General features: G+C 43.5%; 1 protein-coding gene across 1 annotated transcript; it reads right to left on the reverse strand.

Annotated features, from left to right (window-relative positions):
* Nucleotides 1–8,302: 8,302 nt before the first annotated feature.
* Nucleotides 8,303–47,767, reverse strand: LOC138259985 (transmembrane emp24 domain-containing protein 10-like). The gene is made up of 5 exons (XM_069208019.1): nt 47,474–47,767; nt 20,407–20,527; nt 16,387–16,460; nt 12,234–12,360; nt 8,303–9,905 (listed from the first exon to the last, which is right to left on the reverse strand). Exons 1-5 carry the CDS (start codon nt 47,645–47,647, stop codon nt 9,784–9,786), a joined length of 618 nt encoding a protein of 205 aa, XP_069064120.1. The 5' UTR covers nt 47,648–47,767; the 3' UTR covers nt 8,303–9,783.
* Between the last annotated feature and the right edge of the window lie 24,322 nt (nt 47,768–72,089).

The raw sequence follows: 72,089 nt of genomic DNA on the forward strand, positions 1-72,089 counted from the left end.
TTGCTATGTTGCACTTCAGAACCTTGAATTCAGTGTCAGTTGTGTGGATCTACTAAGCCGTTTTGTACCCATGAAGTTGGCTCTGCTATATTACAATAAATCCATCAAATTTACATCTGTGTTTAGGATTTACATTGATGCAACTTAATCTTACAGAAACTGGGCATTCAAGACCTTTATCAATAGTATCAATGCTCTTATACGGTTCTCATTAAGCAGTTCCAGTTCCCAGGAAGTGAAGAACAAAAAGAAACCTAAAAAGCTATGAAAGTGGTTGAAAACACAGGATGAACCCATTACACTTTTTTTTCCTACAAAAAACAGAAAAATAGATTTCACCACGCGGAACATGTCGGACTCACCTGAATACATCTGAGGTTTTTTTTTGGTTTTTTTTTAGGTGAGAAGTCCTAGATCTGTTTTTTATCCACCTTTAAAGTAAACACATCATAATTCTTTTCAAAAGTAACAACTCATAGCGGGCGGCGAGTGGACAGTGAGTTTCAGACTGTATCCGCGTTCCAGTCCTACTACCGTCCCTCCTAGTAAATCTTGAAAGCTAGTCCGAATTACCGCTTGGAGCATCACAAATTCAATAGAAGTTGTGGGATGGTACTTCGGTGATAAGATACTCTATTCCCCTCCATACCACTGACAGATGCGGTTCAATAACTCCGAGAAATGCCATAAAGGTTCCTCCTGCAAAGGAGTCAATTACATTACTTTCTAGTTTGCCTTTGTTACTGGAGATATCAAGTAACCAGTTTTGGTCCAACCTCAAAGACGGTAGTCTGCTCGAAGAGACTGGCCAATCCTAGGTCACTCTTAATCCTTGCTTGAGCGACTGAAGCTGAACTGCCATGAAGAAGAAGGAAGCTACCTGAACCCGAAAAACAAGAACAAAGGCCAGATGCCATGGTCTGTCTGAACGGCGACAAAGGGGACTGACCCAAAGGGCTAATGCAAAAAGATGGGGCCACCCTCAAGAATGTGAAGAGGGGCCCTTGAATCTTCCATTTCCCACAGATATTCATTGGCCTTGGGCTAAATGGAGCCCCCTGAGGATTTTGAAGACTTGAGCCCCCCCCCCCCCCCCCCCGGAAGGTTTGGGCCCTCGCCATGCACCACAGGGGCCTGTATTACAACCCTGAACCGACCCTACCCAGGACTCGGTACTTAGCTGGCCATAACCAACCTTAATACATCTACGTCACCAGAGGTCTGAGAAAGTGCTACTACCAGCAAATGACTCTGCAGCGTGGCTAGTATGCTCTGACCCTTGACTATATGACTTTGACAGAGCCCCTACCTTATTTCCAAGCCTAGGGCCTGAATATTTTTACCGTTCATCCTCAGCCCTTGCAATGGGTCCCATGGGCTGGTTGCCAAGAATCTAGAACTCCCCGAATCAACTATCTACAGGGCACTGACTATTTTTAAATGACACCGTTTAAGTGTATGGTAGGGTCTGAACTCTACATGCCAGAAAATGGTTGGAACAAGAGGGTCCTGAAAGTGCCCCAGCCACCATAAAACAAGAGTAATGAAGAGAGAAGCAGGGACGTGGTGGAAGGAGGATACTACTTTCAAGTCAGCAGGCCTACCAATCTTTGAAGCATAGCACATGCCTCACTTTAAAAACACAGACTAAACTATTGCTTTCAGAAAAAAACTGGGTGAACATTTTCTGGGTGGTGGGGGAAGTCGATCTCAAGACTTATACTCAGAAAATCCTAGCTTTTACCAGGGTGCCATTCGCTCTAATTTGAAAATTAGAGCGAATGGCACCCTGGTAAAAATGCAGAACTGCAGCACAAGATGAAGGCAGATTCCTAGGATGGAGTCTTGATGTAGCAGAAATCCTAATCGACTCACTCCCTGTCTTTCCATTTCCTTTTGCTGAGATACGATAGTAGGTCCAACAAGCATCACTCAAGCACTGCGAAGTAGCTGCAAGGTGAAAATCCTGCTTTTCTAAAAAGAAATAACTGAATGGCGCCGAGACAAAGGCTCAAGTCTCCGACATCAGAGACGAGGACAAAAATGGAGCCAAAGTCATGCCTGTATACAAATATTCATAGAAGGTGGAATAGGCAGGCACTAGACAAAATGTTGGCACACATTTACAGGCCTAAGGAATCCATGACAAAGAAAGGGTAAACAGTTGTATTATAGTTGTATTTTTAGCGAGCGTCATATGCTCGATGAGACAATGGTGAGACCTGGCAGATGGCTACTATGCCACTCTGTAGGCCGTACTGGCTTTGAAGGGTGAACTATGTGGGGAGTGTTTCTGTTACAGGTTGATGATCAGTTGTACTCTTGTTGTATTACAGGCCGATGCACCTTCCTGTTCAGTAGAGCAGAAAAGAATGTAGATAGAATGCTTAATCTTACAAGGTGTTGGTTGATAAGGAGAAGGGATAGAGAAAGCAAGTTGGGCCTTGGTGGGGAATACTGGGGTGAAAAGTGTGGAGCGTGTCGTTGCAAATGCTCAATTGGACGTATGGATAGAATGGTGCAACAAAGACTGAAGGATGGGCCTACCCTCCTTGCGTGAGAGTTGGTTTATGTTGCAATGTATGATTTCAAGTCATGTGGCATCCATAACCTTATTGTGGTGCTCAATGGTTCTGTCGCTTGAGTGGTGCGATCTTTCATCATCTGCTGTGTATAAGTGCGTCTTTGCCACCTTTCTGAACTCCCAGTGGTCTTGAATTCTTCTGGTCTTCCCCGGGATAGCGTTACATAATTTAGCTGTTCATTAAGAGGAGTTTCCCATCAATGCCTGCCTTCTTGGAAGAAGGTGAGGTCAGTTGACGTAGAGGAACGGTTTTATTCTATCGTTCTACAAAAACTCTAAATAATAAGGAAGCGCTTCGGCGCCTCTTCAGGGGGGGTAGTAAGGCTATACAAATCTACAATACAATATAATTTGCCAACATTTTAGAAGAGGAAAGTGTGAGATTAAAAAATATACCTAAAATAGTCGGGAAGAATGTGTTCCCCCATTGATTTCTACCAAAACAGCGGTAATTTCAGGAAGGGGAATGCCAAAATTAAGTCATTTTCTGCTGATAAATCAGAATCTTCCGCCTGAATCGGGTTACTGCTGGCAAGTATGCTTTGCAGAATGTAGGGTGGGCCTGTGGACTTCACTCTTGTTGAAAAGTTGTGCTAACACTCAAGTCAACAGGTGGCGCTGCAGGGCAAAATAAAACCTGTAAGCAAGGGAACTTTACATTAGGCTTCTTCAAAGAATTGTACTGGAAACAGAACCAAGAAAATACGAAACCTGGGCTGGACTATTTAGTTTTCAAACTGTGGTGTGTTTTTTTGCATTGCACTTATATTCACCTCAGTGGGAAGGTAGTTCGTAAAATGAGGACCCCACAACAAGTCATGCAATGAAAAAGTATAAGGTCCCGTGACCCTTGATCACATGTGGAATTTCTGTCAAAAGGCGCCTCCAGAGGTTGTCTTAAATAGGAGCGAAAAGTAACCAATAATCATATCTTACATGTCACGAAGAGTTTGAACAAGAATGTTCTTGGCAAAGTCAAGTGAAGCACAAAAAGGTAACATGCATTAGAAAAGTCGACAGGTTTCCCTTTAATATGCTAATGCAGGCACACTTCTTTTATGCATGCCTGTGTACTTCTTTTATGCATGCCTGTGTTTCCATGCGTTACAATGTATGTTTTGTTTCAAACAGACTGGTTAGGCATGAAATTTGTGTTACTCACATGATTATGGCTAAACGTTTTAAAAAAAGCAGCCTGCTCCATCGACCAAAGAAAACAAAGGATTGTTTCTCTATCAAAAGCGAGAGTAAGATGAGGAATAGAATGTGAGATATAAAATAGCGCTTGTGCTTTCCTAAGGTAGCATTCCAACGGAGGCGGAAAAGCCATTAGCACGAGACAAGATTAAAATACTCTTCTGGACAGAGGCAAAGTCCGCTATATACATGTAAACAATTCGTAACAGTAAGTCTTACAGACCTAAAAATGCTTCAGAATTTTTTTTTTTGAGACACAAAGTACCTGGGTGCACTATGTGGCACCCTTGTTCTAGACAGTGAAAACTGAACTGACTTTTCATATACTTCACTATGGTCTACCGTAGTACACAACCATTTCAAATTCCGTTTTTAAATGAGCCTATCTGTTAAAATGTATTCTTTATTGGAGGAAGAGTATTATAAAGTGTTAATGAATCATCAGTCTTTTTAACTCAAGCAGCAGTTACAGGACAAGACGCCTACATCTAGTTTTCCCGTAGCTGGGTTTCCTTTAAAGGATACAAGCAAGCACAAACCTTGTACTCTCCAGTCTAGACTACGTGAGTGACTGTGAGAAAGTGACCCCGTTTTGCATGAATACTCTCATTTTCTGAGGAGTTTAACTGCTGTTACAAGACACAAAGGGTAACCCAATAGTAACCCGAAGGACCTGGGTAAATCATAATACAAAACTACAATGGTCCATGCGGAGAAGAAATTTCATTTTGAATAAACTATAAATCAATAATCAGTACAAATGATATCATCCCCATACAGCACAAAACGGAATCCTATCCCACAAACATAAGCCATAATCGGTTTCAAATATAAAAATACAATTTTAATTGTTCCATCCTTATATAAAGCTACAATTTAAAATATAATTACCCAGTACCACATAAAGACAAAAAGGACAGAATAAGTGCAAGAAAAAGTGATCGAGACTAAAGACACAGAATGCAGGAAATCAATCCAAGTTTGTTATACAGAAAAAAAAATTCATAAAGAAGCCTGTTGGTTGACCATTAAACAATAAACCAAATATATCACATTCCGTTCCGGTAATATGCCGCTAGTCACAGATGCCCTCTGGTGGACTTCATGAACCAATCCAGGATAAACCATAATCGTCGACGTTTCGACCCGATGTCAACAACCGGGCCAATTCAGAGCTCCACTGAGGGTCTTCATCAGGACTCGAAGGTAAGATGGAAACAACCCCTAGTATTACATATATGATAAGGTAAAGGCTCAAACCCCAGATGTATATTTTTGATACTTCCAACGAAAATATTGCATAATTTCTTACATCTCTATAGAGGGAATAACACATGAATTCATCCCTCTCCTCAAATTGATTGCAACGTAGAAGTATTCATCATTCATTACATGCCTCGTTTTATTCAACAGAATTCCTGGGCATTCAGGGGCCTCCGACTCCACTATTCTCCTATCGTGGAATGAAACTCACGCTGAAACTAGCTCCAGAATTATATTGCTGGCTTTTAGACTCCACACACTGGGGCGCATCCCTGTCCAGTATCCCAGCGTATATGCTCGGATTCCCAAAACATGTAAAACTAAGCAACTCTTGACTGGCTTATTTAACACTCCTGTAAGGCCAATACACGTGGTGTAGAAACTACACCCACAGCATGGAAAGCTATACATCACCTGTGGACTGCAGCACTTATTGAACCATCCAGTGACGATACAGGCAAAAACATGGCTCCACCCAGGTAGAAAAACCTGATTTTGAATATTAAGTTCCCAATCAGCACATCTTGCAGCCCCACAAGGTCAATGAAGTGCATACTATTTTTAGAATTTTTATTTTACAAATGGCATTTTCCCCCACTGACTGGGTCCAAAACGAAACTGTCGCTGGTCAGGCTATCAAAGTATAGATTAAATGCTTTACTCTATAACTTTTGACCTGAAACATCTACAGATTTTAAATATAAAATCGAATGATGAAGTGAGATTTTATTAAACATATGAGAAATGTAACTTTTAGATGTTTACCTATATCATGCCTGAAGATGCTGGAGGGTAATTTACATTTGCTCTCGAACCACTGATCAGTCTGTACCTGGCTGGAATCAGGTTTGAAAACTACTTCCAGAGAAGGGTCAATGGCCTGGGAGTGGGAAGGTGCTCTCTTCTCATGGCAGGAAGACCTGTCAGGGTGGGCCCAGGAATTTACCTAACTTCAAAGAAGCCTACCGATCACAAAACAATTAAGTGAGACCTACAAAGGCCCTTCTATTGTCCCCATAGTCAGGCTGACACCAAACTCAGTTTGATGGAAGATTACCCCAGAGCAGGTTTTGAGTGACCACGGAGGCTTATTACCCTGGCCACACCTCTTGGTGGGCACAGAGGCTCTGCACAAAGGGAGAATGGTTCCCCTCCCCCCTCCCATCTCGGATTTTGGTAAAAAGGCGCACTGTGGGATTGTTTGCAGAAGAGCAAACAGGACCTGCTGCAAAAAGGGGGTAGGGTTCCCCGGAGAACTTTATCCTATTGGTTAAAGAAGAGCCAGGAGTCACCCCACCCACTAACTGGTACCAGGCATAAATATGGCATTGCCTGAAGTCCTTGAGGCCTTAGAAGTATATTCCTGTGTTTTTTAGAGCACCATAAAAAGTCTGGAAACATTTGAAAACTTTTCCTCCAGACCTCCGGCAGGACCCACCTGAAAAACTACTCAACTAGCAGTTCCAAAACGTCAGACTGAGTTTCACCTTTGTCCCCTCAAGGCTCCATGCACCTCTGAAAAAACAATTTACTCCCACTCTGAGTCAAGTCTCTTTCTAAAGTGTGACTTAGAAACTTGTTTGACTTATTGGGTCCCAGACTTTCACTGGAACCAATCCACTTTGTGTATGTGAGGCAGATTTTGTCATGGTGGGCCTGAAACTGCACCTTGGTCCCAGTCTTCTGTGACCACTAACTTACATTAGGGGATTTATTTTTCTTGGCGCGTTTTTATCCTGAAGTCTTTAGAAATTGATATGTATCTATGTCTATACATACGTACTTATACACAAACACAGACCGGCAGAGCTAAATATGTATTGGAGTGAGACACTTATTATGTTGTGCCTTTCATCTTTTAACCGTGCTAGTACTTTTTTTTTGTTTTTTGTTTGACTGTTTTACACATTTTCTTATTTTCTTCAAGTTAAGCCTGCCTGCTGTGTGCCATAGCTGTGAGGGGTGGAGCACAGGTTTAAATAATTGAAACCTTTGACTGGACCTACCAGCTTAGTGACTTTATTACTTTATCCATCCAATCTAATAATTCACTTTCTTACAACTGCAAATATTTTGGTGCATCCCTTCACCCAGTTTAGAAACCACAGGGATTCCGGAAGGCGACTGCACAACAGCCACTTAACCTAATATCTGGAGTCACGTTTCCCCTACCCTTGTACGTTCACAATTGCTTCCTTTGCCTGGACGTACCACCCCAAAACCAATGTGCATTGCGCATCGAACCAATTATGGCTCTGGTCCACGACTCCTTCAGAAAAAAACGTGAGACCTACAACCAAACCATAGCTCTTCAATCATGCACTGATTGAAACTCCTCAGTCCATAGATACGGAACTCAATTCATGAAAAAAAAAAAAAAAAAATAAGAACATCTGAATTTTTAGAGAACATTATAAAAATGTTTACTGACAGGGTAACTATCAGAATACAGAATTAGGTCTCCTCTCACATTTTTCAACCACACATCATGCTTTCATGAAGCAATGATGCTACACCATGTTCAGCTCATCTATCCAACCCTCGCCAAACAATTTGTCTAACTTCAATCAACACCGTGCCCAGATATGCACTCCTAGGGTGCCAAGGAAAGTGGAGTGCTTCAGGACCTCGTCACTGGTTTGAAACATTGTATAAAAAAAATACCATGCAATTAAAAAATTACCGGAAATTATGTCTTGAGTTAAGCAATGTAAAATTATTTTCTTAAGGTAACTATTTCATTGAAATAAGTGTCTGGGATCTCACAAAAATGTGGAAATGTTCAGTATTTCAAATAATAATTATGACAATAGGTGGTAACCAGTGCTTAATTTGTGCTTGTTGTTTCCAGTGCTGAGCACCGGCACTAATTTTTGGAGGGCCGGTGCTTATTATTCTGCCCTGAGCATTTGCTGCGAGCAAAAGATATATATGGGAAAGACGGAGGAAGAGAAAAACGAAAAAGCGTCACAAAGGAAGAAAGAAAAAGCTGCAAGAGTGAGCTGAAGGGGCGGGGATTGGCTATAAATGGACTGAAGAGGCCAGAGATGCCTTCAGGTTTACACCCCCCCCCAGCATTCCGTGTTTGCACATTTAATTGCAGGAGCCGCGTGTTTAAGAGGAGGGCTTTGAGCATCGGCACGTTTTTATTTACAAATTAAGCACTGGTGGTAACGTTCTTCGGGTAATCTTAACTATACTAGTTACCACAGACACCACCTCAATTAGTGGTAACGCCTTCTGACAGCCCACAAACTGTTTAATAAAAGGACAACTTTAATAACTTTGTCACAGCAAAAATCAAACATGCGACTACTGCCAAAGTGAAGGTATTTTCTAGTTTTTGATGTAGTTGATGTCATAGAAGTTCCAAGCCCAACATTTCCCCCACACTTTATATCACATCCCACGCACTCGTGTTTTACAAACCTCTACCTCTTAGTTGCCCTACAGACCCCAGTGGGTCTGTCTAAATACTTACTCGGGGTTCCTATTCTCGGCCACGTATCCCCACTCCCACACCAGAACCTTTCTGTCAATCATCACAAACAGAAAGCAATTGCTCTCTTTTGCTCCAGAACGATAAACATAAATTGAGGTGAGAATCTTAGTTTGAAAATGAAAACCAGTGCCCTTTTCTGTTTGATCGGATATCTCTGTGTACTTTCTTGGGGTGCCTTTTTAAAACATTGAAGGCTAAAACTGCAGAATAAAAGTTTTACCAGCAAACAAAAAAAAACTGCTGCAGCCTGCAAAGAGTTGGGACAAGCAACAGTTTCATCAGCAGTAAGACGAATGATCCAGAAACACAAACTCTCTAGTAATGGAGGTTCGGTGACTTTTCAACCAGAGAATGAACCGAAAAGCAGATGGTCTTTAAAAATCAGTTTTGGATGTACAGAGGTTACCTCTGCCCCGGACAAGGTTTAAATAATAATAAAAAAATAACAATGCGTGACTTCTATTCCAGTTTCCTTAAACGTTTCATGGTTGAGGCATTTAAAAGGTTTCAGAGTACTTTTCCAGCTTGATAAGCAGGCTACTGTATAGCAGTCATGGCAACCTGGTGAACTGTTTATTGTTTGGTTTGCTAATTTGTGAGCCACGTTCGACAACGCCCACTATTCATGAGAAAACCTTGGAAGCATTTCAAAACTGAATCATGTCTGCTAGTAGTGATCATAATTTACTTATCCCTCTGGGAAAGTGTTAAAAATGAATGCCATACAGAGTTGTATGACTACTATGAATCAGAGAATATGAACCTCAGAAATTCAGGCTGGCAAAAGATAATAGGTCCAAGCATATACTATGCTCTTTCTTTGGGTGACACCAACTTTCGGAATAGTTGAAGAGAATTTGTTGTATTCCATTCAACAAGATGAGCTGTACCTGCTGCCCCACATTCTGCAACGGGCTGGTGATAACAGAGGCTGCTTTTATGCGAGTAAGATTCATTCCCATTGGTTACGCCGGAACAGACCATGCCTTGTCTTTATTCTACCTCCACCATTGAACCCAAGTCCCCCACATTCATACCCTAATGCCCACAGTAGGATTATTAAAATATAAATAAGCCCCAAAAGGAGCAGAAGCAACCAGTGAGAAGTAGTAGTTGTGGACGCACAGGTTCAACAAGTCGCCAAGTACAGCCTTCTTGCTGCTGAAGTTGCTCTGATTTCGGAGCGTGAAAGCAGGCAGGAGCCTCCAGTGTCGAGGGCTCCGAAATCCTTTGCCCTTTACTCAATGAGTTTCTTGGCCTTGAAGAAGAGGCGGAGGTAGAAGACTTGCCATGTGGCCAGGCCCACAAGACAAAGCATGGAGAACACACTGAAGTAGAGGACACGGAGACTTGTGGACTCTGCAATGAGAAAACAGGAGCAAAAACTGAGTTTCAAGAAGAAATGTGAGAAAAACATGAGAAAACAATGCTTAAGTGCATTACATTTTGAGGTACTGAGCTCAGAAATCAACTAAGGTATTACAGCAGTGCAACTACTCATAGCAGTGTTCAGTCACAGTTTCGAACGCAACCGATGTTCATTGACAATGCTCGACCACCACCAACAGGGCAAAAGTCTGCCATCTGACGCCTCTGGCAATGGCACAGAACATCAAGAGTGTAAGCCATTTGGGGCTGTGCTCAGTCAGCTCCACAGGTCAAACCCATTCAATCAGTAATGATGGGTCACTGCTACAGGACAACAGGAGTGGATGATTAATCTAGTAGTGACCAGTCAGGAACATTATTGCAGCAGTGTAAGCCATGTCCTTTCGAGTTATAGGTATCCTGTTGGGTGAGTTTCTTTCACAATGACCTTGAAGGCTCCGAGTGTTCCCTTAGTCCGTTCAATGGAGGATGAACCAGCAGCACCTTGCCTGTGAGTCGAAGGGCTAAGAAGTGCTGAATAAGGTTTGTGCTACTGGACCCAGGAGCGTCTTCTTCCTGCCAACTGTGCCATCAGAGCTCTAGGAGCCCCTCCTAGGTGGCTGCTGTTCAGCTACAGAAAAAAATAAACACTTGTAGGAGCTTTTGAGAGCAGTATAGGGCACTGGCAGTGGATAGTTTATCCCAGCAATACTATCCAAGCGCTTTAAACCCGAGCAGTGTAGGCTTCCTTCAGCAGTGTCCAGAGATACAGAACACCAGTAGTTTCCGCTACCCCAGCAGCACCTTGCCCTAGCACTGTGTGCTTCCTCCTGGTACTATAGGACATGAAGCATTAGCTTCCCCTCACCTGCGGCACCTGGGTTACAGAACTGAGTGCGAGTTTTCTACCAGGACTGCCATTAGAGATATAGAGTGCAAAAGCATTGCTAGCTTTGTCAACAGTGTCTTGTCAGCATGATGAGCTACTGATGTGAGAGCTTCCTTGTCACTCTGCCATTCCAGAACTGTGTGACTGCGTGTGTCAGCAAAGCAAGCTTCCTCTAGCAATGCACATGTAGTTTCACGTGCCCCAGCAGTAGCCCATTAGTGCTAATCGCCGATCAGTGCTGTAGAATCCCAGTGTGAGCTTTCTCCAGGCAGTGGCATTCCTGTGCTACAGGAGTCAGACATGCAAACTTCGTCTGGCAATGCCTAACCAAACAAGGCACTTAAAGGGTTACAAAGCTCAAGCAGGAAACGCATTAGTGGCATATCAGGAATCTTGGACTGGGGCAGGGTGGACATTCAATCTACAGCGCCATGTCAGGATTACAGGATCCTAATTATATGAGCTTCTTCCAAGCACGACTCAGACCGTACTGGAAGGTTCAAGATGTATGAACTTCTCCCAACTAGTGCCCTAGCCGGAATACAGGAACTTGGCAAAACAGGTATCATCATATTAGAGCTAGGTCTGGGCACAATTCTAATTACACTGAAACAATTGGAGTATTTTCGGTAATTTTGCATAATAGAATTTATGTTAAATTATTGAGATTATGCCATATTACATATTTTCTGGAGAAATATTAATGCATGATGTACCATGCGCAAGCAGCATTTCAGGTAGATATTTTACCTGAGTGGACTGTTCAGGTCAATTTTGAGTGCAAAACTACAAATCCAAACGCAAGTGGCAGAGTTTTGAAAGTGAGCAACCAGAAATAAACTCGAAATTATACTTTCGAGTTAAATTTTTGCCTAATGTTACCGTGTAATTTTCTCAGTGCGACATGCTGCTGAGTAGCATCAGGATTGGCTGGGAGCGCCCAACAAGGCTGGGAGCCTGTGCAGGCTCTCTCCAGCCTGGCAACTGTGTTGCTGGGCTGGACAGACTCTTCTGCGCCTGTGTGTTTGGCTGGCCCGAGATGGCCGGCCAAACATACATGCGCAATGAGGGGGTGGGGGGGGGGTGGAAAGAGTGCTGAGCACCCCCGTGGCCCCACCCCCTTTCCCTAAAAATGACAATAAACACAGTTTATCATTTTTGGGGAAAAGGTTTGTAGCTGCCGCTGCTGGCAGGGGGGCGAAGTTCCTCCGCCCTTATGGAGCAGCCGCCCCTGGATGTAGACACAAAGAACTGAGGTAGTTAGATGCAACTAAGTCAAAGCCTGGGAAAGGCATTCCACATGCATACAAAAAGCTGCAAATAACTCCCCTCAACCGATTATCATACTCCCCAGCTTCATGAAAGCAGAGTCAGTCACATAAAATCCCCTTGGCATCTTGCAATGAAGCAGCACAGTGATTGGAACTTACCATTAGTGTCTCTCATTTCCTCTTCACGCTGCTTCATGTAAACAAAATCCTTCACAATGGATTCCGACAGGTCCTCCAGGCGCCTCAGCTCCACCTCCAGGGGCTTCAGTTTTTCTGCCTTTGCCAACTGTAAAGGAGGAAAACAGCGGTAGTCAAGTCCAAAAAATGTTAAGGGGCTGTAGTAGTTTGTATTAATAGACAAGCTTAGCTATGACCCTGCGGTCTGCCTACGTTTGTACATCATTGCTCTGCCAGACTCATTATTATCCACGCCCACCCATCATTACCATTCTCATGGTGGTGCCAAAGACGAAGCCTGTGCTCAGTAGCCACAGGAAGTGCAGTGTCTTCTGACAGAAAACTGCTTAAAGGGTTGACTATTGGGTATTTATATTTCTGATATAATCATTAAAAAAATACCAGCCAATAACAACACGAAGTGAGAGAAGTTACAAAATGTTGGATTTCAACAACTGAATAAAGATATGCCTTCTCTCGTATACAATTATAGTACATGATAACAGAGCCTCCGCTTTTTAGTAGACTGCTCTTTTCTGTAATGCATGCAAAATTGTAGAACTATCAAAGCACAGCATTTTGTTTATGAAAAATCTATATCTACGTTCCAAAACATTGTGCCTCATAGTTCCAGCTTCATCTTAGCATAGCCTTTGCAACTTGTTTAACTTCCTCTCAAGACTAGACCACTTGCACATGGAGATCTATAATTATTCTCTTTGACCCTCCAAATTAATTTTAGTACAGTTGACATCAGTTGAATAGCGCACTGGTACACAGTAAATTCTTCTGTTTCTATAAACGATCAAAGTTAAGCTTGGCTTTTTGTCTCTTACTGGGTGGCAAACCTGTCTGAAGTCTCTGGGGGTTATGGTGCACCATCCATGCCTTTCAATGTGTGCTGATCTTTCAAAAACCGTGCAGAGTCTGTACGAACGTGTCCCATTTTGACATGGTCACACCCACTTTTTGCCTGGTAATTGATGCGATTTTGACTTAAAATGCACCTTGTTCCTGCTGTCCAGGTCCCCGGGGCCAGATCTTTGCCCAAAACTGTACAATTGTTCCCCAATTGGCGATACCTTTGACACCCATGTAAGTCCACAGTAAATGGTAAACCTAGGGCATAGGTACCAAAGAGAGTCCCAAGGGCTGCATCATGTATTTTGCCACCCTCAGAGGCCCCTCACCTAGCACATGCAGACTGCCATTGGAGGCTACATATCTTGGTGCTACTAAAACTGAAAACATGGCATGGCACACAGCCTGTGTGCCATATCCCGAACCACTGCATGCAATATATGTAAGTCACACCTACAGCAGGCCCTACAGCCCTAAGGCAAGGTGCATTATATTAAATGTGTGGACATATCTGCAAGAGCAGAGATGCCCCTGCCATGTATTTGTAGATTCCTAGACATAGTAAGTGAACATGGAAGCCACTTTAAATGCATGTGCTGGACACTAGTCAAGAGTTCCCCAGCAACATGATGGCTTCACTGAAAATAGGGATGTTTGGTATCAAACATCTTGTTTTAATAAACCAACACTGATTCCTGTGATGGATTTATTAATATATGCACCCAGAGGGCACCTTAGAGGTGTTTCCTGAAAATCTACCAGCTGCGGGAGTACTGGCTGACTAGTTTTAGCCAGCCTGCCACCAACACACATGTTTTTGACCCCCAGGGGTGAGAGCCTCTCCTCTCGGGCAATCAAGCTCAAAGCCTGCTCTGGCAGGGGTGTTAACACATTCGTCCCAACAGGATGACCTGCAAACCTGCATTCCAAGGCAGGGGGGCTTCAAAAGAGCTGACCCCCCTTGGTATGCATATCTTGCTTCCCTCAGAAAGAAGATGCCAATGTCCTTGCCCCAGGGCCCATTTGGCACCTGGACAGGTGAAAAAAGTAGTTGTCGGATAGGCGTGCCCACTCCTCAGGTTAGTCCCACCTCTAAGGTGAGCTGCCCGATGTGGACACAACATTTAGAAATCTGCCATCTTGGTGATGAAAGAATTAGGAACTCTTAGACAGGGTTATGCCCAATTCCCACAGAAAGCGGTTATATAGGGGGCATAGTGACCCCCGAGGGTAAGTAGCACTCCCCTAAATGCCCCTACATTCAGTATTTAGGGGAGTCCCTGGCACCAGGAAAACAGATCCTGCTGACCCCGAGAAAGAAGGACACTCCAGAGACGCAAAAGGCAAGAACTGAAGACTAGTGACTGACTCAAACCCAACCCTTCCAGCCTGCCTGCTGACTTTGACGTTTGCAAGAAAGACTCCTCATCCTTCAGCTGCTGAAACTTCCAAAATCCCAGGAAGACTGCCAGCCTTCACCCCGGCACCAGGTACTCTTGTGGAGTAGTGGAGCTGCTCCCTGCAGCCACCCAAGAAACACTGAAGAGGACACCGGACCGCCAAAACACGTGCCCAGACAGCACATCTATATCTGTGCCACCTCACCAGAGCTTAAGTGGGCCAACGGTGCCAGCATGGTCCACAGCCTTTCCAGAGACAAAGTCCATCGTGAGTTTTCCCACTGCGACCTTCACCCCAATGCCTGCAGCCCCTTTGTGGAGGTTCCCCTAAACCCCAACCACCTCTCGTGATGGTAACCTGATAGTCCAATGCACCCGGACGCCCTGGACAGAGGAGAAGTGCACTACTGGTGTCCCTACGTCCCTGTGACCCGTGAGACCTGAGCCCACTTGTTGGTTCAGCCGGACTGGACCCCCAGTCCACGCCTGCAACCTTTTTCTATGGGCCCTCTCCACCCCGACCGCCACCGGAAGCCAGGCGGTGTAAGAACTCTCTGCACCCGGATGCCCCCAACCGAGCAGAAGAGAGCTACTGGTGTTCACATCTCTCTGAGCATCTCAAGAACTGAGCCCACTTGGTGGTCACCCGGACTACTCCCCGGTTTTCACCTGCAGCATTTTTTAGCCCGGACCGATCCCCATTGATTTAAACATTGCACCTGACGTTCAACTAAACTACTGCACATGACCGCACCAGTGACGCCTGAGGTGATCTGTTGGTATGGCCGGAGACCCTGCCCCATACTCACATTAAGTCCAGCAATTCGGTCCTGTAACTTGCTGTAGAGTACCTTTTTACCGTATTTGTTTTCCCTCCATAGGATAATATTGCAGCTTCAGAAAATGGCACAGTCGACTTTTCAAAACTGTATTAATTTCTATTCCAAAACGTACTTATTTGATGGCATTGATTCTGGTGCCTAAACATATAAAAAGATACTTACTATTTTTGTAAATTGATGTGGATCTCCTTCTTGAGTAATGTGTCTCATTTATTGACTGTGTGCCTATGATACATGTCTAACACTCTTCTTTGATAAGCCTAAGGCTGCTCGACCGCACTACCCACTGAGAGAGCACATTGGGACTTCTATAGCAAGCCCCGGTCCACCTTTAAGGAACCCCCTAGACTCTTTGCACACAATATCTCATTTTTATATACTATATAAAGAGCCAACTTCCTACAGACTCAAACTAACCAGCTAGTCGAAAATTTATCAGAATTTTGAATAACGTGGCAGTGATAAACCAACGCCTTTCTGGCTTGGCAGGCTGGACATTTAGAACCTGGCTCCAACAGGACCAAGAGGGAGGAACACCTGGTTTAGGTGAAAAATGCATATCATGCCACTGTTCTGAGGCCACTGTCTTGAAAGTTCTAGTGTGAAGGTCAGATTTTTGAGTTGGTCCAAGGATTGGTCTTGTCTGGGTTTTTTTTAACTCCTTGTATGGCATCTACCAATGCTTGCCAACTAGGGAACTGGAAATATATATGTCATACTAGTTATCCCTTTCATTAGAACTGTTAAGTCTTGTATCTTAGAGAATTGAGACTTGTCAAGTTCACTACACTGCCAAGCTCAAAATCAATCATGCCCTCATGCAATGAGGATGGAGTTCCATTAAAAGACTCAATATATGTGACAAAGCTAGCAATAGAGAATATCAGAGCTTCTTGAAGTCTCATCTACCCAACTTAATGGCAGTCTACGGCTCAAGGATGTGAATTCCAACTTAAGTACGATCATGACAAACACTCCCACAGTGAGCGGAAAGCATGCATCCTCCTATACCAGTAAGACACCTATATATACCTCATCATAGTTCTTTGCCTCCACCCCATGCTTGATGTCCAGCATTATGAACTGGTCAGTGAGATGCAGCTGTCCTGGAATTCAGAAGAAAAGGATGAAACATTAACGTAAGGAAGCATGGGATAACAGCAGCTAAACATGGTCCAACATTATTGAGTGAATATAAGCTACATTAAGAAAATGAAGTGCTAGTATAGATTGCAGGAAACAGAACTTCCACATAATGAGCAAGAACATCCTTTTCAGCAGATATACAAAATATTTATGGTAGGAGCAAAGAAAACAAATTGAAGTGGCCCAAGCTCTCATCGTGCAAATGAAGTGTCAAATACTGGTCTTCAAAAAAGATCGAAATAAAATTTCACATAAATGATAATGGATAATCTGGAATGTCCAACTCTGTTCCTGGAGGCACAGGGGCTACTAGGTCCCAACTATAGTGGTTAAGGTTGTTTGCTGCCTGTGCCCTGGAGCTGGTCCAACTTAGGATAAGCAAACAAGGCCAAGCATGAAACTTTCTATCCTTGACCCTCAGGGTAGCAAGGGCGAACAGTCACAAGATTCTCAGTGAGGTAGTGTGGGTGGAACAAGCTCAGATCTTAATCAATCAACAGAGATAATAATTTCAATGCCCAGTCCAGTAGTTATCTTTTCAGTAAATAAGATACTTTTTAATCTCACAGTAGTACTCAGTACTACATAATTCAATCGTGTATACAGTATAGTGATCCTGATTACACTGATCTCTCTCTGTGCCATCTCCTACCTGGGTGACCCTAGATGAATTTGTCCCTCAGCAATTTTGGCGAAGCATGAATAAGGCTCATATAGAGATTTTTTGAGCTCCACAATTCAAAGGTGCAATCAGTTCACTTGTTTGCTCAAGTGCTTACCACATGTGGACTAGCTGGTAGTAAGTCAGTCATAGTGCCTTACACTCGAGAAGTGCAAATTCAGCAGCTTGCTTCAACTGCAGACAGTGACAAGGTGTAGTCACTTTGTGACTTTCCAGAAGCAGCTGCCCGGATTGGTCTGGTTTAGCCAGCAGCACGGTCACCAGCCTACAAGTGCTGGTTCAAAGGCTGCAGCCCATCCAGGACGGGGAGTACAACAAGGGAGAGCAGCCCGGACCCAAAGTGATGAGTTAGTTTATGCAAATGTAGTGCCCAAGCAGCCGGAGTGAACACCGAAACCGGTGCAGGCTTTAACCGGCCTGATAAAATCACCAAGGCAGGTGCAATGTTGACCAGTCCAATGCGACCAACAACACAGCTGCAGCCCGACTAGGCCAAGATGCAGAAGCATGTAGACTTTTCACTGCTGGGAACCTCAGAAAGACTAGGAGACTCTTTGGCATGGGTTGCTCTTGGCTTTGCTTTCAGGGAATCTGATTTCTCTGGGTATTCCTCTGACCAGAAACAAACTAGGCTTCTCTTCCTACATAGTCCCTTCTCCTGCAGGACCAGGTGACTCCCTCCATCTTTCAGCAGGCATGCTTCTAAGCAGTCCGGTTCTCCAGAAGAAAGTGCAGACCCCTGATGGGGATGTCCCCTGCCCCTGGGAGACTGGATGTCTGACCAAGCCCAGTACAGGCCCAGAAAAACCCTTTGAGTACTTTGAAGATTGCTCCCTTGCTTTGCCATGAAGAACCTGGAACTGGAACAGCGTGGGGTTGTTTGACTTCCACTTTTATGCAGTTTCTAGATTGGGAATGTGGACACACCCTCTCAGTCGTCAGCACCAGTGAGGAGTGGTTTCCTTTCAAGTGTCCTTCACAGCCTGCTGTCCAGACAGAATCTTTTTGTAAATGTAGCACCAAAGTTGTCTCCAAATTGGAGCACCTACAACATGGACACAATGAATTGTGAGGTTTCTGAATCTGGCTATCATCTGCCTCATCGCGCCATAATCTGGAATAGACAAAAGGGTATGCCAGACCGAAAAAACTTCTCATGTTGAACAATAAAACTACAGACCCGCCCTTTACTCCAACAATTAACCAAATAGTAGTGATCAGGAAGGACTAATAAGCTGTCATTACTAATAAACCCTTCAAGAATTTTTTTTTTTTTTTAACGTGTCCCTGTTCCCACTCCTCTCACTTCAGTGTCTGGAATTCTTCCTCCTACCACTGGAATACAGGCAACAGACTTTCACAGTTTGGAGAAGCTGCCCGTATCCTCCATCTTATGCCATGCTAAACCAGGAACATCCAAAATGGATCCCCACTGGCTCATTACTCTGACTCACACACTCAGAGAGCCTTACTTCTGCACGTGCTCATCGCAAACTACACACACATGTGATTTATACACAAAGGATGTCAGTGGAAGTATCTGGTAGGAGGGAGAATTCCAGACACTGAAGTGAGAAGAGTGGGAACAGGGGCACTTTAAAAAAAAAAATCCTTGAAGGGTTTATTGGTATCTGGGTATTCAAAAAACAGCAGAACTTCACAAAACGCATGCCACTCTCTAAATGACACAGCTAAAAAGGTCAGGTCACACTGTCAATCGAAAAACAGAGTTTGCCCCCACCGCTTAAAGTACTATACACAGTACAGGGAGAGTAGTCCTCTGACCACCAAGAGGGCACTTTAGGTATACCTCTCCAGGTCACAGGACAGGCCTTGGGCCGCTCATTGTCAAAAACAAAACAAAGGTCAGAATCCAGATAAACGCACATTTGAGAACTCAGGGAAGAGGAACACAGCCATATATTATATAAGGAACATTCTCGTCCCAGCAGGAGAAAAGGACTCAAGGTGAAATACAGTAAAGTACAAAACATAACAATGCAAAAATATAGTCCTCTTTATTCAAAAACATCAAAAACAACCCAAACTAAACTAACACTAAATAAAGGAAAATAGAATAAACAGGATTTGCCCTCAAGGTTAGCTTTATAAAAATAGCAATATTCTAGTACTAAAAATTCAAGTACCACAAAGAGAGGATAATCAAGACTACCAAACCCTCTGGAATGCGGAGTAGGAAAGTCAACCTGATAGTAATTACTAACTAACAAGACAAGTCATCGAATGAGCCTCTCGCAACATACAACTGTTTTTTTTAATATAAGGGCAGAGGCAGCTCTGGCAAAGACAGCAGAGCAATTCATGTGCTTGCAGCATTAATGTACTTTAAGCCAGTGAATACGCTGCATTACTGTCTTTTAACCTATGTATGCGTTTTCACCTGATGCTCAGACCCAAATGTCAGGTAAGTGTGAACCTCTAGCATCACTTACTGCAGCATGGCCATTAATGCATAAATTAGTGTTCAGAACCGGAGAGCTATTAAGAATCATCAGAATACAGTCCATATTAATGCGCCCCATAGGACTGCTTACGAATTGCCCTTTCTCTCTGTGGATGTATACTTTGCTTAATTAAAAAAGATGTTCATGATATTAAAATTCTGTGATCTATAGACTAACTCACATTATATCTCCCATCTAATGTATTGTGAGGTGCCTTGCACAACTTTACAGCAATCAAAGAGGATAAAGTTGCATTAAAGTCAATACAATTATCTTAAACTTACTGACTGTTAAAAATATCTGCAGGGAGTGAGAAGGACAAGATGGATGTGATAGCACTGAGTCTTGAGCTAACAGTATCATTATTACCTGTGAGAAGACTAATAACTCTAGTTATTGTCCCTTATACTCCATAACCACACTAGCTAGGGGGTTTGCCTTTAATTCAGGGGAGGACAATGACCAGTTCTCTGTGTCAATAGTCCTAGAAGAATATCCTCCATCAGAGCCTGCTTTGACGTTCGCACATGACACGTTATGTACTCAATGGCAAAAGGAAAAATCAAAGTTATTAACATCCATTGCCTCTGTCTATTAGCACATGTAAAAAAAGGGAACTATTACCACTTAAGAGATCTTGCTGTGTGAAAGAGGGCTCACTTTGGAAAAACTAACCCAAATAGACCTGCACAGTGTTTGATATCTTTATTGCAAAAAGAAGATGGTAACATGAATGCTTTGGCATGCTATAGTACCTACCAGTAAGTTCATGACGTTCAAAGCACACTTGGTAAGTATCATAGTCGTCGGTGGTGAAAGCAAACTTTCCTTTCTTGGCATCTTCCTTCGAGTAGAGAATATGGCCTGCTGAATCAGTCACCTTGGAGAAATGTGAAAACATTCACAGTTAATGAGAAGAGATGCCTACGATCAGGATAAAAAAGAAAGAGGCAATATAACTCAATGATGCTAGCCATCAACATGCTAAAAAGAATGGTCCAAGCACTTTAGGAGGAGATGAGGGTTTCACCGACACCACCACTGCCAAGTCTTCCTACAGCCATTTTCACGCATGTTCAATTCTCCACCACAGTCTATATTTACCAGAAAAATCAGATGCTTATTTAGAACATAATATAAAAGGATGCAAAAGAAGGAGAAACAACCGCAATGCTAGTTCAGGTGTTCATTTTAGAGAATGTGCATAGATTAGTCATTTATCGGACACGCAGTTCCTCACAGCATCGCCAAAATAAAGAAATTAACTGGGGTCTTCGGCTCTCAGTAAAACCCCAAGGGAGCACATTTTTCCCTGCTACTGTACCCGTATGATTTATACTTAACATGCTTCACATTCCCTCGTAACAAGGGTACGCAGTCCCACACAGAACAAGCTAACAATACAAAATGGAGTGCAAACCAAACAACTCAGAAACAAGCACTGGCATAGCCAATAGGTCTTGCCTTTGGGACCCTATAAATGTATAGTCATGCAGTATGTTATTCAGGCAAGGGCGGAAGGCGTACACCTGAGCAACAAGAAACATGCATGGTGGGAGGGGTGAGGGAAAAGGACAGGAGCACAAGGGGAAGTGGGAGGGGCTGAAATGCCTCATGCGTGCCGCAGAACAACACTGTAATGAAAATTTAAAGGAGACAGGCATCCAAAACGGACACAGTCATTTTAAAAAGTTAGCGGTCTCAAAGGATGTTCAAATCTTGGTGTCAGCTCTCCCCGTAACTACAAAAAACATGCCTAGCCTAAAAAACAGAACTAAACAATGACAAATCCAAACAATATACGGAACTGAAGCAAAATTGGAAATGCTGATCAGACCTACGGCAATGGTTGAACTGTGTGTGTGAACGCGTACAGGATCGAGTGAACAAACAGTGCTGGACCAATTCAAATAAAAAAATTAAAAAAAAAAAAAAAAAAAAAAAGAGTGTGCCGACCGAACCATAAATAAACAAAAGAGTAGGGGGGACATGTAATAGGGGCAGTAGCCATGAAAGTGAAAAACACACCCAAAGGCAGGACAAATAGCAACATTTCACTAATGAAGAGAAAGGAATTTAGAAAGGCACACGAAGGAATGAATGAAAAGCGATAAGTGTGATGAAAGCCCACAGAGTAGATACAGCATGTCTCGAAGACACAGCGCATCCGCTGCCTAGGAAAGACCTAATGAGGAGTGATCAAGGAAGCAGCAAATACAGAACTGAGCACAGAGATGGTCAGAAAAAAATGTAGACAAAAAAAAAACCTAAGGACAAAACATTCAACTCTTCCCGAATACAACAGAATACATCACCCCCAAATATAACAGCGATCTCTGGTTCTTGATGTGGCGCTTTAAATTCCATCCGGCAGCTAACATATTACCTGGCCTTTACTTTGGTGTGCAACTGGTACCTTCATTTCAATGAAACATAAGGCAAACCCAGATAAGGAGAGCTACTATCCGATCCAACAACAGCAACAAAAGAACACCTAAAGTTTTTTTTCCTGCAGGTGGAGTTGCATAGTACTCTGATCTATTCCAACACAGCTGCCATAGTTTTAGTAAAATAACTAACTGCTTCAACAATGAGCCTCTCTCCAGGTGGTGAAGTCACATGCTTCATAACATAGTTCAGCTCATTAAACTTTGTGCCTGTCTCAACAAGTAAGGTATACATTTCCACAGCACACAATAACTATGATTAATACACAAACTCTCCACTAAAATAAACGCAGCAACCCAATAAAGCGAAAGAATGGCCCCCAAAGCGTCAAATTAAATACCAAACTGCACAATGACACACAAGTTAAACCCGACTTGGGCACAGTACACTACAGGCAAAGATATAGAAACTGTAGGATGCAGTCAAAATGAGTTTTTTATCCAATGCTATTATAAGCTCCACTTATCTTCTCATTTGCCAGTAAACCTTACATTAATGAACAGTCCATTTTAATGTAGAATTGTTACACTATAGATGTTTTTCGATATTTATTGAACAAAAACAAGGGAATGGATTACTATCAGAGATGCTATACAGTTACAAAGAAGGTTAATGGTACCCATTTCAGTTTGGATGGCAACATTTTGCGAGAGGAGGGGATACTAAAGACAGAAAATAAGTTAATTTCCTATACAAATGATTATATGTTTCATAATGGTAAACATCTGGAAGACCTTTTGAGAAGTAAATAACTTCTTCCCTAAAAGGTTACTGCAATATTAATTTATTAACAATTTGCAAGTTACTATATGCTGATGAACAGTCGCTTCTAAAGGGAAAAATAATTTCGGGTGTGGTCAAGGAAAGGGCTAGAAAGAAGTTCATGTTTTTGTGAAGAAGGTGCATCCTGTAGGAATTCAGGGTTTCAGTGTGTAATGTTCTAGAGCTGACATGAACCTAACAGTGCCTTAAGGTTACTGCTTCTGTGCTAAAAACATTTTTGGGACACAGCATCCTTTTTCCCATTTGTGCTTGTCTGGTTACCCTAGTGCCGCCGCACTATCTATGGCTACATCTTTTCTCTGAACAGCCCAGTCTGAACAACAACAGAATCTGCTGGAGGGAGAGTAGTGAAAAAACATGCACTGAGAAAGTAGATATGTTTTGTCTTAGGAAGACATTAGCCAAAAGGGGGGAAAAAAAAAAAAAAAAAAGAGAAAAAGCAAAAATGGCTCATTCCAGCACTAAGAATTATAACTGTGCATGTGTCATCGTGCATGCATACTTATGCACCATGTTGCAGAGGGCATTTTTTCCTTTGTTTTACCATATGCTCGTTCCCAGTGTGCTGATGTATACACATACATGTTCAACTATGCATCTTGACGTTGCAGCCACCATATATTTAACTTTTCATTTAAAGATGGCAGACTCAGCCTTGCCCTGGAAAAATGAACTTAATTTTGTTTTGTTTTTATAAAAATGTGTCACATAAGAAGAAGCCCGGTAGCACCTTACAGCTGCTGGCCCTTATGAAAAAATAGAAATAACACTTTAAAACTGGATGGTAAGTGGGGGGAATTAGAGGAGGAGTGAACAGACAAAATATGTTGGAAACACATCATAGGGACTTAAAGATATCATAATGGAGTCACCGAGTGCACAAAGTCCAAAGGATGAACCTGCTTAGCTGGAAGAAGATTCCTTTCAGGGGAGAAAGGAGGTCACCAATATTAAGAACCTACAGTTTTTTAAGCCTTCATTTAAGATTTTGTAAACAAATTACAAAATAACAGTATATACAGTGGTTGTAGAATAGGTGTGACATCTTTTACAACTAAACACACAAATTACCTTCTACGCACTCATTGTACATCACAAACCTCGATCACTCATATGAGGGTACCACAATCAATCAATCAGTGATTTTTAAAGTGCAGCTAATCACCCATAGGGTTTCAAGGTGCTGTTTGTGAACATGCTGCTCAATCGAAGAGCCAGGTCATGAGGTCCATCCTGAACTGCTTAGGTGATGCGGTCTGCCTGAGCTTGAGAGGTAGCGTGTTCCATGTCTAGGCTGCAAGGTAGGAGAAGAATCTTCCTCCTGCTGTGCTTTTCCGGATCTTAGGAACGGCAGCAGGGCGAGCTGGAAAGAACGGAGATGCCTGTTGGGTACGTATACGGTGAGGCAGTGGTTGAGGCATGCTGGTGCTATGTTGTGTAGTGCCTTGTATGTGTGGATCAGGAGTTTGTATGTGATGCGCTTGTTGACTGGGAGCCAGTGTCGGTCTCTGAGGTTGGAGGTGATGTGGCTGTGTCAGGGGATGTCCAGAATGAGACAGTTAGTGTTGCTTTGCAGAGTGTAGATGATCCAGGGGTGTGGAATTTATTAAAATATCTACTTGTCCACAGGACAGGTTGCTTCTCAAATCTACTTGTCCTGTAAAAAGATCTACTTGTCCCTTTGGTGCCATGTAGTGTGGCGCCAAATTATGGCAGCAATCTCATTATGTAAGAGCTCTGATAATAGCCTCTCTGATTATGCCAGGGCTACTACCATAGTAGGCCTTGAATACTTGCAGTTTCAATCCCTACTGTAGCAATTTCCTTATTTTTCCACCTTTCTGCAGATCTGCATACTGGGGCTGGAGGAAGCAGTAAGCAATAGTTCCAGGGCTGGAATGCCTTGGAGTCTGCAAACCTACTAACCTGCATGTTTTAAAGATTTTCACCAGCTTCTCTCTAATATTTTCCCATAATAAGAAAGGTTGGACATTTACTCCTGACAATGGCAGAATTAGAACTTCTTCCAGGGTTGGGAAGAAAGTGGCTGGAGGGAAAATTAACTTGCAAATGCTCAATAGATTTTCACATGAGCAAATCTACACATGCGTATTTACCCATGCTAAAATACAGTTCACAAATATTTTATAGGGGTACGACATATACCATGGGTGCACTTTTGTGACTTTCTTTAAGAATCTGGGGCCACATGTAGGTAGGTTCAGATTTGCGACCCGCAAATTGCGAGTCGCAAATCCGAATGTAGGATGGTGTCCCTGACACCATCTGTGATTCGCAAAGGGCTTCACAATTGCACACCTCATGAATAATCATGAGGTGGGTCGCAATTTGCGACCCCCTTGCGAATGACGGCCTCACAGGGATGGTGGCCTGCTGGAGACAGCAGACCACCATGTCTGTGACTGCTTTTCAATAAAGCATTTTTTTTTTTTTTTTTTTGTAATGCAGCCCGTTTTCCTTAAAGGAAAACGAGATGCATTACAAAAACGAAAAATGAAACGTTTTCGTTTCATTTTTTCAGAGCAGGCAGTGGTCCGCAGGACCACTGCCTGCTCTGAAAAAATGTTTACAGTGACATTCACAATGGGGACCCCTTCCCTTTTGTGAAAGTGTTTGCACCCATTTGAAATGGGTGCAAACTGCGATTATTTTGCGCCCGCGTTCGCAAAACAATCCTACATTGCACTGTGAGTCGCAATTAGGAAGGGAACACCCCTTCCTAATTGCGAGTCGCAAACCCGTTTTGCGATTCGGTAACCAGGTTACCAAATCGCAAAACTGGGTTTGTGCATCGCAATGTGCTTTTTGCACGTCGCACACAGCGAAAGTCGCCGTTTGCGACATGCAAAAAGCTACCTACATGTGGGTCTTGGTCCCTAATTAGGTCTGGTGTTAACAAAGACATTTTGTTTTTATTAAACTTCTATTTCTCTCTCTTTCGGCTGGCTTTACTGTGAGTGATCGCATTCTTCTCTTCCACAAGGAGCATATTGGCACACAAAGTAGTTTTGTTTAGTGTCAGGAACTACAGTGGCAATCAGTGACGTAACGAAACTGGAGGGTGCCCCTTTGCAAAGAACATGGAGGAGCCCCCTCTCCAGACTCACTCAGGGCAGGTGCTGTGCTGAAGGGGCTCCCTGGAGTGCGGCTGTGGGGCCTTTGTTATGCCACTGGTGGCAATGTGTGCTTTTAGAGTTCAAAAACGTTTTGGGGGGTTTTTGCCAGTGTTTGTTACAATGTTGAGGGCCTGGTAGCTCCCACAACAATAAAGTGTTACAAAAGCCATGTCAAAACTAGACACGCATTGATGAAACTAAAAGACTTATAAAAATATGTCAGATCAGTTGGCTTTGTCAGTGTTTGTTTATTTTCATGCTTCCCATAATGGTGTTGAAAATGGTTACACTGATTTTCCATTAAAATATTTTTGGGAAATACTAGCATGCATCAAAACATTTTACTAAATGACACTTCATTTGCATCTAATCAGAGAGCATTCTGGGAGCATTATACTTAGCCTCATAGCCTAAACTTTTCAAACATGTGTATACACGTTTTTGTTTTTTTTGTACTGGAACTAACGTCAGTAGTGAAGTGTGACCTTAAAACATGTATTTACAGCACTCACCCTAATAATGAAGGTTTTCAAATAATGAACCATAAATACAAGTTCGAACAGCATTATCTTTTGGAAGCACATTACCTCAACTGCAGAGAGTTCCACTCTCTGTAAACAGGCAGCCAAAGGGTTTGTGCTGCAGAGGGTTGGGCCTACTTGTCCCAAGGACAAAGTAAACATAAAAACTTGTTGCCCTTGACCCCAAACAAGATGTCCCGGGCGTCGGGCGATAGGAATTCCACATCCCTGTGATCACATACCTACTGGAAACTAGTACTTCTAAAATAGATTCCACGCAAGAAGCTGGCTCAATTATGCAGAAGCTGGCTCAATTATGCAAAGACAACAGAGAGAACGCCAACACACACTTTCATGAAATGTTTGAGAGAGAACTTCCCCATAGAGACAATGGAAGGTGCACCAGGAACTAAAATGAGACAATATTTTCTATAGGTTCACACTGTCTTTCTCAGCCATATGAGAACAAAGGCTGATATTCTCAGTAAAACATGTACTTCCAACAGGAGCAGACGGTCAATTCACTCCCCGAGTGTTCCAACGAACAACCAGAGCACTAAAAGTCTTACTTATGACAAAAGTGTGGCACACCTGAAGCCATCTTGATTGAATCAAACTGGTAAAACGTTAAACATTTAATTTAAAAAGGAACAAAATGAGAGGGTTCATTTTGTCATAGAAATTATGGTTAGTGCTGTAGAAATTAAAATTAGGACACGTTTTAAGTGAGTTCTCAAATATCTTCCTCTTCTATTTCATTAAAACATTCTGATATGTAGACTGAAAAATGCACTTTTAACACCAGCAGCAGGCTGCAAGTTAACTCCCTGGTGATCAGCAGTTTTCTTCAGTGTTTTAATGAGCAACTGAGTGCTAGTGTTCTGAATCTATGCCGAAAGTGTGGCACATCAGACTTTCATCTTGATGGAATCAAAGTGGATAACTGAAAGCATTTTCTACTGAGGACACTGCAGTAAATGAGGAGATTAGGGAGCTTCATAACAATCAATGGCCTGACTTGGATATTGGCGTATGGGTTACTCCGTCACAACGGTGGCAGATATCCCATCCACCGAAATTTAAATCTGATTATTTCCTATAGGATTTAGATTTCGGCGGACGGGATATCCATCAATGTGGTAACGGAGTAACCCATCTGCCAATATTTAAATCAGGCTCTAAGTCTCCCAAGATGGCCACCAGAGGAAAAAAAAAAAAAAAAAGAGCCAAATGTAGCACCAATATCAAACAAATGTAGCCCAAATATAGCCCAATGACAGAATTATGAAAAACACTTTTTTTTTGTAGTTTTATATGGTGCAGGCTTGACCTGAAGGTACCGGAGTGCTTTACATGAGTATCAGTTACATTACAAAAGGACATATTCCTTTTGGACTTTAGGTATGGGGAGATTAAGTGATTTGTCCAGAATTACAGGATGTCTAGCTGACGCTGACACTCGAACCTAGTTCCCCAGGTGCAAACTCTGCAGCTCTGGACGTAACGCCACATTCTCTCCCCTAAGTGAAACATGTAATCAAGTGAACAACTGGATAAAAAAAACAAGATAGCAAATAATGTAAAAGTGCTTTATTTTAGAACTCAGAAAATATGTCCTCATTTTAGTTATTTAGAGCACTAACCATAATTTCTATGGGGATAAGACCCTCTCATTTTTATCATTTCTAAAGGAAATGCGTTAGGTATTACAGTTTTGATTACATCAATAGGTCATCAGGCATGCCACACTTTTGTAATAAATATAGAATGTTAGCAACTAGATGTTCATTAGAAAACTGTGGGAAGGCAGATGTCAGGGGCACAGACTCAGATACTTGAGGGCAGGGGTGAGGGTGCAGAGGCAACAACATGATCATGCTGGGCAGGTGGGAGGGGCAATGGCGGCACAACGGACCATGGAGGGCATGGGAATGGGGGCAGGAGCCCCAAACCAACCATGCAGAACAGGCAAGAGAGGCTGTGGCAATATAACAGATCATTGAGGGAAAAAAGAAAAATCATTGGCAGTACAACCATACATGCCAAAAAACCTGATTCGGGCAGGAATCTCTTGATGTTTTTAAACCCAAAAGTGCTTTATCTGACTCATGCCTAAAATCTCCTCTTTTTTTTAATGTAAGTCAATGAGGAAAATCAATTCCCCAGGTTCTTTTTTTTTTCAAAATCTTCCTCTAACTAAGTTCAAAATATGGGCAAGTACGTTACATTGGATCACGGAGGGCAGGAGGAATGGGGTAGAGACATGAACTCAGTTAACAGAGGGCAGGAGGGAGCTAGGGAGGGACACCAAACTGACCTTACAAGGCAGGCGCCTTGTTTGCATTGTTCAGCACTTAGCCCATCATCCTTTTGTGTTGCTTACAAGGAAGGTGTCAGGGGTTGCGGCAGCACAATACTTCACAAGGCAAGCGCAACCGCAGTGCAGCACAACAGACCATGGAAAGTAATTGAGAGGGGACAGGGCCATGCACATGGACAACAGAGATCAGAAGGAAAGAGGCAAGGGCAGCAAGCTGAATATACCAGACAGACAGGAGGGACAGTTGAGGCGTAACGGACCATGAAGGGCAGGAGGGAGGGGGCAGAGGCATGACAACGGATCAGACAAGGCAGGAGGGAGGGGATATGGGCCTCCACATGAAAAACAGAGGGCATGGGGCAAGGGGGCAGGACTAGAGCAGCAAGCTGACCATGTAGGATATTCGGATGGGCAATGGAAGCACAACAAACCATTGAGGGCAACAGTGAGACTATAATGTCATTCACATCGACAACAGTGGGAAGGTGGGAGGGGTTCAGGGGCAGCAAGCTGACCACACAGGGCAGGTGGGGGGATGTGGCAGCACAGAAGGCTATGCATGCCAAGTGGGAGGGTTAGTAGCAGCACAACCCCATGGTGGGCAAGAGGGAGATGGTAGGGGCATGCACAAAGGACCATGGAGGTCAGAAGTGATGGATAGGAGCTAGGTACTGACAAGAGATGGCAGGGAAAGGGCTGTCACAACAGACCATGCGGGGTAGGCAGGAGGAGCAGCTGCAGCACAACAGAGCATGGAGGGCAAAAGGGAGTGGCAGCAAAATGGACAACGCAGGGCAGGAGGGAGAGGGCTGGTGCATGGACTTGGACAAGAGGGTAGAAAGGAGGTGGATGGGGCAGCAAGTTAACTGTTCACAGCAGGCAGGAAGGGCAGTGGAAAAACAACAGCCACAAAGGGCTGTATTGAGAAAGCAGGGGCGTGGACTTGGACAACGAATGGCAGGGGTGAGGGGGGAGAAGGAGCAACAAGCCTGGGTGGGGACAGCACAATGCCAGGCCAGGCTGCGTCCAACTCACCTCCAACCTCCCCCAACCCCATAAGAAACCCCCCTCCCTACACCGCAAATAGTGAGGAGTATTTTACTTAAAGGTTAAAAAAAAAAAAAAAAAACTAGAAATTCACTTAAAACCCAAAAGGTTACAGGGACATTATAGTTAGGTTCAGAATGTACACACAGAAAACCATTTAAATTCAGCTGTTATAGTTAGTTACTTCAAGTAACTATAACTTGTGCTCTAAGGTAACAATAACTAGGGCCCTCCACTCCCTTTCACAATGGAACTCTACTCAAACTTCTCACATTGAAATGTAGAGCAACTTCTAAAGAGGCTACCATGGAGCCAAGAACAATGTAGATGTTTGGGTTTGAATGAACCAAAGGTACCAGTATATTTTTGGATTAAGAGCAGAAAGAAACTAAATTAACTGTGCAGTCTGATAGCTCTGCTGTGAAGTAATGCCTATGGTGAGAAAATAAAAATCCTTGGAAAGAAATATTGATCAAATTGAAATTGAGGGGCACAGAGCAGAGGGGCGTGGAGCAGAGGGGTGAGGGGCAGAGGGATGCCATTCTATAACGTGATCAGGGTACAGACTTATGGTTTGACACTCTGACATATTGTCTTCTGACAAGATTATTGGCTACCTCAATAAGGTAACTCAAACAGACCTACTGTTTTTCACTATTGTTATACTTAGGGAGTCTTCTTGACAATTTTCTTCGCTCATAGTAACAGGTTACGACCTTTGTGGCTACTTAAAACTTACAGATTACGAGGATAGCCTCTTTTGACATATGATATCTTATGGCTTCATTCAAGACCCTGAATATTGGAGTCCATATTGTGGCCTTTGTGACATTGCTATTAACCTTGAAAAAGTCACATTGGTGACAAAACACATATCGGCTGTTGAGGATCAGTATGAAAAGTCAATAAAAGGATCTTTCTCACACACAGCTTTCTACGCATCCTCATTATAATAGGATTGTCTACTATACAACTTGCAAATTACTGACCTAATTGTGTGCAGAGGGTTTTTGTTGTCTAATCGTTCATATTAGTCTCTTGTAGATTATTAGAATTCAAGCTCTGGTAGTAGGGCTGTCATTACCTGACCGGCACCAAGAAAAGGAATTATTTTGATGACAATTTCCCACTACACTATTTGAATTTATCTTATGTGGAGGCTTAGATGTTCATTCCAGCACTACCCATTTTCGTTTCACATGAATACTTGTTGTCTGCTTCACATTCATGTGGGGGATCTATCCCACAATGTTACCCCATAGCCCCTCAGTCGCTTTTGCGTTTTCAAAAAGATCACCATAACTATAATTTCTACAACTTCTCAGTATTAAAAAAAAAATAACTCCCCCACAGTAGGCGATGGTCCACTAACTACCTGAAGTAATTTTGTAATGAGTAACGCTTTTCTCATTCCGTAAATTGAAAGGAAGCTGTAAGCTCAAAGGTGCTTACTATTTCGACATTGGTGGTTTTAAAATCTTAGCAGGATCCCTTTGGCATACTCTGTACCTCAAAAGGGAGGCATTCTGGCAAACAGCACCCTGGAATAAAGAGCCCTGAATTTGACGACCCCCTCTTCTTTGGTATTCATGAAAACTACCAAAAAGCAAAGAGTAGAAAGTGGAACGCCTCAGTGTCAAGAAGCTCCTGGAAATTCGATATTTATGACACACATACGGCTGATAATTCTCACTCAGGTATGTTTTTCACACACATAAGACATGTCTACAAATTGATATTAAGCGACCATAGGTTATTACATCAGCCTTAAAGTATTAGTTCAAACAATTGACAACTTTAACTTGTACACAATAACCTGGGTATACACTTCGGCATGGGATAAATCGGACATCACAGTCGTTAGAAGCACATGGAAGTGATAACATATCTTACAGATTTTGCCGTGGTGTAACGAAATTTGAGGGAACCCCCTGCAAAGCACATAAAGAGAGCCCTCCCCCCCCCCCCCTTCCCAGCCCACCACATACCACTTTTGCTGAGGGGGGCCCCTGTAGCTCGGCTCCCGCACAGCGGTGGCTGCGGGGGCTTATGTTACACCACTAAGATTGTGACAGCATGACAACATTACAAGTGTTAACATTTTCAGAAGCTTGACATGTCTTCCTTTTTAACATCATTGACAAAAGATTAACATCAAGCGCATTATATTACTTCTTTAAATTGTGGCAAATCAGGAACTTAAAAAAGGTGCCAAATAACCAGGATAAACCACCGGTGCTAAAGTGATGGCAGGCCTCCAAAAAACTGAATACACTATGATGTGAGCAACGCAGCTGTAGAACTAGAAAAAGGTTGCCAGCAGGCCCCCTTTATCTAACGCCAGGACAAAACCCACGTCAAAGTCATTTTACACCAATTTTAATTCAACAGCAAGGGCCATTACATAAGCTTATCTATGATCTTAGTTTTTAAACGCATTTTCGGTCAAATAAAAATAAAAAAATTCTACCGGGCCCTTCCCAAAGTCCATCCCCCTCTGTCATTTGATCTCGGAGGGTGTACATCCAGCGAGATAAGGGAGCCCCGGGAGGGAGGGGGTGGGGAAGAGTGGACACTGGGTGGGCAACCTCGCATTACCACTACGTTCCTCATCTCACTTATTAGTAAGTGAAGAAAGCCACCACTTACAGGAAAGAAATCAGGAAATGTTAACCCTAATCCCACCCACCTTCAGCTGGCTGCTATAAACAGATTAGTTTCCCATAGCACTTCCTTTTAGTTTGCTGGTAAAAGGGACAAGGGACAAGGATGTAGGGGCTTTAACCTCCATCTGCTGTGCTAATGTTGCTCTCCCTGTCGGGATCGGAGAGATTGTTAGTGCCTACGAGGCAGCAACTTGTAGAAAGGAACCCCAAGCCTCTGTCAAGTAAGGCTTTTTCAGCGTGATGGCAAGTATATTTTACCTGCGTGGAAGGGGTGGGCGGGACACATCGGGTGGATTTAATGGAGCTCAGCTATATAGTTGCAGTGCCAGTATTTCGGAGTTCTGTGAATACAGTCATGGACAGGATCAAGTGCATTTTTCATTTTGAAGCCAGATCGGGCATGGGCTTTGATTTCGCGCTAGCACAAACCAAGTTGGTTTGCACAAGTGCGTACGTTCCTATCTGGGTGTTGAAAAACAGTTTAGGAGAATTCCTTAAACATGGCGGCATGCATCGGAGTGATTGTGGTTATGCTTTGGAGCACGAGAGATTATTCTTTTCTGATGGTATGGGAGTGGGGTGACCAATTGATGATGTAGAAAATGAACACATTGCTCTACATCACTTACTTCTTTGAATGATTACTCTCACACATATCCTCCTGCCAGGGGAATGGGTGGCAACAAAGTAGAGGTGTTGATTAAGAGAATAATCCTAAACACTTTTCCTTCCTTGAAGAAGAATGTGGCCAGAGGCATTTCAGAACAAGAGTCAATGTACTCTGACCTGTCTGAGTCACAGTTATTTTAAGATGTCTTTTCTTCTCCACCTGAACAATACAGAAAATCAATTGCAAAAGAGTTAATAGCATAGTTGCTGAACCATATACAGGAGAATATGGATTACATTGTCTAAGAGTTGGCTGGTTCCTCCAGGGATACCATGTTACATCCATTTAAACACACATCCTCTTACCATCAACCCCCTACACCACCACTCCTCCACCAGAGAGTTGGTTTGCCTATTCATCAATACATGATGGATGCTGTACAGAATGACTGGAAACATCTGGACCATGATAACTTTCAAAGGTGGGCAAATCTTCAATGGTCAAAGGAAGCACCTCAAAGATCCACTGAACAAGAAGATAGATGCCTCCCTCAGGAAGTTCTATTCTGGATCACCTTTGGTTCAGCGTAGAAGGGTGTATGTAGCCTACACAACACAGTATTTGTTATAGGACTTTAAAGCACTTCTTAAAGCAGTTCCGGAAGGGCAAGAATGTACCAGCTTTTTGGAGAACATGGAAAAACAAGTTGAATTCTTACTGGATATTGCCTTTTATTCTGCAAGATTAGCAGCTCTGTCATGTGGAACATCTATAGCAATAAGACATAATGTCCATAAGAACTGGAACACAGGTGCGGCTCCAAGACCTTCAGATTTAAGAATTCCTTTTGAAGGTGCTAGACTGTTTGGAGCACAGCTAGAATAGAAGCTGCATTCTTCTTCCTTTAAGAAGCAACAAAGTCACCTTGAATTTTGAAATATAAGTTATCATCAAGGAGACAGCAGTATTACAACAATTCATTAAACTATTAATCAAGTCAAAAATAAAAAAAACAATACTCCAGACCATGCCAGATGGTAGATGGTCAGGGCTAAAGGTTGGTGGCAGAATCCACCACTTCCTGGATATCTGGTAAAAATATATTTCTGACCAATGGGTTCCAAATGTGGTCCAGCAAGGATATCAAATAGAATTATTCTCACCAACATTAGACCCATGGATCATTCCTACTCCTGTTCCAAGCTCAGCGGTGATGTGAGTTGCCAAGGTAGAAGAGATTTAAGTTTTGCAGTTGAAGAATTCTATCCCGGCAGTCCTTGAGAAGGAGATGGCTAAAGATGTATAATCCATAGTATTGCTGGTAAATGGAGGTTTTCGCATGGTGACAGACTTAAAGAAACATAACAAAATGGTGAAAACATAATAATCAATATGTAAACTGCACGTTTCCATTACTTAGGAATCATTTTCTAGCAACTCTGGACCCAATGGATGCATATCTACATGTATCAATGGAGAGATCCCTTCAGAAATATGCAAGATACGTGAAGAACCAGTATTGGCAGTTAAAAGTGTTTTCCTTTGGGTTGAGATCGTTCCTAAAGGACATCACAAACGGGGTCACCCTAGTGATTGTGTTTCTTCATCCTGATACGCGGAGCGGGGTAGGTGCGGCCTACAACCACGATTAACTACCGAATTCGCTGATGACTGTATTGGTGTGATCAATTGAGCTCTCCGCTATTTCCGTTGGTGCCAATCCTTGAATTTGAGGACGGTTCCTGTTTCACAAACTTATACTGATTACAGCTGCAAGGATTAGGTATGATTAAATTTAGGTCCTGAAGAATCGAACCTAGATCTCTTTAGACTTTTTCTAGCGAGGAACATGTTGACCTTTTTTCTATTTTAGGCAGTGTAGGGATATCCAACTCTGCCTCACACATAATTGATCCCTAGAGTTTAGGGCCTCCTAATATTTGACTCTATATTTGGATAGGATAGGACTTGCAGTATTCTCTCTTCCCATACCATTTGTGTTAAATCTTGACAGAGGGCCCGATCTCCATTAAATATTTAATTACATGGTCCTTCTAGTCAATTTTAACAGCTTGTACACACCAGTCCCACATGTCTGCATTCATTCACGACATTCCTTTATAAAAGAACTCCGACAAAGAGCCCCCATGAGGGGCCTGTCAGACAATGCAGTGCCAGTCTGACGAGGAGCAAAGCCAGATGATGAAGCATGTCACCTATTGGTGAGTGAGGGCACTTGTTCCCGATTCAGGATATTCACAGGAACTCTAGTTTGATCTCCACTGGACTAGGGTGTTAACATTATGCGTTTGGTCTTTTTGGAACTGTGCGTTCATCGTTTTTTTACGTATATGGGAGTTTGTGCACAAGACCAACTTTTTTAAATCTCCCACCATTTCGAGCCCTTCTGTTTGTTTTTTATATATATTCTCTTTATCTACAGTGAATATCGATATTCCCATATCTGGAGAAATGGTTGTTGTAGGCACCATCATATCAGTAACTATTGCTGCAATGGAAAAGACCTTAACTATTCTAGAACATGGATTTCTGTTAAACAGATCCCAGTGACATCTGCAACCATTGAGGGATCTCAATTTATATCCGACCAAGACTCAAGATTAGTTTAGGGAGAGGATCCTTTCCCCAAAGAAAAAGTAAACCAATTACAGACCCTGTTGAGGCTGCTCCTGCAGAAGGAAGAATCAACAGCCTGCAACCGTATACAAGTACAGGGCCATATGGTGCCTGTGTGTTTAGGGTTCAGTAGGCGAGATTAAATCTCAGGCCATTACAATGGCACCTTCGCGAACATCGGTCACCATCTCCATACAATCTGGAACTACTGATTCCAGCACTAAGGATAAAAGGAAAAGCTTAATTGGTGGCTAGTGTCAGACAATCTTTCCAGGGGAATTCCATTTCAGATTCCCCCACCACTGGCACCAATGACAGATGCCAGTGCCATAAGATGGGGTGCTACTCTAAGGTAGTTAACATATCAAGGGAGATGTACTTGAACACAGCCACTAAGGAAACTGAACTGGATGGAGTTAACTGCATTATTCAGAGGTCTATTTCAATCATCATCTGCTCCTTTCCAATGTGTTTGTAAGGACAGACAATTCAGTTAATGTAGCCCAAATCAATCATCAAGGCAGCACACACCCTGAATCACCGAATGAGCTTGCATTTTCCTTAGGCTGATGAGCATCTTCTCTCATTTGTGGCAATGCACATTAAGGGATCGGACAATGTGGAAGCAGACCATCTGAGCAGGGTGTTTGCCCAATCTCAGAATTTGACTTTGTCCAATTCAGTCTCCCTAAAAATATGCTTGAAATCGAGGACCCCTTTCACAGGCCTTTTTGCATCCAAGGCAAACCGTAATTTGAAGAAGAAACTTGGAAGATTCCTGGAACAGTGAGCTTGAGGTATAGATACTCTTCTTCTGAAATGCTAAAAAAAAAAAAAAAAAAAAAAAAAAAAAAACTGCTCTGATTCCGAGATTACTGCCGAAGTCAGACAAGGAGGCACAAGAGGTGATAGTGGTGACATATTGGCCCCGAAGCATATGGTTCCTTCTGCTGAAGCAGATGGCATTACTTCTTCCTTGGATCATTCCTCGCTCTCCTACTGAATTCAAAATCTGCAGCTCTCTTCTTTCTGTACAAATGAGCTTTTTTTTACTTTTAGTGTTCAATCTATCTATCCTCATAATTCTTACATTGTCTCTGCTATTTTCCAAGTCTTAGTAGATAACTTCAACAAAAATGTAGCTTTATCTACTTTAAAGCTGCAAAGGTTTGCTAATGGGGCCTTTCATGATGCATATTCTTCTTTTCTTGAACCCGAGCCATTGCAATCAAGAATGGCTACGAGTTTTGCCATTTGATGCATTGTGTGTTGTTCTTCTGTAACTCCCTTGGATCTTACACTGGAAATGTGTTCTTTACATTCTTTTTCCTTTTGAACCTTTGGAGACTGCTGATCTTAGAATTCTTTCCTACCTCGTTTCTTGTTGGCAATCACTTCAGCACAAATATTGGGTTAACTTTGTGTTCTTGGTTGGCCTACTTTTTTAAGGTTTCTCAATGATGTTGTTATCCTAAGGTATTAATTTTCTTTAATCCCAGAAGTTCTGTCTAAGTTTTATTTTTCTCAGTAAATGTAGATTACTTTCATCCTGTTTCCCCTCTCTTGAAAAAGAGAAGTTGCTTACCACCCAATAAACGCAACAATTTCTCTTCTTCAGGAGAAACTGTTGAGCTTATTGGATGTTAAGCAAGTTCTATCTTTTAACCTGCACTGATCCAGTAGCTTCAGGAAGACAGACTCTTTTTGTAATGTTTGGCCTTTCTGGATCAGGTTAAAAAAAAAAAGTATTTAAATGAGCACTTGACCGATCATTAAATGGGACAATCAGATGCGAGCTTATTCAAATCATGGAGAGACAATGTTTGGAAATGCCCAAGGCTGCTCCACTCGATCTGTGCATGCATCTTGGGCAGCGGTTCACAGAAATGTATTGGAATAAATTTGTCGACCTGGGCCTCAGACTATACATTTATTAAACATTATAAAGGTATAAGGGTACAAAATAACTTTCATGCAGGAGTCTTGCCATTAAATACACTGGGTGCTGCATAATAATAACGTTGTATATCTCAGTTTTTTGTCATAGGAGAGGTGCCACTTCTATGGTATATCTCACTTAGTAATGACTTCAACAAGGACAAGGGACATCGAGGTAATGGCCCAAATGCTTAATGGTAATCTTCATTAGAAACAACAGGGACGAGCTAGACTACGAGTAATGAAGATTACTGGTAAGTAATCAGGATATAATTTTCTCATGTATACAATGAAAAATGAGGGCTAGTGTGTTCAAAAACCTTTGGTGTGACTACGGGCCTTTACCATGCTAATCGCAGGCAGGGACTACACAAGCAGAAGAACACTTTGGATGGCTTTGAAGACACTTTAGAGTACTAGGGAAGCGAGGAATCCTGAAATACAAGTGTTTCTGGTAGGCTAAGGATGCCCGCTGCTTCCAGCAGATGAGAGGTGTTCTGTCTCAAAAGCAGAACAGAAAAGAAAATCCTAAGTGAACAATTCTTGGGCATCGGTTGGGAATGACACTTAAAAATTTGACAGTTACACAGACATCAGGGTGGCAATGTCTTATCCCCATGTCCCAGCCCCCAGAAATCGCACAGAGGCAGGTAAGAATGTGCATGCGGTTCTATATTCTTCTTCTGATACCCCCGCACAAGTACAGGCACTTTCTTCCTCCCTCATGTTCAAGTGCAAGCATCTTGCCCCTTTTCCCTGGCCGGAAGTGTTGTCTGGTCACCAGCCTTCTGCCCCCTTGTGTGTGCGTGGTCCTAATGCCCTCTAGCACACGTCGTTCTGACATCTACCCCACCCTATGTTGATAAAATATGCACATTTCCACATTTCCCTTTGTTGGTACCAATGGACATGTTCCATGCTCTCCTCAGGCTACCACTCTAGAGATGTAGAGAGAGAGAGAGCAACAGATGTAGAGAGAGAGAGCAACAGATGTAGAGAGAGAGAGCAACAAATGCAGAGAGAGATGTATAGAGAGACAGCAAGATGTAGAGCGACCTTGTAAGATGGAGACATTGCGGCTGACACTCTCAGCCGCTGTTCTTTGAGTCGGTCCTCATAGTTCTTCAATAATTCTTTGGGGCCTCCTACTTGCTCTCATTGTTCAGGAGTTCTCCTTTCCATGGCCATTTTCTTTGCTTGCGTCCTCAGCCTGAAGGGAACCGTCCCAGTTAGGCAGAGATGCTTGCGTTGGCTCTCCATTATCTTTGCTCAGAGGATGCTGTTCGGCCCTTGGCAGTGTGTCTCCTTCCTAATCGTCTGACACTCTGAACTCTCTGACCTGACAGCTGTTCCTAGCGATGGAGTAGGACCATGGAGCGATCATCAACCCTTTGATGTCGGTTATCTTCAGAGACAGGCTCGAGAAGGGACTGTCTGATTTTCTTGTTTGCCATTGATGCACAAGGACTAGAGCGCCAAACTTTAATCCGGACACTGGCCTGACGCCATGTGTCAGCCTGTTGCTTCATTTTCCTTCTGGCCTCTTGGTCACGTGCGACAATGTCACTGTGTTCTGACTGGACCTTGGCTTCCAGTTGGGGGAAACAGGTCCTACTTACTCTCCCCAATACCAGTTCTGCTGGGCACCACTCTGTGGAGCTGCTGGGGTGTCAGGTAATCCTAAAGTATATGGCACAGTGCTTGTCCCACAGAAATCTTCGCCAGTTAAGCTCGTTGGACAGCCTTCTTGATGTCACCCATGAATCTTTGCACCATGTCATTTGCTTGCGGCCACAACTCTGTTATTTTCCTATGATGCACTCCCAGATATACCATAAATTTGTAAAATTCTTCTCCTGAGAATGAGGGTCCATTGAGAGTGGCACAACAGGCTGCAAAGAGGTCATCAAGAATTGGTAGAGGTGCTGTAGTTGATGTTGAGGGCACCTGGCGAACTGTGGGGAAGCAAGAGTATTCATCGATGCTGACCAGCAAGTAGCCACCGGTGTCTAAAGGTCCATAGAAGTCTGCAGCCAGTGTTGTCCATACAGTCTCAGTGAGGTCCTACATGCGCAGTTGCTCTGTTTTAGGTGGTCTTCTTGTTATCTGACAGAGATGGCAGTTCATAATCATGTCCTCTACCAGACGGTCAAGTCCCGGGAATCATACTTTCTCTCTCAGAATTTTTTTGTCTCCACTATGCCTCTCTGAGACTCATGTGCAAGGCTGACTGTCTGTTGAAGTGTCTTCGGTATGATTATCCTGATGCTTCGGAGCAGTCTCCCTTGCTCTGTCTCCGACAGTTTCTCCTGCACTTGTTTGAACATGAGTATTTCCTCTTTCCTGACCCCTTTACATTCTGGGATACTGTTTGTCACATGTCTCCACCTCTGTGGGTGCATCAGTGCTTTGTACGCTTGTAGCATAGTATCCGTCGTCTCCAGTGCCAGTTCTTCCATCGTGAGTGTGGCAGGTGTGTTTTGTCGCAGCACAAAACTGAGATATTCCTCGGCCACAGGTGGTGTCTCGTTGCCTGGGGCAGGGGATGTTGTGACACGTAGTTGGCAGGCTTATGCTCCTTCCCATTTTTGTCCCATTTTTGTGCACTATTTTGAAGTCATAGTCCATCAGGTGTATCCCCCACCTTTCGATACGTGTGAAATGTTTACATTGGGATTGCTGTATATCATGACTAGTTCCTGGTGGTCTATCACTACAGTGAGTGACTTTCCGTAGATGAACAAGTGGTAGTGCTCACATGCCCACACTAACGGTAGGCTTTCTTTCTCTGGTTGAGAGTATACTCTTTCTATTTCCGACAAGCTCCTGTTTGCATGCACAATGATGTGCCTTGATGAGTCTCTTCCGGGCCTATGTTGTGCGAGAATGGCTTCTGACCCAACCTGGCTAGGGTCTACAGTGAGCTCTGTGCACAGGGATGCGTCAAAGTAGGCATCTACAGCTGTGACGGCGTGTCTGTTGTCTTCGATCGCCTTGTCACATTCAGAGGTCCAGAGGAGTGGTTGTTCTTGTTTAGTTAGTTCACGAAGTGGGCTTGCTCACAGTAACTTGCCAACCCCAGGAATTACTTTACTTCCGTTACATCTACTGGAGGTTATGTTTTGCAGAGTGTTTCTACCTTGTTTGGGTCTGTCTGCATCCCTTTTCGTGAAGCGATGCGCCCAAAGAAGACAAGCTCTCCTTTTCCCAGCTCGCATTTGTCCTCATTCCGTTTCTGGCCAGACGCTTCTAACTGCTTGCATACCTCCAGCAGTGTTGTGCTCCTCATTTATGCAACCAAATACAAGGATGTCATCGCCGTAGTTTAGACAGTTTTTCATGGGTCTGATCACTCATCTCACCATTTCCTGATTTATTTCAGCTGCTGATGACACCCTGAAGCTTAACCGCTTCTAGCGAAATAGCCCTAGGAGGGTGGCGAATGTGGTGATGTAACGATACTGCTGGTCAAGTTCTAGTTGGTGGTAGCCTTTGAACAGGTCCAGCTCAAGAACATACACACCCCGGTGATGCAGCTGATCATGTGAGTTAAGTGAGGGTCTGGGGGACATTCTCTTTCGATAGCTGTGTTTGGTAGATGCATGCCGACACAGATCAGTATTATTTGCATGTTTTACTTTGGCACAGCCACAATGGGGGACACCCAGGGAGATGGTACGTCCAGGGACTCTATGTCCTGCAACAGAAAACTCTTTAGTTTCTCCTCTACCTGAGGTTTGAGGTATACAGGAACTCTACAGTGATTCTGAGCACCTGGTTTGACGGATAGTTGATGTGAAGAGTGACTTGCGGGTCCTTCCACTTTCCAAGCCCTTTAAGGATCGCAGATTATTCTGACGCTCAGCTATGTGGTATGTCATGGCCAGGTGGCCCATTACCCGTGCAGTGATGTTGCTGATCAGACACAGGGCTGGAAGATCTCCCCGCAGGACATGCACCTCTGCTTGCACCGACATAGCACTGTGAGTGTCTCCATGAATTTTCCATTGTTTACTATTGGTCAATTTGCACCCCATGTAAAGACGTCAACAATGGAAGGCAACAGCGGAGTTTCATTGTTTCATATTCGAACATGCGCATGATGTTGCATGTGGCTCCGCTGTCAAGTATGAATCTAATTGTATGTTTTACAACCCCAAGCTCTACCGTCACCGTCTTCTTGATCTGTTATTTATTGACTAGCTGGACATGAGTTCTTGTGTGATGCGTCCGTCATGAGGTACAAATGTTTGTTGGCTTCCTGTGTATTAGCAGCATCCGTGTCAGTAGATGACCTACGAGTGCGTGTTTCCACATGGTTTCATGGTTGGGCAGGTCAACCTCTTGTTGCTTTAATGTGTCCACCGATGCAGATGCTTGCAAAGTGATTGTTGCTGTTGCATGTCTAAAATTTGTGTCCCGTGGGCAGGCAGGCAGGCACCGGCACTTGGGTATTACAATTCCAGGCAGCAGCAATAGCATGTCCATTTGTGTTTCTCTTTCAGTGGCAGCAATGGCTTGTCATGCGGCGAACCTGTTCAATGGTCCGCATTCTCTCATTTTCCATTTCTGTGTCATGCGATGTGGCCTTGGCCTCTGACCATGCTATGGTCAGTATTTTTTCCAGTGTGTACGTTTCCTTCAGTATTTTCATGCGGAACCCAGTTGAGTGGCATCCTTTGATGATACACAGCCTTATTGCTGCCTCACTGTCGAATCTGTCAAATTTGCAGTAGGTGAGTAGTTTGTGCACCCGGGCCGTAAAGTCATTGAGAGATTCATCCTCTCCTTGGCATGCCGTGTTGAACATGTAACATTCAAAATCAATGTTTTGCTGGGGGTCGAAGCAGTCAGTGAGGTACTTTATAAGGACTTTGTACGTAGGTATTGAGCGAAGCAGGAAAATCACAAGCAGGTCTTCAACATCATCACTGACTAGGTTTAGGAATAGGTCTCTGGCCTGTTCATCTGCGTGATTCTTGCAGGTAGCACACAAGTAGCGTTCAAAATGCCTGATCCATTTCTCCCAGCCAGCACCTTTCCTTTGAGAGTCAGAGGTCAAATGACAGTGGGCGTCTGAAAATCACGCTTGGAAATGCGCCCTCATTGCACTCTTCGGTCATGGTTGCGTCAGCTGGCCACACACGCGGCGTGTTGCTGCAGCTGTAATTGGCGTTCCGGTGATTGCAGTTAACTGCAGTTAGACTGCAAGAGTTCTTCTGAGTAGTCCTCGTGTGTTGCCACAGTTGTAATTTTGATTTTTTTATTCCAGTAATTGTAGTTTATGTGGTTATTTTGCTGGATTTCTTTTGTGCTGTATTAGGCAAGGGTCGCTCCCCTAGAGGGGCAACTTTGTTGTAGGCTGTTTCTGCCCCCCTTGGGGGCAGATCGGCCCATTGTAATTTCCAGAGATCTTTTTTTTTTTTTTTGGGAGTGACCCTTTAGGCAAGGTTCGCTCCCCTGGGGGGGCAAATTGTCTTTAGGCCATATCTGCCCCCCTTGGGGGGCAGAAACAACTAGACACCAGGGATTTTTATTTTTTTCCATCAATTTCACGCAAGGGGAGCGACCCCATAGGCATGGTCATTCCCCTGGGAGGCAAATTTATTTTAGGCCATTTCTGCCCCCCTTGGGGACAGATCGGCCTATTTCTATTAGGCCAATCTGCCCCCCGGTTGGGGGGGGGGGGGGGCAGAAACCACTTAGGCACCACAGATTGGTGTGTGTATTTTGTTTGGGGGGGTGGGTCGCCCCCCATGGGGCACATGACTGTTTGCCATATCAGATCGGCCCATTTTTCGAAGGCCCATCTTCCCCCCAAGGGGGGCAGAAAGCCCACCAGAGACGATTTTGTTTTTCAACATAGGAGGGTGAGGGTAGGGCCATAACCCCACCCCAACTAAATGTGTCCAAAGTTGTTCTGCCCACCAGTGGGCAGATGAAGCAATTACCCCCGATCCACACCCCAGGGGGGCAGAAAGTCTACTAGATGCCAGGGAATTAAAAAAAACAAATAGTGGGGTGATGGCTACCAACCAGTATGGGCCTGTTTTTGCCCCCACCCCAACTGAAGAGGGTAACAGTCTTTCAGCTCTCCCCCTGCACACTAAAACATCTTATCCCACGGCAAGCAAGAGGACATTTGATTATTTTGAGTTTTGGTTTTACATTTGGGCCATGAGAGCTTGGCTAACTCTCAAATTTGTTCCACTTGGAATGGTGAGGGGTGCACTTTTTGGACTTTGGGGCGCTGCCATGAAGAAAATTCCACAAGACCTAGACACATCTGAAAACAAAACATCTGTGTGATTCCAGGGTGGTGTCCTTCAAATGCACCCGCACCATTTTCTTACCCACAATGCCCTGCAAACCTCCAACTTTGCTGGAAATCACACATTTTTCCCATGGAACCTTCCGGTATCTGCAGGAACCCACAAAATTCCTACCACCCAGCATTGTCTCATCTATACCGATGAAAATTCTGTCCCACTTGTCTAAATTTTTTTTTCTCCCCAAACTGCCCTTTTGGACCCGCTTTGGTTCCCCCTCAATTTCGACATGTTTTTGGGTCTTCCCTTTCACAGGCACTTGGCCCACCTACACAAGTGAGGTATCATTTTTACCGGGAGACTGAGAGGAACATTGGGTGGTAAAAAATGTGTGCCGGTGCGTTGATTCCACACAGAAATGTGGTGAAAATTTGATTTTCTTAGCTAAATTTGAGGTTTGCTGAGAATTCTGGGTAAGAAAAAATTGTGGGATCCACGAAAGTCACACCTCCCTGGACTCCCTCGGGTGTCTAGTTTTCAGAAATGTTTGGGTTTGGTAGGTTTCCCTATATGGCTGCTGAGCCCAGGACCAAAAACACAGGTCCAATTTTGATGTGTCCACATAGTGTTTTGGGGCATTTCCTTTCGCGGGCACTAGGCTTACCCACACAAGTGAGGTACCATTTTTATCGGGAGACTTGGGTTCCCAGGGTGGAAGGAAATGTGTGCTCCTCTCAGATCCGAGAACTTTCTTTCACTGAAATGTGAGGAAAAAAAGTGTTTTTTTGGCCACATCTTGAGGTTTGCAAAGGATTATGGGTAACAGAACCTTGTGAGAGCCCCACAAGTCACCCCATCTTAGATTCCCCTAGGTGTCTAGTTTTCACAAATGCACAAGTTTGATAGGTTTCCCTAGGCGCCGGCTGAGCTAGAGGCCAAAATGCACAGCTGGGTACTTCCCAAAAAACACGTCAGATTTCTTTGGGAAAACGTGATGTGTCCATGTTGCGTTTCCTATCACGGACATTAGGCCTACCCACGCAAGTGAGGTACCATTTTTATCGGGAGACATGGGGAACACAGAATAGCAAAACAAGTGTTATAGCCCCTTGTGTTTCTCTACATTTGTTCCTTCCAAATGTAAGACAGTGTGTAAAAAAAAGACATCTAGTTGAGAAATGCCCTATAATTCATCTGCTTGTAGGGGGACCCCAGAATTCAGAGATGTGCAAATAACCACTGCTTCTCAACACCTTATCTTGTGCCCATTTTGGAAATACAAAGGTTTTCTTGATACCTATTTTTCACCAAATGAATTGCTGTATACCCTGTAGAGAATGAAAACCCATGGCAAGGTGCAGCTCATTTATTGGCTCTGGGTACCTAGGGTTCTTGATAAACCTTCAAGCCCTACATATCCCCACAACCAGAAGAGTGCAGCTGACATAACAGTATATTATTTTCAAAAATTGAACATCGCAGTAAAATGTTACAGAGTAAAACGTGGAGAAAAATGGCTGTTTTTTTCACCTCAATTTCAATCTTTTTTTATTTCAGCTGTTTTTTCTGTAGGAAAACCTTGTAAGATCTACACAAATGTCCCCTTGCTGAATTCAGAATGTTGTCTAAATTTCAGAAATGTTTAGCTTTCTGGTATCCAGCATTGGTTTCACACCTATTTCTGTCACTAACTGGAAGGAGGCTAAAAGCACAAAAAAATAGTAAAAATGGTGTATGTCCCAGTAAAATGCCAAAATTGTTTTGAAAAATGTGGTTTTCTGATTCAAGTCTGCCTGTTCCTGAAAGCTGGTGATTTTAACACTGCAAAATCTTTGTTGATGCCATTTTCAGGGGGGGAAAAAACACAAGCCTTCTTCTGCAGCCCTTTTTACCCGTTTTTTTTTTAGGAAAAAAAAGATTGTTTTTCTGTATTTTGGTTAATTCCTTGGACTCCTTCAGAGGAACCTACAAACTCTGGGTACCTCTAGAATCCATAGGATGTTGGGGAAAAAAGGACGCAAATTTGGCGTGGGTGGCATATGGGGCCAAAAAGTTATGAGGACCTAAGCGCGAGCTGCCCCAAATAGCCAAAAAAAAGGCCTGGCACCTGAGGGGGGAAAAGGCCTGGCAGCTAATGGGGTTAAGGTAGCCGCTGGGGCTTCCACACAGCCCATTGGTTACTCTACCTGGCTTTAAGATGGACGCGGGTAGAAATCACTCTCTCAAAAGATGTTGTCTCGGCTAGAAATCAACGCAGGAGAGCTAAGCGTCAATGCAGGGCAGGTGGTGCTTACCAATTCTTTGTGAGGCCATTGTTAGAAGTGAATGCGCAACCGGGTTGGGGGTCTCGTCGTGTAGCGGGGTGCTTCTCACGCACCGCATCTGTGCCGACTCTGATGTACCAGTACCTTGTGGTATACGGCTCCCTGCTATTGTCGCCAGATGTCGTATTCCCGTGCCCCAGCCACACAGAAATCGCACGGAGGCCGGTAAGCGTGTGCATTTGGTTCTTTATTCCGATAACCCCCATACAAATGCAAGCACGTCCTTTCTCCCTTGTGTTCCCGCGCAAGTGTGTCGCCTCTTTTTCCTGACCGAAAGTGGTGTTCGGTCACCAGCCTTCTCCTTCCCTTGTGTGTGCGTGGCAGCTTCACACCCTCATTGCACCTCTTTTAGCTTCATCATTGGGTAAATATTTGTTAACTAATGCCAATACCAAAGAGTTGAGGTGTTATGTTTGTGTAATGATTATTGTATCGAGTCAGGGTTACCTATAAATAAATGTCATGGGGGCTGGTATTTTATTGTAACTGTATATGTTTATTTTTGTATGGTTCCTTTCGTTCCTCCAGCACACTCCCTTAGAGTTCTAGATTCTTTACCTGTGAACGGTAGGCAGCTGCAGGAGTGAAAGGACCAAGATAGGACGTGAACCTGTGTGATTCTTATTGGTGTCTCAAACTATAATAAAAGTACACTTGAATTATTCTGGACTCCAGACACCGTCTTTACATGAGACCACAGACATTTTATTGTTTTCACTAAGTCTGCTAATGTAAGGTTTGGATTGCTGCTCCCACTGTGAATATAAATCTCAGCGACGGAATATCTCTCTACATCAAAAGCAATGGGTCTTAAAGTCAGCCTTCTTACTAATTTTACTAAACAGAGCTCTTACTGTTTCTGGTTTACTTCGGAACTACATGTCCCAGAATGCCAAGCAAAAACCTGGACTGCATTAGTTACTTATGTAGGAAAACCGGAGCACTCGCAGTATTGCTCCCATGAACTACTACTGATCTCCCGGACAATCCAATGACCTCACTGGCAGACTGCTGAACTAAATTCACAATCAGGGAAGTACAAGACTATGGCGGGAGGCTATTAGCGTCACTGGTAACTTAGTGGCATAAAAAAACACTATTTTTTTCCCTCTCCCGTGAGTCTCACCTTGAGGTCGGTCCGTACTCCCTCCTTCTCTTGTGCTTGGTATTGTCCGGTCACTAGCAATCCCCGGTGAATCTGATCCTTTAAGCACCGGCGGCCCTGTGGTGCCAGGTTGAAGGAAATGCCGGTGCAAAACGGAAGAAACACAGGCAACAACAAAATCGCCACTTGAGCCATGGCGGGGTGATCCCAAGCTTGCAGGGAGTAGTCTTTTACCTGGACACTCTACACCTCCACCTGCTACTCAGCCACGAACGTGGCATTGTTTCTATGGCTTCGGTAGCGTCACCGATCTTGCGTTTCAAGCCTCATTTTGCGACACATGCTCCACTCATCCCAGCGAAAGTCACAGAAAAAACCCGAGCGAGGCGTGAAACGCAACTCTCGTTTTAACATCAAGGGTACATCCACGGTATCTATGACAATTGGTTACCTTGGGAACCAAACCTACCGGGCACTACGAAGCGATTACATGGTACTGTACTCGAGCTAGTACTACAGCTCGAGTAGTAAGTCATAGTCTCTAGAAGGTGCGCAGGCTGAAACGCGTAACTAAGGAACGTCTCAGAAGCGTGACGTTTGTAGCTAAATGAATGACGTAACATGACTCACGGACCAGATAGAGTACGTGTTTACTATATTTATAAATAGAACTCTTCCTTGCAGGGATAGTAACTGAAATCTGCAAGCAACGATCTATTTATTCAATAAGTTACATAGAGGATTTAGCATGTGCTGTTAGAAATAAGAAATTTGGCACGTGTAAAATCTAAGGAGCACAATACGTTACTTATAATGTAAACCTTCGTATGTTTAAAATGTTTTGGGAGTGAGAACTAACATAACAGGAAATTATGCCACACGAATTTTGACATCAGTTCAACAAATCATATTTTATGACAAGACCGGAGGCTCTATTATGCGTTCTTTTCTTACTTTAATATCAATAGCAGCAGTCAAGAAACTACAACTCCCAAAAGGATTAGATGTAGACTAACCAATGGGAGTAAAACAGAAAGTAGTAGTGAACCAATCAGAACAGGACATGAACCATAGAGAGTACCCTTGACTGCAAGCAGTCCTCTTTTCTTGCTGCTCGCAGTCAAGATAAGTACTCTTCTTTGCCTGGCTTCGTATTTACTGTTTTTCTTCATGTTAATTACTATGTTTTGCTATGTTAACTGGTTTTCAGTGTTATTTTAATGTTCTAATGCTTTTGACTGTCGCCGCTCCGCGGTTGTGATATTTCGGGCCCCCACCCCTCTTCGCCGGTAAACGTCTTTATGCCCTCGCGCTCCTCCGAGCGTTCTATTTCGCACTCCGTCCTCCCGCCTGACAGCGCGCGCTGTTTCCGTTGCGCGCCGGTGGCAGAACGCTTACCGGTCCTTGCGGACGGCTCCCTTCTTCGGCTTACAGCTTCCATTACGCGCCGGTGGCAGAACGCTTACCGGTCCTCGCGGACGGCTCCCTTCTTCGTTTACAGCCCTTAGCCTTCCGTGTACACGGAAGACAGCGCGTGTGGTGGACTCCACCTTCGCCTCTATCGGCTTTCAGGAAACTCGAACCCCGCCTCGGGGAGGAGCCTCGACCACCAGTTTGGGAGCGTTTTGCTCCAATTTAACCCTTCATATTCCACAGTGGTTTTTGCTTAGTTTTAGTGAGTAAATTACTGACTTTCGTTTCCTTTACATATTTGTCATTATGGATATGGGAAGTTCTCCCTCAGGATCCGCCTCTGAGGAGGAGGATGTTGTTTTTCGTCAAGACTTAAATAAATTTATCCAGTCCTCAGTGAAACATGCTATGAAAGCATCAATGGACAAGATGTCAACAAATATTGAAAATTCAGTTATGTCCATGGTGTCCAAGTCTATGGCCCATTCTGCGGGGGAAGGCAGAAAACTGAAGTTATTTTCCTCTAAAACACGTCAAGGCGCACAGACAGAAGGTGAGCTTGCCTCACGCCAGACCGAGGACTTAGTTCCTCCCAGGCCTCCTTCTAAGGAGGGGAATTGCAACAAGAATACGACATCCCAGTCAAAATGCAAATCTAAATTAAAACATTTAGATGCGCCAAAAAAGATTGTACTTTCGAAAATATTGGACACAGATGAGGAGGACTTGGATGATTTATCACAATCTGACAACCCTGACAATATTTTTTCCCCTTCTTCGCCTAAACGTTGCAAAGTGGCGTCAGGCGGACCCTCTACCACTGTGGTTGACGCTGAAGGGGTTCCAATGTTCGACCCATCTTTAATCCATCACCCTAACTCCACAGAGTGGCTTCCTCTGGAGCACGTAGGTGATTATATTGCTTCCCATCTTCGGCTTCCTCTAGATAAGCAGACGAGAGCCAAATTGAAGTCTGAATGCCCCAGGCCGTCGTTGGAATCCAATATTACAGTTACTCCTACAATTGATGACTCTCTCATCACTTTCTTTACTAAATTTGGTAAGGATCCCCGTAAAGGGGTTGACAAAGCCTGGACCACGTGCCAGGACAAACTTCTGGACGTGGTGGGTCCCCTGGCTAGAATTTTTGATATAGCTGAATCAGCCAGATTGGATGAATCACCTATTGATCCCCTGGATCTTTCCCTTTGGACCCAGAGAGCCTTTTGCCTATTGGGCAACGCAAATTCGGCCATTATCCATGAAAGACGCAAGGGCCTCCTACTTAGAATGGACCCTAACCTGGCTAATTTGGCCACTCGGGACCCCAGCATCCAGGCCGACGGCAAGCTTTTTGGCGATAATTTCATCAAGGATGTTAGTCGATTCGTCTCAACCTTTTCCTCTTTAGATAAGGCACAACTGAACTTGAAAAAAGTATTCAACCAACGTGTTTTTTCCAGGGCCGGTAGAGGTAGGAGCCGCTTTACCGGCCGCACATACAGAAACCAAGGCTCAAGAGGTTATTCCAACTCCTTCAATGCCTATTCCCAGGAATTCAAACCCCACTTCTACCCACAAAGAGCAAGGGGTTTCCGCAACCGTGGGCAGCGTTTCTCCAGAACGCCAAATAATCAAGGTAAGCCAACCTTCTGGCCCTCCCGTGGGAGGTCGCCTTCGTTTCTTCCTTCAAAAATGGAAGTCAATCTCAACAGATCCTTGGGTTCTCTCCACTGTTCAGGGTTATCGTATCGAACTTATTGCCGCTCCCCTCCAATACTGTCTTCCTACTCTTCCAAGTTTTTCTCTCGAAATGTCCTCTCTAATTTCCTTAGAGGTTCAATCTCTGTTAAAAAAGAATGCCATCCATCTTTGCTCTCCAGACCCTTCCGGTTTCATAAGCTCTATCTTTCTCGTCCACAAGAAAAACAAAAAGCTGAGACCGGTAATCAGTCTCAAATCTTTCAACCAATTTGTCGTCTATCGCCATTTCAAGATGGAAACCATTATCCATCTCAGGGATATTTTACTCCAATTCGATTGGCTAGTCAGACTGGACTTACAGGACGCATACCTGACCATTCCTATTCATCCATTGCACAGAAAGTTTTTACAATTTCTTTGGGATTAAAAAACTTATCATTTTTCCTCCCTTCCTTTCGGCCTATCCTAAGCACCCTGGTGCTTCACAAAACGTTTGAAACCAGTCGTCTCCTACCTTCGATCCTTGGGCATCAGGTTAATAATCTATCTCGACGACATTCTGATCATGCATCAGAACAAAATCTCTTTACTGACGCATCTTCAAATAACAGCCTCGCTCCTCACAGATCTCGGGTTCCTGATAAATCTCGAGAAGTCTGTTCTTCTCCCTTCCCAACAGGTAAAATTTCTAGGCTTCCAAATAGACTCCGTCTCTGCCGCTTTATTTCTCCCTCCTTCCAAGGTTTCCACAATCAAAAAAGAACTTACCCTTCTCTTCAAAAGGGTGTTATATCTCTCAGAACACTCGCAAGGGTGGTCGGCCTACTATCATCGTCAATCCAGGCCATCTTCCCAGGGCCTCTTCACTACCGTGCCCTTCAGCGTCTAAAAATCCTTCATCTGCGTCACGGCTTAGCTTTTTCCGATCTCGTCTCCTTGGACCAGGAATCCGTAATGGAAATCCAGTGGTGGATATCCCATTTAGAGGCCTGGAACGGCAGATCCATCTTCCCCTCTGTGCCTGATCTTGTATTAGAATCAGATGCAAGTCTCACAGGTTGGGGCGCCCGTTGTGGTTCGATATCGACTGGCGGTTCATGGTCCACAGAGGAGTCCAGATTGCACATAAATTGTTTAGAGCTTCTTGCAGGCTCCTTTGCAATCAGAAGCTTCACAAAAAACAGAGCAAGATGCTCCATTCTGCTTCGCATGGACAATATTTCTGCGGTACGTTACATCAACCACTTGGGAGGCACCAGATCCAGACCTCTGGCCCTGCTGGCCAAGAGTCTCTGGGATTTTTGTCTATCCCACAACTTCTCCCTCATAGCCGAGTATCTTCCGGGGTCTCTGAATTCCAATGCAGACTGGTATTCACGCCATCTCTTCGACTCCAGCGATTGGAAATTGCACCAGTCAGTTTTTTGCCAGATAGAACGGAAGTGGGGTCCGTTCCAAATAGACCTTTTTGCGTCCCGGCTCAACACCCAGCTTCCCAATTTCTTCAGCTGGCGGCCGGATCCGTTAGCTCTAGCTACGGACGCTTTCCTACAAGACTGGTCCAGCTCTCTCAATTACGCCTTCCCTCCCTTTATTCTAATCAACAGGGTCCTAAACCAAGTCAGATGTCAGAAGGCGTCTCTGGTCCTTTTGACTCCCTTCTGGCAATCCCAGGTTTGGTTTCCACCCCTTCTCGAACTAGCAGTGGATTTCCCTATCTTACTCCCGTCCTTTCCATCTCTCCTCCTGGATCCTCTGGGTCAGCCCCACAATCTGATTCTCGACCAATCATTAACCCTTTCAGCTTGGCTCATTTCCGGTCTTCCCAACAGCCCTGGGCTATTTCGTCAGAAGCTTCAGAGCTCATTAACAACGCTTGGGCACCCGGTACAAGACGGGCCTACAAATCAGCATGGGCTCTTTGGTCAAGCTGGTGTCTGGGAAAATGTTCCAATCCCTTTACAGCAGATTTAAATTTGATTATTAATTTTCTAGCCGCTCAGGCGGGCTTGGGCAAGTCATACCGCACAATAAATCTTTACAGATCTGCTATATCCCTGAATCACTCACATATCGACGGCAATCCTATTGGATCCCACCCTTTGATTTGCCGTCTCCTGAAAGGCGTCAAGCTCTCTAGGCCTCCTGCCGCTAAATATTCTCACATCTGGGATGTTTCTCTGGTACTGAATCTTTTTCTTTCCTGGCCAGATAATTCTTCCCTTTCCCTCAAAATGATTTCCGCTAAGCTCACTATGTTGCTATGTTTAATTTCTATCAAAAGGACTTCAGACGTTAAGTCCTTAGACGTTTTGGCACGCCAGTTCTTACCTTCAGGTGTTTTATTCCACATTTCCAAACGCACCAAAACTAATTTACATTCTGTTTTTTACCCTTTCTTTCCTGACAGACCAAAACTGTGTGTGGGCCTTTGTTTAAAAGAATACGAAAGAAGAACTGAGAACGTCCTCTTCCACTCAATTGTTGATCTCCTTCCGCAAACCCCACAAGCCTGTCACTTCTGCATCTTTAGCCCGCTGGATCAAATGGGTTATGTCCTTAGCAGGAATTGATACTTCTGTCTTTGGGGCACATTCTTCCAGGGGGGCCATGGCATCTAAGGCTTTCGCCCTTGGATCCAGTTTAGAGGACATTCTCAGGTCGGCAGATTGGTCAAATGATAATGTGTTTAAAACATTTTATTGCAAACCTGTTAGAACGGCTTCTTCTATAGTTATTGACAAGCTTTGAACGCGCATAATAGAGCCTCCGGTCTTGTCATAAAATGTAGATTTTCCTAGTAATTTATGACAGAAAGTCTTAATTTTATTAAAGACACGGAGGCGAATATTATCCCACCTCAGTACTTTTATTAATATGTACTTTCTCTTTCCCTCCCAGCGACTCCAGCACTGCCTCCAGCTTCCGGATAACGCCGTTGGCTCAATCAGTTCCTTCCTCATGAAGAATCCTCTGGAAGCATCTCCACACCCCGCTTCGGAGCACCTTCCTTCTCCATCGTCATCTCGGTTTTTCGCAGTCGTGCAAGAATTGTGTGCCATTTCTTTGTCTTTCGCAATTGTTGGACTTACCTATCCATTGTTTTATAATTCTGTTTGACTGTCTCGTTCAAGAAAAGAGGGCTGCTTGCAGTCAAGGGTACTCTCTATGGTTCATGTCCTGTTCTGATTGGTTCACTACTACTTTCTGTTTTACTCCCATTGGTTAGTCTACATCTAATCCTTTTGGGAGTTGTAGTTTCTTGACTGCTGCTATTGATATTAAAGTAAGAAAAGAACGCATAATATTCGCCTCTGTGTCTTTAATAAAATTAAGACTTTCCGTCATAAATGACTAGGAAAATCTACATTATAGAATAAATCTAAAAAGATGTAACATCAATAAATCAATGCAATATCTTCACTAAATTAAACTTATAGTTTGCAAAAGGTGCGGAACAGCACTTTGTTTCAAATCATATCTTGCTGTCAAACGATAAGGCCTGCCGGACGACACCCTATGTGGTGGGATAGCTTCTTGAAGCCTCTACTTCAAGGACCTCTAGCACTCCTAGGAGCTGTTCCGATTAAAGTGTTGTATATATTTCTCGTTCCTGCCCTTGACATTATTTAGTCTGTTCCGAATGAGCGACTGAAGGTTTAAATGTGTGAGTCGCACTCATAATCTTTGTTCATGGGTGTTTGGACGAATCGTAGCCGAGACATGAATAGCAACTTATCTTCAGGATTTAAAACTGTCATCTTTGCTGGAAGGTTTGGAAATAATATTTTCTCTGTTTGCTGCTTCCTTGAACCCTTGTCAAGTGTCTGAGCGTGCACAGCTGGTCCAAGAGAACCCCTGCCCTTCTGCTCTACGTCTGTAAATCAGACATAACAAACTGGGGGCTTACAAGCAGCGGGGCATCGACAAAGGAATGAACAATTAACAAGAGACTACCCTACGGTCGTAATAACTACATGTGCCTAATGCCCACTAGCACACGTCGTTCCGACAGACAGCTTCACACCTTCATTGTATTGATATCCTCTTTTAGCTGCATCACTGGGTAAATATTTGTGAACTAATGTCAATACCAAAGAGCTGAGGTGTTATGATTATTGTATCGAGTCAGGGTTATCTATATATAAATGTCATGTGGGCTGGTATTTTATTGTAACTGTAAATGTTTACTTTTGTATGTTTCCTTTCATTCCACAGTACCGAAACTGCCCTCATCGCCGCCACCGACAACATCAGAACCATACTGGACAGTGGCAAAACCACGGGCCTCATCCTCCTGGACCTCTCAGCTGCGTTCAACACCGTCTGCCACCACATCCAACGCACATGACTCAGCAATGCAGGAATCCACGACAGAACCCTGGACTGGGTCATCTCCTTTCTCACCGGCAGAACCCAGAGAGTCCGCCTCCCCCCATTCTGCTCCGAAGCCCCCAGAATCATCTTCGCGTACCACAGGGTTCATCCCTCAGCCCGACCCTCTTCAACGTCTACATGGCCCGCTCGCTAACATCGCCCAATCTCACAACCTCAACATCATCTCATATGCCGACGATACCCAGCTGACCCTCCCCCTCACCAAGGACTCTGCCAAGAACAACCTCCAAGAAGGAATGAAGGCCATCGCCGGATGGCAGATGAAGAACAGCTGCCTCAAACTCAATTCTGACAGGACGGAAGTCCTCATCTTCGGCTCCACCCCCTACGCATGGGGTGACTCCTGGTGGCCTGCTACTCTCGGATCTGCTCTAACTCCCACCGACCACGCACGCAACCTAGGATTCATCTTGGACTCTTCATTATCCATGACCCAGCAGGTCAACGCCATCTCCTCCTCCTGCTTCAACACTCTCCAAATGCTCCGAAAGATCTACAAATGGATCCCCACAGAACCAGAAGAACAGTTACCCAAGCCCTCGTAAGCAGCAAACTGGACTACAGCAAAGCCCTCTATGCAGGAACCATGGCCAAACTCCAGAAGAGGCTGCAACGCATCCCGAATGCCTCCGCACGCCTCATCCTGGATATCCCCAGCCACTGCCACATCACAAGCCATCTGAGAGACCTGCACTGGCTCCTCGTCAACAAGAGAATCACCTTCAAACTCCTCACCCACGCTCACAAAGCACTGCACAACAACGGACCAGAATGCCTTAACAGATGGCTCTTCTTCTACACCCCAACCTGGCAATTCTGCTCCTCGGACCTCGCCCTCGTAACTGTCCCACACATCCGCAGAACTACAACCGGCGGCAGATCATTCTCACACCTCGCCGCCAAGACGTGGAACACTCTTCCCACCCACCTGCGTCTGACCAAAGACCTCCTTACCTTCAGGAGAATTCTCAAGACCAGGCTGTTCGAGCAGTAGCAGCACCTTGAGACTCTCACAGGTGAGTAGTGCACTTTACAAATTCCTTGTTTGATTGATTCCTTCAGCACGCTCCCTTATAGTTCTAGATTCTTTACCTGCGAACAGTAGGCAGTTGCAAGAGTGAAAGGACCAAGAAAGGACGTGAACCTGTGTGATTCTTATTGGTGTCTCAATCTATAATAAATTACCCTCAAATTATTCTTGACTCCAGACTCCATCTTAACATGAGGCCACAGACATTTTATTGGTTTCACTAAGACTGCTAATGTAAGGTTTGGATTACTGTCCCCACTGAGACTATAAATCTCAGTGACAGGATATCACTCTACATCAAAAGCAATGGGTCTTAAAGTCAGACTTCTTACTAATTTTACTAAACAGAGCTCTTACTATTTCTTATTTACTTCGGAACTCCATGTCCCAGAAAAAACCTGGATTGCATTAGTTACTTATGTAGGAAAACTGGAGCACTTGCAGTATTGCACCCATGGACTGCTACTGATCTCCGTGACAATCCAATGACCTAACTGGCAGACTGCTGAACTAATTTCACTATCATCGAAGCACAACACTACTTGTAGGAAATGCTAAGTTCCCATCTTTCGCTGTCACCTCGCACCATTGCTTTAGCCAAAGGCATGGCACGGTCACCCTTTTCTTTCATTACAATGTAAGCTGGTGTATCCTTTGGGGGTCTAACCTCTCCTATGCTCGCTGTAATATACGTATCCCCCCTCAAGGCACTCTTTAAAGCCTTGAAAAATTTCATCTTTTCGCCTTTTATTTTGTTCAAAATCAAATCAGGAAGTGATTTTTAATCCCAGAATTCTCTTCACCCGCTCTCTTACCCAATTGCACCTCACAGACAGCTGCCAATCCTTGCGCGGCCCTTCTCACTAACCGACCTATCCCAGCGCGGCTCTAATGACGTCACACTCACATGTACTGTGGCTGACAAAGTCTTGCGGCTTGCCCTCCCAAACTCAGATTCACACAAAACTAATGCAAAATATTGCGAGCACTAGACCAAAATCAAAAAACAAATTTGCCAGTTTACTACAGGAAAGGTAACACAATCGCTTCGAAAGCTTTACGGATTTTTCACTGACGCTCTTCCCGCACTTACAGGTACTCTCTCTTTCTCAGCTTCCCTGATTCGGAAGCAAAATTCGACCCGCAAATTTTACTCTCAACTGATCAGTGGGTCTGTCCTAATGCACATAGGACTTGCCAGATCTCAGTTTAAATTTTCTTTCACTCTCTTTAACTCACATTCTGACTTGTCGACCACACCCGATCGACCTATTAAACCAGACAAATTTCAAATTAAAACCAAGTGTGTCATACACTTTTCAATATACTCTGGAGTCTTAGACCACGCAGGGTCCGTACATCAACAACCATATGGACAATTTTTGAGCACAAAGTTCCACATACATGTGAAGTTCGACGCCTTCCCTACTCTCACACTGCGGAGTATGCACACTCCTTCTACAACTTCATTTGGAGTACGCAAACTCCTTAAACTCTCACAAACCTCACTATTCACCTGCGATTTGCATAAGCTGTGCAAGTGCAAAACCTATTCCATTCACTATATCAATAGAATGCCGAGAACATCCTCAAACAACTATTGGCGGGCTCCAAGATTCTGGGAAAGTCATTTCAGGGCTTAAGGAAACATTTTCTCGCCAATCTGTATCATTGAGAAATAACTCCAAACCTACTCTGAATATTTATGATGGGCTCTTAAGGAGACAAATCATCAAGCTGCTACTATCTTCGTTTCTCAATATCATGAGGGAATAAACCTCCAAGCTACTATCTTCGTGATCATCTACAACTTCTTGATCCCAAAACCGAGCTTCTGTGATGTGCTCCCAAGGGGACAAACCATCAGTCTGCTACCATCTTCCGATGGCGCTTCAGACCTTAATAAGTAAACTTACAAGGGGACGCAAATAGGTCGATGAACCTTTTGACCAACGCTTGGGATGTTCCCACCATATAGACCCCGTACCAATGTTGATCAATAACCAGTTGTCAAATAATCATCAATTATCAACAATAATCAGTAACATTAGTAATCAATAGGAGTCAGTAATTGACACACCATGACCTTCCAGCCATGAATAACCACACCTTTAGTTAAAAGTTAGCATTGTTAATATTGGGAAATTAATATTCTAAGGTCACGTAAGTTAATCTCAAAATCAAATGATAAACATACAGAAACAACACTGGCGGTCCGAATCTACGGAAGAATCACAATATAATTAAGGCTTGTCCTCTAACACATTCTAATACTATGGTGCAAATTAATAGCAAGAGTATCTGTGCAAATGATATCACATACACTTAGTTTCAGCAAAGAAAATACCTCAATTGTTATTTCATATAGCAGGCTTCTTTAGTGAATTCCTTAACTAACATCAGATTAGCATCAGCATGTTGGGCTTCATCCAAAACAATTTAGTCAACACACATTTGTAAAACATCTAACTATGGCTCAATCAAAATATGATGTTGGTACCTAGAAAGAAAAGCAAACATAAATGACAAACATAATTTCAAGTAATAATACTTAATCCTCAAAGTGTATCAGCAAGCGGTGTCAGTCTTCATCCTCCGGGCATCAGTTCAGTCAGCAAGGCATCAGACAAGGATCAGGAGGGGCAAAAGCCTTTTAAGCATTAAAGTTAAGCATGTCCCAAGACGCTTAAAAGTCAATAACCTTTCGGTCAGGAAAAGAGGCAAAAGTGGGCGCTCGTTCTTCAGTGCAGTCCTGTTAAGTTACATTTCCTAAGACTACTTCCCAATTCCCTATTGGTTGAGGAATCGCATGTTCACATTTGTCCAGTAAAACTAAAACTACAAATTTGAAGATTCTACCAGTTCACGGTTCACATGTTAATCATTGGTCCATCGCCTCCTGTTCCCATCGCATGGTTCGTCAGGTATCAATATTGTTGCAGCTTGTTTTCCAGTCTGTCTCAATTTTTCACTTCTGAGAAAGTCAGTCTTACACAGATACATTTAGCAAGAACAGCATTTTCTAGCTAGCAGTTCTCATGAGAAATATTTTTAGCTACGATCACATTTGGACACCCAGTGGAAATTCAAAGTTTTAGTATTTTAAGCAGACATTTTATTAAACCCTTTCAGAAATAGAGTTTGACATGAGGCCGTGCAGCGAGGCCAAGACCTCTGCTAAGTTAAGGCTTTCAATTAATAAACTAATACATAATGCATAACCCTTAATATGACATATTACTACACCAATAAAACAAAAGCTCCACATTTCATATTAAAAAGCTATTTATAAGTATACTTTGTGAACATTGGCGGCCACTCCATGTGAACACATTTCAAATGCGTGCATTATTTTTCGTACTTTATTACATTTTCTATGCAATTTCAATACTCAGAATACATGAATATTCATTATTAATTCTTGTTAAAACTCCTGCACTGGCACTGGTATAAGGTGCCAACACCATTGTTGTCTACCACAGAGCAGGCCAGTTTCTTAACAAGGTAAATCTGGGGTGTGAACTTGTTAGTTTCAGAGAACAGCTATATAATCAAAAGAATCACTCACTTAATATGTAGGAGGAGTCAACTGCTCACAGTCGACTTCACATTTATAATCAGTCTTTGGTTTACTTAAGTGAGCAACAACCTTCATTTCTATATTTGGAGTGCCTTCCAAGAATTAATGAATCAAAGGAATTATTGTCCTTACAAAACTGATTAGGAACATAACCTGGTGGTACACATAGGAGCCGAGGAAGAGGAAACCCAGAGAAACTGTGAAGGGATTTATTATATGTAGTTTCATTCAAGGGTGATATTGAAACCAGCCATGCTGCTGTGAATTAGAAGACATTGTAGCTACTGTTTAAACTGTTTGAAACAGATGCTCACTTTGTCCTTCAGACTGCGAATCATAGCTCATTGATCTGACGTTCATAGTGAAAAATCGAGACAATAAATTCCCCCCTCAAATTTAACAATAAACTGTAAAACATGGCTAGTGCTAGGGATTTCAGGTATACCATGTAAGATTTTTGGACCTGGAATATTGAATTTTAAATACTGGTGTTAAAAATATTGTAGCAAATATACTGAACACAAACATATTGACAAGGTAAGTGTAAGAAATTATGTTGTTAGTTGCGAGTGTTGAGAACCCAACTCAAATAATAATCACAATCCCAGTGAAAAGGTACTGAATAAACTTGAACTCAGCTCTCTGGTAACAATGACACACAGCAGACAGATTTAACTTTAGAAGCAATGTGTAAAGTATATATACAGTACTTAAATGATAATAAAGTCAACACACAATGCAAAAGAAATCACAAACCAATTTGGAAAAACAGAGAATATTTGAATGAAATGACATAAATCCAATGAAGAGAACCAGAGATATGATTTTTTTAAATGTTTGAATTAAAAATAGCATGAAAATACATTAAGAGCCAACTGCGGTCATCTGGTTGCGCTTGACGGGCACTTGGATGAAAGTTAAGGCCAACTCCGATGGAGCACAGGTTGGATACAAGGACTAAGTTTGTCCAAGTCAAGAAGTTACCTTTAAACTTAGAAAATTTCAGAAAAGCAAAAGGTTTTCAGTGGACCCATGCAACAGGCTGTGGACTTGTTGACATCACGGAACCACAAGATGAAGTCTCCATCAAGAAGTTGATTAAGACAGATAAAACTCAGAACAAGAAAAGTTGAGGTTCTACACCCAAATAGCCTTCAACATCTATCAGATCCCTCTTCGTCAGCGTCGTTGGTGTACCTTTCTAATTTTGGACTTAGAAACTTTTCTGGGAACCGTATTTCCTCAGCAAGGCAAGGCTGCAGCGTATAGTGGAAGAATGTTCAACATCATTGGATCCTGGTTGACGGTGATCCACCTGAAACTGATTTGCTGCTGTGGAGAGGAACTTGGCACGAGCTGCAGCAAACCCAACTCTGGCAGCAATGCACTCTCAGCAGAATGACTTGGCAGATTGGTCCCAGCCCCACGTTGGTTCTCAAGGCAAAAAGTTGGCAGAAAATTTTAGAAGTCCCAGGTTTTAGGGTTAGGCAGGAAGGAATACACGTTGACCAAAGCCAAAGGTCCAGGACCCTGGGGGCAGCAGTCAAGACTCACTTCAGCAGAGGCCAATAGTAGGCTTCGGGACAGGTCCATTTGGAATTGGTCATCTGAGAATGCAGCAAAAATGCCACTTGAAATGTGTGGTGTCTCTGTAGAACAAACAGGTTAGCTGTATGACACTTGGAGTCACTTCAGGGGTCCTGGGTCTAAGGGAAGCAGACTCAGTGTTCTTAGATCCTATGAGAGCAGGGCAATACTTCTCTGAATTTTCCTCAGCCTCAGGTCCAGCAATTTTCTGAGGTGGATATCAGGGATTCCACATTTATGCTCAATGCCAGCTTGTGGGTGGGGGCAACTTCTGCCCACTCACTAACTAATGGGGTAAAAGTTCAGAGCTGACATTTGCAGACTTCCTGTGTGTTTTAATGTACATTATTCCCCTCGCTCCTTAAATCTAGCATGGCAGAATCCTTTTTCCCCTGGTCAGAGCAACCCCTTCTCCGAGATCACTATAAACTGGTTAATCGGTAGCTGCTCCTACAGCAGGGATTAACAACCGCTTGAATGTAAGGACAGTAGAGGGGGTGGCCCTTATACATCTGCCTGTCACCGGATAGGCCTCCTTTGAAATCCACCAAGTGCTTTGGTACAGCTCCCTGTCATCCTGTCAAAGGAAGGACAACACCTCCCCTCACCCAAGGACCTTTGTCCCTGTCTTGTGTGTAATTCAAACCTCACTACAAGGGTGCCATCAGCTGTCAAGTGACAGTTGGAATACTTACAGAAAGGCCTTAGAAGCTTCAGGTAGGGAAAATTAGATTTTTCTAAAATACCAATTTTTTAAATAGTTTGATAAGATTTGTCTTTATCAATAAATTGGATTTTGTCTATTAAACAGAGTCCTTCAAATATATTTCTTCTCGTTACCAAACCGAAATTAGCATTAGAAGGTACAGTAATGTAATCCAGTGTTTTTCTATTAAAGTAGCCAGCCTTGCCACAGTGCAAATAGCTTTGGGCTTTTTCCACTTTGAGAGCACGTGGAACATTAAGCTTTTACATGTCCTACTTTTAAATACCTTGAACTCTGTTTTTATGGGCACTAAGGCCTACCTCAGGGAAGAACATTAATAGTTAAAGGGAAGGTTAGCCCGGTCAAAAGGGTTTATTTTGATAAGTCGAATTGGCAGTTTAGAAACTGCTCTGCCAGGCTATGTTGGTAGGTCTGGGGTTGGGTTTGTTGTGTCACTGCAATGAGTGGTACAATGTGTACTGCAGCCCACTGCTGGCATTTAACTTATAGGTCCTGGGTACACTTTGTACTATATGCCTTCTACTATATGCACAATTTGTTTGTATGCTAGGGATTTATAGGTAAGTTAACTGTGTCAATCAGGTGTACACCAATTTCATCATGTTTAAAGTGGGAGCACAAGCACTTTACCACTGGTTAGCAGTCAGGGGTACAGAATTCTGTTGCCAACATGAACAGTCAAGTCAAAAATCTGGGAGATTTTAATCCAAAGGATGGTCATTTGTACCACAAACCTATACAGCTATACACAAGTTTACTATACTTAGCTACACATGTTTGCACCTTGAAGATATGTATTTATTTAAGGTATGTACAGAAGGAGTTAAGAATAGTAAATCTATACTTACTAAAATGTATTTATTACCACCATATTTTGGTTGTCATTTTTTTCAGATACCGTAAAGCACAATATTTCTAAGGTTGAGATTCTGACATGCAACCACATGGAGTCATAAACTAGGATGCAAACATATTCTAGCCAGATCTGAAGCAGAAGTCAATTGATTCAGCTGACAAAATATGCTTCCACAAATAAATTGCTGTGTCCCTCAGGTATTGGTTGGCCCACTACAAAATCAATGATTGTGATTGCACGTGTCTGGTGAGTGGTAGGCGGAAGCTTTAAAACTTCTCAAGGTGTTTGACAGTAGATAAGCAGAGTGAATGCTGGATGTGCCTTCCCCATAGCCTTCAGCAAGGAAGGTTGATTACAGATCTGTATGACCTTCAGTCATGGATCCCTCTTACAAAGTTCCTCTCTATCTCATAACACTCTGTTCTAGTTTATAGATTCTCTCTGAAACTTTGTTTTACTTTTTCAAAATAAACACTTAGTAGTAAGACTTTCTAACGTTTAAAATACTTGAATTCTGTAAAACCCTGTTTATTGTTTAAAAACAATAAAGGAAGTTGAAATATCAATTTCCTTGAAACCTTGTTTCTTTGTTTCAAAGCAATCACCGGAAAGACAACTTTAAAACCATACTACAAAACATGCATGTATATTCAAGCGGACTGAAATATCACTTTGCAATGAAAAAACTTAATAAATGTTGATTTTAAATTTGAGACATACACCTGATTAAATGTACGTACATTAATCTAAAAGGGCAAAACCTGGAAAGGAAAATATATGGTAATTATAACATTTTGTTTATGCTTTCCCATGGCAATTTTCATGAATGGTGATCCACCTCAAACTGAGATCTGGAAAAAGGGCCCATCCAGTGTGTCATAAGTTTAAACATTTCATGAACTGTAGAAGACTTAAATTCTTATGGCCTGTCCACACAATGATAGTATGAAAAGACCCTTCTAAGTAATGCATTCAGTGAGACAATGCCTCTTTGATAGCCAATATTCTTTGGGGGCATAGGAAGTACTTTTTCTCTGCATCTCTAAGAGTACTTGAGAAGTAAGTTATCTGATGGAAACGTTCAGTCATGGAATGCTTTGAGAGAGTATAACACCAATAGTGAACCCTAAGGCATCAGTACTTCCATACTAGGGTGTTGTACCACTGGTGCGGTGGTAGAAATGCTTCCTTCAAGATCTTGAGTGCTTAGTTAAGTGATAGGTGACACAATAGCTGAGAAGTCGTCAATAAACTGCCTAAATAAATAGGCAAAACCAAGGAACGTTTAGATTTGCTTTAATGTATTGACTTAGGGCTAAACTCTCACAGCAGCTAACTTGGAATTATCCATAGTTATCTTATTCACAGAAATAAGGAGGTCTAGGAATATTCTGGACTGCACTTCAAAGCACATACTCAAGCTTAGCGAACTATCCATAGATTCAAAGCATGGTGAATATTTCCTCCATATGTTGTTGGTGCTGTTCCTGTATATCAGAGATGGCCATAATGACATTGAGGTAGATGATCATATAGCTGTCCAGGCTATCGCTAGAGATATTATTCACAAAATATTGAAGGCTTCAGAAGTTCTTACTCAACCCGACCAGTATTACTAGATATTGATAATGTACATTATGTACTGGGTGCTGGGTTCCATTAATATCCAGTATTACTCCTAACCAGATTGTCTGGACCCCACAGACCCAATTTCAAACATACAGTATCCATTATTTGCTCCACTAATGCAGACGCTAGGGGTAATAGATGCCTGTTATGGATGTTTATTGCATTGAATTCTTCCAATGTCCACTGGAAATATCCAGAAATAATTTATATACCTTTCTGCACCCTTGGGCAAATAGTAGACCCTTCAGATATTAGGTCCAACCCAGCCACCCAAATAAAAACATTGATTCTGGTAACAGACTGATGTGAAGGATAGAGTTTTTGCAGTCCAGACTTTTTTGTCTTTAAAACCAAGTAGTCCCTAAAACGAAGATGAAGTTTGGAATGTCAGTTAAGAAAAACTGATTTCATTCTACATGTCCTTACCCTGTTACTAACATTATTACTTGGGTTTCCAAAAATACATCTCTCAGTGCCATGTACTGTTGATTCCCTTAATGACATCAGCCTTCTCTTCCCTCTGTAAAGAGATGGTAGTGGTCTCCTGAAATGTAAGATCCTTCAGACAATCCATTGTTCTGTAATCAATAGCTAGCAGTGAATATAGCCAGGTATGGTTTACTAATACTACTAATTACTAATATAACACTACTAGATAGTATATACTAATGTAACCTTCAGTAGATAATGTGCTGTAGTCATAACAGAGCTGGAAATGGAGCTTGGAATCATTTTTGGCCTGTCTTTCAGGGTGGAGTGCTCCCATTTTTGAAAATCTCTGATCGGTTGCATTTGTAATCCCACCTTTGTCCAAAGCACAATGAAAGACCAACTGGTGTCTTATTTCTTTCTCTTTGGTTGACAAAATGTTTTCACATTCCAAATTTGCATGTTCTCTTCTGAAGTAGAAGAAGAGGCTGTGCCTTGTGCGGATGATAGTATGATATGCGCATCGGAACCCACTTCTTTTCTGCTAGTCTGTTTCTTAGTTAAGAGTCAATCTGTAGGGCCATGATGGAAGTTGGATCGTTCACTACCATGGGCTAATTATTCCTCCTACAATTTTAATAGAAGGTGGTCATTACAGCTTTCTCCAACCAAGCCACCTCTGACTGCAATTATTGCAAATGTCTTACAAAGCTGACTATGGAACTCTTTTACAGTAATGGCCATGCAGGATATTTGCCAATAAGTGGTGTCCGGCCAAATGTGTCAAGAGTGCATTGATATTACTGGCACTCTAAATGTGACAGACAGGACACCTATAATGTTTTGAAAGATGTCACACTACACCAAACTCTAACAAGTATTTGCAATGCAATAGGTCTTGTATTTTCTTGAGTTTGAGCTATTGGCATTGTAAATTCATAACTGGACTTTCTTGCCACATAAATTGGTCAACCCTGCCTCAAATAAATGTTCCTTCTTCCTTTACCTTAAAACATAAACAATTATCATATAAACCGTTACCAGAAATAAACATTTTGGCATTAGAGTGTTATTCTCAAAACATCATAACAAAAATATAATTTGGGACGGATTGGAGGGTGAAAGGAAAGAGGGAGTTGGGAGTAAAAATGGAGAAAACAAGTGGCTTAGTAACTGTGTCATGGGCCCTGGAGTAAGAAAGGAAAATAGTTGACTGCAATTATGGTAGGAAAATACATCAGTAATTAGAATTGAATAAGGTCCATAGGTCTTTGCGCCATGGTGCCACTGCACCTATTGCTTTAATTGTTAACCGTTGATAACTAGGACTCAGGAGAGACAGCGGATGGAGAAGAAAAAAGAGAAGCAAAAGGAATACAACAGACAAAAGTAAGAAAGAGAAGGGGAAGCAAAGAAATAAAAGAAAGATGGGAAAGAAAGAACGAGAAAATTAAAACACAACTAAGAGAAGAAATAGAGCAAATGTGTGAAACAAAAAGGAAAAAGCGAAGGAAGCTAGTGAACAAAAGATAAAGAAGTAAAAATAATGAAAGACGTGTGAAAAGAAAGAGATAAATGAACATTAGAGAAAAAAGAGAGATGGTGAGAGAAACAAGTAGCAAAAGAACCAGGGCATGTATGTACTGACACATTACGGACAAGAAACTTGTGGCTTCCACATACAGACAAGAAAAAGAGGAATTTATAGTAAAACATGAATTGACAAATAAAGATAAGGAAAAACACCAGAGAAATGAAGAAAGAAAGAATGATCTAATAAAAAACGGTGATAAGACGCATACAGGGTCAAAGGAAAGAGCAAATAAAAAAGAAAAATAAAGAATGAAGGAAGACAAAAAAATAGTGAAAGAATGAACACCTGATTAAGAAAAAAGAGAACAAACAAGGAAAGAAATAACCAAGTTTTTGCGAGTTTGAAAGAGGAGGTAGCAAAGGAAAGAGGGTAATAAAAAAAAGGAAAGGAGTAGAAATAAACAGTTGAAAGAAAGAGCGAAACTGTTAACTTGGATTTTAAGAGCTGGAAAGGGAAAAGTGAGAGAGAAAGAAAACATTAAGAGTAAACAGAGTAAAGGAAAGAACGGAGTGAGATAGGTGAAACAGCCCCCCGAATAAAGATTCCAGCTAAGAATAGATTTAATTGGCTCCCCCACGCCCTCAAACAGAAGTCAGAGTGTAGAACTGTCACGGTTTCGGGCGGGGCTGATCAGGACTTTGGTTGGGACACCCCTTGAGGTCACCGAATATCCTAAAGAGGAAGTGTACTGGGGCAGAAGAGCAGCTAAAGGCATACACGGAAAGGACAGCTATGAACAGGCACAGGAAAGTAAAAGCAGAGCAACCCTTGTGTAAATAAACAGGAAACAGATACTAGTGGACAAACACACTGGGGTTGTACACAGAGTAAGGCGCAGAACCTCCCACAGTGACAGGGAATCTCAATGCCTCTGTGCAGTTTGCTCTTACAGATAGTCACCCTGCCAGCCCCATAGAAAGGAGGCAGCAGAAGTGATTCTGTCTTTGGACCCTAGAGCACAAACAAGGATAGTACTTGCATACACAGGACACACTCTTGTGGGTCCAGCTGGAAACACAGTGGCGATTCCTGAGAAAACAACAATAGCACACTGTCACTGTTAGGCACGAAATACAACGTATAACACTGGACAAGGATGGGGGCTGGAATTGCCTCCTGGAAACCAGGAGCCAACCCCAGTACACAGGAGGACACGTATACACTGGTGAAGACTGATAGAACACTTACCAGACACCAAGAAGAAACAGAAACAGAAGGGAACAAACAAAGAGGCAGAGGCAAGAACTAGGAACCGGCTCAGGCTGAAGCAAAGGCAGGACTAGGACTTGAAAACAGGGTGCAAACTTCTGGCTGGGATAAACAGAGACAGGACTGGGAAACTGAGAACAGACTCTGGCTGGAACAGGCAATGACAGGGATGGAATACAGGGAGTAGGAAAAGAGCAGTAAATAGGACTGGGAAACAGAGAGAAGGTTCAGGCTGAAACAAGGCAGGAGCAGGGCAGAGAAACAGGGAGCAGGCTCTGGAAGAAACAAACAGGTACAAGGCTAAGAAGTAGGGAGCAGACTCTGGCTGGAACAATCAGGAACAGGGCAGAGAAACGAGAAACAGGAAACAGGATCAGGCTCAGGCTGGAACAGAGCAGGAACAAAACTGGAACACCATCCGACAAGGGGTCTGTAACACAAAGGAATTGAAGTCCAATGCACGACGGGGAGCTTGAGGAAATGGCTGCTTATAAGCAGTTCCAAGCTGGGCTGCACAGGAGAGGTTTCAAGTGTGTGTGGTTTCAGATACTTGCAAGTCCTGGAGGAGAGGATCCAGTGAAAAGGAGCAACTGGACTTCTCCCATAGAAGACAATGGGAAACAGAATCCGGGTTTTCCTGACTACCAAGCTGTGCATTATGGGATTTGGAGTCCCAAGAAACAAATGTAGTACTATACAAGTGTACCATGGTGAAAAGTGAAACAAACAGGAGTCAGCAAAAAAACTCTAGATAGGTGTTCAAGGTGATTCCCAGGCTTCTGACAGTCCCCTTTCAGCACCCCCTGGAAATGGGATGACCGAGTCGTAACAAGAACAGCAGGGGGCACTGCAAAACAGCAGGAGGTGCATTAGCAGAGTTGTATGTGAACCCCAATACAGCAATATTGGGGCACTTCAGATCAGGATTGGGGGTATAGATAGAGCTGTGTCCTGGCCTGTGCTGGAATAACAGACCGGGAATGGGTGAGGAATAAGAAACGCATCGCTGTGTAATTCCTGGTATTAGAAAATTGGGGTGCTGCAGGTTAGGGTTGAGGTGCACTGACAGAGTTGTATGTGGGCTGCAGTACTGGAATACTAACAGGCACACAAGGGCAGAAGTGAGGTATGTTAAGGGAGCTATGTGTAGACCCTATTATTGGCATGCCAGTGTTGCCGAGTGTTAGCCTAAAGGTGCCCAGGTGAAGCTGCGAGTGGGGCCAAGTGTGGGAGTGGCATTGCCTCTCATCCATAGAAGCAAGGAGTTCTGAAAGGTGTGTGTGTGTGTGTGAGCCTTTGTACTGAGAAGAAATGTGCACAGAATGTTAGAATTGATGGATTCTGGCGGCGCTGTGGTGGTTCCCATCAACAGTGGCGTTGGATGTTAGACTTGAGGTGCACTGGCTGAGTTGTTTTGCTGGAACAAGGTCTCAGTACTGGAACAGCAGTGGGTACTGACTATAAGAACTGACGTGTTCTGGCAGACAGCGTGTATGGGGTTCTGGAACGGGCATGGCTGAGGGGCTTGGAGTGTGTGAATTGAGGTGCACTGATGGAGCTGCTCCCTAGGTCCCAGTACCTGAACAGTAGAGTGCACTGACTGCAAGAACTGAGGCACTCTGGCAGACAGCATGTGTGGGATTATTGGCACTGGCGCGGCTGAGGGCTTGGAGTATTGTATTGTATTGTATTGTAATCGTATTTATATAGCGCTTACTACCCCTGATGAGGCGTCGAAGCGCTTTTCGATGAGTAGCACGCTACTCTGGTACCCAACAAGAATTAGTGATGGATTAGTATAATTAAATAAGGAGTACAGTTTTAGTATTATTATGAGTTAATTTGAGTTGCGGATATGAGAGTTTGTTAGTTAGATTGACTGGAGTAATGGAGGGGTGGAGGAGGAAAGAAATCCAGAAGTGTTAATTGGGAGTTTATCCTTCATTTGCTCAATCCAAAGGTTTGAGATGAATAAAAGGGGGGAGGAGGGGAAAGAGGATGTGGAAGGGTTAGGGAGAGCATAGTAGCAGGGTGAGATGAATGCAGGAGAATTTAGTAGGGTTGTGTGGGAGGTCACAGAGGTAGAGTGAGGTTTGGTGAGTTAGATGTGGGGGTGGAGGGATGAGCTTAGGCAGAGATATTTAGGAGATGGAAGTGGTCGAAGGGATTTGGGATGAGTCCGAGTGAGAATGGAGGATAGTTTGATAGAGACATGACATAAGAGCGATGAGTAGATAAGTGTGATAAAAAGAGAGCACAAATTCATAGAAACATGCCAGGCACAGAAACAACATATATACATATATATATATATTTATACACACACACACACATGACTTATACACACACATCTGCACATACAATACATAAATAGAAACATGGGTAAAAAATACTTAGTCGTCCATCCATCATCCTGGTAAAAAAGGCGGGAACTCCCCTACCTACCTCGAGGGTGGACGGGGCGTGGCTCAGCGGGCGGAGCCCACAGGTGCTCCACAAGGGGAGAAACCCTCCGCTCTGTGTCTCCAGCAGAGGAAGACAGAAACCGCGCGTCCCAGTCAGACACAGACCACGCTCCAGCACATCATCAGCTCACCTCCAGGAAGGATTCCAGATCCTCTCCGCCATGGGATCTCTGAGCGCACAGCCCCGCCCCATCCCTGCTAAGCCCAAGAGCCAGGGTGGGCCGTCCTTTCCAGAAGGTGAGCTTCAAACACGGCATCTGCCGCGTCCACATTGTACACTAGGGTACGTGATGGGCCACGGGGGCAAAAGGTCTTCAGCAACCTTGTGTGCCCCCGGCAATGTCATTGCCACTAGTGCGTCCCCGCGGAGAGTTCCTCGCGCCCCTGCGCATCAGCGACGCACCACGCTAGTCGGCGGCAAACGCAGTGGGGTCGCCTTGGAAAGCTGTCCATCATTCTGGCAAGAGGTGGGAATTCCCCTACCTACTTCGAGGGTTGACGTGGCGTGGCTCAGCGGGCGGAGCTTACAGGTGTTTCATAAAGGGAGAAACTTCTACTCTGTGTCTCCAGGAGAGGAAGATAGAAACCACGCGTCACAGTCAGATACAGACCACGCTCCAGTACATCATCAGTTCACCTCCAGGAAGGATTCTGGATCTTCCTCTGCTATGGGATCTCTGAGCGCACAGCCTTGCTTTATCTTTGCCAAGCCCGAGAGTTAGGGTGGCTTGTCCTTTCCAGAAGCTGAGCTTCGACTGCGGCACCTGCTACGTTTATATTGGTAAGTGCTTCCTTTGAGGTTTAGTTTCTGTAAAATGAGCATCGTGGCCTACACAACCGGAGTTCTTTCTACGAGTATGTCAGTAAGCGTTACCTAGCATGTTTTATATACCCTGTTTATTTTGTACATTAGGGGTACGTGATGGGCCACGGGGTAAACGTCTCCAGCAACCTTGTGTGCCTTTGGCAATGTTATTGTTACTAGTGCGTCTTTGTGGAGATGTCCTCGTGCTTCTGCGCATCAACAACACATCACCGGAATCGGCGGTAAAAACGCAGTGGGCTCGTTTTGGAAAGCTGTCTGTCATCCTGGCAAGAGGCGGGAATTCCTTACCTACTTCGAGGGTGGACGGGGCGTGGCTCAGCGGGCGGAGCTTACAGGTGCTTCATAAAGGGAGAACCTTCTACTCTGTGTCTCCAGGAGAGGAAGATAGAACCCGCGCGTCACAGTCAGATACAGACCACGCTCCAGCACACCATCAGTCAGTTCACCTCCAGGAAGGAATCCAGATCTTCCTCTGCTATGGGATCTCTGAGCGCACAGCCGTGCTTCATCCTTGCCAAGCCCAAGAGTCAGGGTGGCTTGTCCTTTCCAGAGGCTGAGCTTCGACTGCGGCACCTGCTACGTTTATATTGGTAAGTGCTTCCTGTTGAGGTTTAGTTTCTGTAAAATGAGCATCGTGGCCTACACAACCGGAGTATTTTCTACGAGTATGTCAGTAAGCGTTACCTAGCATGTTTTATACACCCTGTTTATATTGTACACTAGGGGTACGTGATGGGCCACGGGGTGAAACGTCTCCAGCAACCTTGTGTGCCTTTGGCAATGTTATTGTTACTAGTGCGTCTTTGTGGAGATGTCCTCGTGCTTCGGCGCATCAACAACGCACCACCGGAAACGGCGGTAAAGGCAGGGGGTCGTTTTGGAAAGCTGTCCATCATCCTGGTAAAAGACGGGAATTCCTTTATCTTCTTCGAGGGTGGACGGGGCGTGGCTCAGCGGGCGGAGCTTACAGGTGCTTCATAAAGGGAGACCTTCTACTCTGTGTCTCCAGGAGACGAAGATAGAACCCGCGCGTCACAGTCAGATACAGATTACGCTCTAGTACATCATCAGTTCACCTCCAGGAAGGATTCTGGATCTTTTTTTGCTATGGGATCTCTGAGCGCACAGCCTTGCTTTATCTTTGCCAAGTCCGAGAGTTAGGGTGGCTTGTCCTTTCCAGAAGCTGAGCT

Source organism: Pleurodeles waltl, chromosome 9 (genome assembly GCF_031143425.1).
Source record: "Pleurodeles waltl isolate 20211129_DDA chromosome 9, aPleWal1.hap1.20221129, whole genome shotgun sequence".
Taxonomy (NCBI): Eukaryota; Metazoa; Chordata; class Amphibia; order Caudata; family Salamandridae; genus Pleurodeles; species Pleurodeles waltl.

Excerpts from the sequence above, each read along its gene's own strand:
- LOC138259985 (XM_069208019.1), bottom strand. The coding sequence starts at position 47,647 with ATGGCTCAAGTGGCGATTTTGTTGTTGCCTGTGTTTCTTCCGTTTTGC. Across the intron at positions 16,461-20,406 it reads TGAACGTCATGAACTTACTG|GACAGCTGCATCTCACTGAC; the intron begins GTAGGTACTATA and ends TCTGAATTCCAG. Across the intron at positions 12,361-16,386 it reads AGGCAAAGAACTATGATGAG|TTGGCAAAGGCAGAAAAACT; the intron begins GTATATATAGGT and ends CCTCCTTTACAG.